Below are 72,089 nucleotides of genomic sequence, written 5' to 3' on the forward strand. Positions count from 1 at the left end.
CCTTACACGTTATTCCCGCAAACATCAGAATTCTCATGTACGAACGCCACTTCCAAAGTATCAGGATGATCCCGATCCCGCCCACTGCATTCTCTGCGGAATCTCCAGACATTCCCAGTGAAAGGAAGTCACATCCTCTCCTCCCCTCTCACATACTGTACAACGGAGATCCAGCCAACTAATGTTACAGTAAACAGGATCATGATCCAATGTCAGGCTGTTATTCCTCCACCTGGGTCCTGAAGACAATGGTATCAATGAGTTAGGCGGCAAATATTGGGTAGAACTTTCTACGGAGGCGGTGTTACACACACTATGTTGTACAGCCAGCAGGGGGGCACAGTGGAAAAAGATTGCGCCCCCCTGTTGTACACACAGCATGCTTCACACAAAGGATTCAGAGCCCCCCTTATAGGGGGAGGTGGTATGCACTGTGCTGCACTCCTCACCATCATGAAATACACTCTGCTATATACCAGTCTTTCTTTAACCTTTTATTTGATTAATGCAGGGTTGCGCAAACTCTTCTACCTGCGCCCCCCTGCCTGCCTGCTCATGCCCCCCCCCTCCCTTCCTCCCCCCTGCTCGGCTCCGGCGTCATGTGACATTGCCATGGCAACGCGTCGCAGGAAAGTTAAGGTAAGGGAAGTTACATAGGCCTCACGCGTTCCCCCAGCATTTCATTTAAATGCCTTCAGGAAAACACGGGCCCTCTGTAACCGCCGCGCCTCCCCCCCCCCCCGAAAATATCACGCCCCCCCAGTTTGCGCACCCCTGGGTTACGGAACCCTATAATTATATTGTGAAATTCTGAGGAACCCCAACCAGCTCCATGTATATCATACATTTCACACGCAAACATCATACTACACACAACATAGTACACACGCTGCACACACATGCAGTGTTTCTCACAAACACACTACGGCCGGGGGCCCCCTTGAGGTGTTTTTGGGAATCGCGGCAGTATTGCTGGCACAGGCTGAACTCATTCGTTCACCGTACAGAAATAGCTCAGCAGCACAGAAGTTAGTGACTCAACGCTCCTTCCAGTTTGGGCGGGAAGGTGTCAGTGGAAAGTACAGTAAGTCTGGGATTGTATACGTTGGCTCCGTGTGCCTGATCAGGAGCGTTTAATTCAGAGCGTATTCCCCACCTTTCTCTTCCTTTCTTGGTGTGTCAGTGTGGATGTGCGCATCAGTGGTATTTGTCATTCGCTGTACGGGGGAGAATAGTCGTCACTTTTATACTCACCATAACTTACTTTGTGTACCTGCTTTGTGGCCACTACCAGCTTGGCATGGCAATTGGTGAGTTCCAAAAGATAAAAAAACAGCTGTCTGTGAGTAGGTTTGCTGACCTTGCACTTCTTCAACCCAGGGTGTGCACACCAGCTGTATAAAACGACAGCCATATGCTTATAGGGATCCATGTTAAAATGGATATGAAGCAAAAAGTGACACATTGTGAGTGCTCCTTTGCATATGTGGCCCTACGTACCCAGTTCCAAAAGAGGTCACATCAGAGTGACTATACATTGCATTGCTCACTCTCATACCTTGTCCAGGGTGCTGGGTGGGTGTAGGCTGGGTGGGTGTAGGCTGGGTGGGTGTAGGCTGGGCGTAAATAAGCAGGTAGAAAAAGGATGGGGGCCAGGAACTTTTGTAAAATATAAAAGGTGCTTAATCTGACATCCATCTGCAGTATAAGTTTCTCCAGATATTGACATACATTTCACTTGACAGAAAACCTGTGGCAAAACATATCCCTCTGGACTTCATCCTCCTGGCAGCTCTAACTCCTACGCTGGGGAGGTACGTTTGCTTGCTACCCGTAGTAAGGGATACATTGGCAGTGTCTTGCAGGGCCGCAGACAGATTCCCAGGGCCCAGGACTAGAGTTACGACCCATGTGGGCGATCTTGTGAGACCCCCTTATTTCCAGGGTTGCTACCTTCTATCGAAGGCTAACCCAGAGATAATTTTTTTTACATTTATCTTCTTTATATATTTATTTCTCATACCGGCGTCTCCCGGGATCCTCCCCTGCAAATCCCGTCAACATGGCTCCAATGGCGCCATGTTGCCATGACAATGGGGCACTATGGGACGTCACGGCATCACGCAACGTCAAGTTGCCACGGCAAAGGGATGCCTTATGGCGCCACGTGACACCACATTGTCATGGCAGCGTGACGCCACGTAATATAGTGTCGTCACAGAGCGTCTCGTTGTCCTGGCAACGGGCGTCGCCTGACATCGGGACATCACGTAGCGTCCCCATTGTCATGGCAATGCAGCGCCATTTGATGTCGTGCAGCCAAGTTGATGGGATTTGCTAGGGAGATGTCGCCACCACCAGGAGATTTACCATGTGAATCCGTAGCCCGGAGATACGTGGCCGAAACCCGTAGTCCCCGGGCCAAACCCACAATGATGGCAACCTTGCTTATTTCACACCTCGCGAGCCCCCTCCTCTTTCCCCCCCCCTCTTCCCTTGTATTTCTCCCACCCCCCTCTCTTTCTCACTTACTCCCCCCCTCACCCGCTCTCTTACGCCCCCTCTCTCCTCTTACTCTTCCCCCCCTCCATCAATTACCACACTCACTCAATCCCGCTCCATTAAACACACCTCCTCACAGTCATTCCCTCTCCCCCCCCCTGGCCACCCACACATAATCTCCCCCCACAAAATACAAACCTAAAAACTCCAGCCCTCCCCCCATACAAAAAAAAACTTCCCACCCCCAAATACATACGAAAAAGCATGCACTGATGTCAGAGAGACGCCCTGCGCAGGACAGTGATGGAAGCCTATAGCTGGGGAGCCGGGGCCCGGTCCTCTCGTTGTCACTGTGCCCCAGCTCTCCTCACCTGCAGGCCTCACACACTGTCCCACGCCGACCCTCTGACACCGGTGCCTGCTCACGTCAGGGGCTCAGAACAGGACAGTGTTAGTGAGGGAGGCCCAAAGCTGGAGACAGCCGGGGCCCGGCAGCAACAAGAGGACTGGCAGCCGGGGCAAAGAAATTGGGCATGGCCAGAGGTCAGGCTCAACTTCCAACGCTGGCCGACTGGGTCCCCCTTGTCCCGGCTCTCCCCTGTCGGTGGCCGTAGTCTCTTGCATAGAGTTAGTAATGCCCCATAACGAATGGGCCTTTCAAGAATACACTTCAGGCTTTGGGATTAGCAACACGTGACTCTGTACTTCCATACCTGTCTGATGTTGATTGCACTAGGGACTATCCGGTTGTGCCGGAATTACTGTGATGGTAAAGAGAATGCGGCTCATATTAATAAGGGTTAAACCCAACCATTGCCCCTACACATCTGCTGCACGTAGAGGATTACCCTGCACATCCGTCTGCCCGTCACTCATCTGGCCACCATCATTTAGGTAGAAGTATATTAATGTAATCAATTAATTAACTAAGTAATAAAGGGAAGTCTTTATTTCATGTATACTGTGCTGTAAACATGTATTTGTTTGTTCCATAGAGTGCTAGGCTGGTAATACACTTACTCAGCCTGCACGCCAAGGGACCCGGGCTTAGCTGGTTTCATGAGGGGGTTGAGGACAAGGGAAAGTAGGGATGGGCTATCCTCCGACCTGGGAGATGTTGGTCCAATAAGCGGAGCCATTGTCTGCCCCTGACAGCGAGGTGCCTATCTCAGCAGGAGATAGCAAACCGTCACCGAGAACATAGTTACATAGTAGGTGAGGTTGAAAAAAGACAGACGTCCATCAAGTTCAACCTATGCTAAATTTATACGACAGATACTTTATCCTATATCTATACTGACTTATTGATCCAGAGGAAGGCAAACAAAAAACCCCAGTGTTATATCATCCAATGATATCTCATAAGGGGAAAAATAAATTCCTTCCTGACTCCAAGAATTGGCAATCGGATAACTCCCTGGATCAACATTCTTCCCATGTTTACTTATTTAGTATATCCCCATGTACCTTTCCCATCTAAAAAGACTGTATGGATTTAACAAATCCATTATATCTGCCATCACAGTCTCCATGGGTAATGAATTCCACATTTTAACTGCCCTTACTGTAAAGAACCCTTTCCTTTGTTGCTGGTGAAATTTCCTTTCCTCCAACCTAAAGAGATGCCCCAGATTCCTTTGTACTGCCCGTGGGATGAATAGTTCTTTTGAAAGCTCCTTGTATTGTCCCTGAATATATTTGTATATAGTTATCATATCCCCTCTTAGACGCCACTTTTCTAATGTAAATAAATATAATTTAGCTAGACTCTCGTCATAAGTTACATTGTCCATCCCCTTTATTAATTTGGTGGCTTTTCGCTTTACTCTCTCTAGTTCCACAATGTCTTTCCTAAGGAGTGGCGCCCAAATTTGTACTCCATTTTCAAGGTGTGGTCTTACTAATGCTTTGTAAAGGGGCATAATTATGTTTACTTCTCTTCCATCCATTGCCCGTTATTTGCAAGATAAGATCTTGTTTGCCTTTGCAGCTACTGCATGACTTTGGGCACTATTGCTAAGCCTGCTGTCTACAAGTACTCCTAAATCCTTCTCCATCAAGGATTCCCCAATTTATCCCCATTTAATTTGTAAGTCGCCTTTTCATTCTTGCATCCCAAATGCATAATCTTACATTTATCTGTATTAAACCTCATCTGCTATTTACCTGCCCACGTTTCCAGTCTCTCCAAGTCCTTCTGGAGAGAAATCACATCCTGCTCTGATTCTACTACCTTACACAATTTAGTGTCATCAGCAAAGATGGAGACTTTGCTCTCGATGCCAACCTCAAGGTCATTAATAAACAAGTTAAAAAGCAGTGGTCCCAGTACCGATCCCTGGGGTACTCCACTCACGACTTTAGCCCAACCTGAAAAAATTCCATTTATGACAACTCTCTGTTGTCTGTCCTTCAACCAGTTTTCAATCCAGGTGCATATGAAACAGGGGCTGGTAAACGCTGTTCTCATTGGTCATTTCATAATCCCCACTCGCCTTGCCTCAGCCCCTCCATCATACCCCCAGCCCGGATTGGCCAACACAGATGAGCCCTTGCACTGTGATTGGTTCAACACACAGCATCCGCTCTGTTATTGGCCGCGGCCCCGTTCTCCATGCTTTCCTAAGGAAACGGGGGAAATAGAAGAGATGCAACCGATCAGAGTTCCACAGCTTATTCCTGGACTAGCGTGCGGGCGGACTAAGTGGTGTGCGCCAAGATCGTGCTGGAGACACCCGAACCCGAGGCTGTGTGCTTTTTCAAGCGGGAGATTTGACCTTGCTCGGCTTCCATTTGAATCCTCCGACGCCTGGAGGCTCCGGACCCCTACAGGAGTGGAAGCTACTCCGGGTCAGCCATTTCGGTGGCGCCGGGCACCTAGGACCTCTAGGATCCCCCCGGCATTCCCCTGATTCTGTGAGTGTAGCTCGGAATAGAGGTATTCAGGCGGTTCACAACTGCCGTCGGGTCACGAACACAGGAATCCACACGCAATCAATAAAAAGGTTGTTTTAATGAGTGCATATACACCAAAAAGCTAACTGCTACAAAGAAAAACTCTGACGCGTTTCGTCCACAGGTAGGGACTTTGTCAAAGAGTATCTGGCTCTGCCCCTAGTGACGTTTATATAGTGAGACAAGGATTATAATTGGGCATGGTCAAATTGTTTGAAAAAAACAGCCCAACAGATGAAAAATATTGGATTTGTTATGGACCATATATATGCACAATTTTGGTAGCATCAGTTTTCCTTGGGGTAGACTCTGGGACATTCTCTGCATATGTGAGTGTAGCTCTGTTGAGTGATTTGGGCTGCGTTTGAAGGCTCCGGCCACAATAAAGACTCTTTATTTAACCTCTGCGTCTTCTCTGGTGCTTGATCCCATGAAAGAGATCTGGTCTCCCGTGACAGTTACTATGCCGAGAACTCCTATGATTACTACTGGCGCTTACTTAAACGGTACGTTTCCTAACTGAAAACCACAAGCGGTGACAGGATACTTTCCTACTACACTTAGCGAGATACAGTACACACAAACCTATTTACAGGACTCACAGTGAGGACTCCAGTCTGAACTCTGAAGAACCTGTTTCGAGAACATTGGGTGGAGTTGTATATACCTGTCTATCTCCCTATGGTAATAGTCCAAAATAGGTGCACTCACGATACCAGGTAACAAATCGCCACGGTTGCACAGCAACAACGGTCCCACTGGAGACAGAGCCACAGGTAGATCGAAAATAGAAAAACAGGTACTTCACTGGTCTACCAAAGATTATAAAATGTATTACACGAGCATCAACGTTTCAGTCCACGTGCGAACCTTTGTCTCCCTATGGTGACATCACTGGTCACAAGGCATATAAGGAAGTGGCAATACCCTCTGCACAGCCATTCTACATTACATGATAGGGAGGGAAGAAACCTTAGTGAGCCCACACAGCTAACCCATTAAGTGAAATAGTAGTCCCAAAGGGGGACTGTACATGTCATTACCCAGAATCCCTGGCTGCAATGGCTGCAATGGAAGCATTATATGGTGCATAATTATGGGGGAAAGTAGGTTTGTGAACCTGACTGAGACATGTAAATTTGCTCATAAGTTGTATTTTTATTTGCTGTAGGGGGGGCGGGGGGGTGGGGTTTATACATTTTTCACTCAACATATCTTACCTAGTTTGAAGCTAACCGAAGATTGACTTTGACAAATAGGAGTCGGCGGAGAACCGACATCTGTGATCTAGATGTTTTATTCATTCTGGCAGAAGGAATAGAGTTGAGGGTGGGCAAGATTGGGCTCTGACAGTCACCCTCAAAGAAGAGAACCGCACATAGGGGAGAGTCACAGGGCGCTATTACCATTCCATGAGGCCAGGGAGAGTCGCAGGGAAGCGCATACTCTTAACATACTTTCCATATTAATGATGGTTGGGGAATAGCACAGGAGAAGCCAATATGAGCCCCCTCTTTTTATCGCCACTTCCTATGGCCTGTATAGTCACTGTTTGCTGGAGGAGACCTCTGATGTTACGTTCTGGGCTCATATTTCTCACTGGCAGTGATTCTGGAAATGATGGAGGAGCAGAGAGTAATGGACATGTTAAGGAAAATAAAATGGGCACAGAGTGTAACAGGACAATGCTCTTGTTAGAACGAGGAGCAGGAAGTCCTCCTTTTTCGGTACAGAGTGTTCTGCAGTCAGTCAGAGATCTCACAATAAATTCTTGTTTGCAATCATAGACATCAAACTATACTGCTGTGTGCAGGGCGATTTATAGCTCTGTACCTGCAGTATTAGGCTGGGCACCATTCATACAAAGCTGCAAGCTTCATAAACTCATGTCCTGATCTGTGAGGAGTCTGCAGATGACTTTATTTAGCTCTTCGAGATTTGCCCAGCACTGCCTCTTCTGTAGGGTGTGTCCAATGTACATCTTGGCCAGTACCTTCCTCACCCTTTGGCACTCATGACTCACCTGCTACTTGTGGTCCAGAGTGAGATCATTTCCCTTGATCCGTTAGGAATGTTCTGGGGTCTGTCTTAGGTTTGCTCTATTTTCCTTAGTATTTTACAGGTTTCCAGCCTTTTTCCTGGACTGGCACATTTTTTTTTTCCACACGGTGACTGAACATTGTCCTGGAAAATGTAAGGCTTCTACGGAGCAGACTCCAGGGGAGCTCACACAGAGAAGAGCTGCTCTGCAGAGCAATACTGCATGAATACAGTGGTGGACTAAGGTTAAGCACACACTTCATGACTTTTGAACCAGGTGGGCTGTTCAAGGATAGGTTCTGTGTCCAGACTGTATTGGCTGAGACATGTACATAATGTCGGCTGGTTATGGTGTGGGGCAAATGAAATATATTTTGTGGGTGATATCTTCTGGTTTTGCCGTCACTGCAATGGCTTCAAGTGATCTGTTTCGGCTGTCAGAAGGAGGTTTATAATGCACAGTGCGTTAGGCCCTGAGCTGTGATAAAGATGAGGCTCCTATACAAAATTTTAAAAATCTATATTGTAGAAAGAATTATTCATAAAAAAGGATTTTTTTATTTGAATAATTACATGGCCAGACTTTTTCATGACCGAAAATAATTTGATTATAAACTTACTTTAAAAAAACGGATTTAAAAACGTTAAACATTTTTTTCTTTCTTGATTCTTGGAAAGCAAATATATCACCTAATGATAACGTTACGCAGCTTATCGCTTTCTATGCACAGAATGTGACGGGCAGGAAGCTTTTCTTGCCACGTGGTCATTCTAAGCTTATCTGGAGTTACAGGGGCCCCTCAAATATATTACAGGTGTTTGAAAAAAATATTTTTTTTCTTAGTATTTGGAAGCCCTTGAAATTGCGAGGCCCTAAACTGCAGCTGATTTAGCTTATATATTAATCCACCACGTATCACTCCGCCCCTGATGTGACAGGCGTGAATATCCCACATCTCAGGAGCATAATACAGATCCCCCCAATATTATTAAAAAGCTGAGTGTCTGAGTGACGTCACTGCTCCCTCACGGGCCACGCAAACTAAAGGCCGTAAGGCAATGAGCACGGCCATTAAGCGCACGTGCACGGGAGCGATGGTGTGGCCGATTTTTCGCGAGACAAAACGTTTTGATTTTGTTGCGCAACTGTCGGGTCACGGGCGCGGATCAGCCAATGAGGGCGAACCGCTCATGTGATGTCACGGGCACGCCTCCGTAAGGAAAGAACTGTGAATCACAGCTGATCTTGGACGCCTCCCATTCGCGTCTCCTCCTCCAGATCCCTGTGGCCACGGATCGCCTGTGCAGCAGGCGCGCGCGACACCATGTGCTCCGTCTCGCGAACGCGCCTACGATATCCGAGGCTTAAATCACGGAGCGGTTGCTGAGGTCATCCTAATACATGGGTTTTTTTCCCCCATGTTAGGAGTGAAGTGTACACCAGGCAGAACACACAGACGTCTGCTAATCCTAAGTAAAACTATCTGAAACAAATAAGCCCTTAAATATTTTCCAAACCCTCCATTCCTCCCACAGCTGTCGGCTCCCCGAGTCTGCTCATTCCCGTCTGCTTCCCCATAGGTTGTGTTATGTAAACGGAACATGGGTATACACAGACTAATCTAAACCATGCACGGCAGACAGAAATTAGTAACCGTTTATACAAGAGTGTGTTTATATTCTCCACTCCACGGCCAATGGGCCAGGATGTCCTCCTTTTAATGATACGCAGCCCACTTTTACAATACATCAGGATTTAAGTTTCATGTTTTACACATGAGCGAGCCCCAAATCTCCCAGAATGCTCTGGGACTGATTTACGGGATTCCTGGGGAACTTGAATCATTTAAGTAAGGACCATAAACAGCTTCCAAGTAACAGGAGCTGGAAAACATATCTGGTGAAAGAAAACCACAAAGTCCATGAGAAATGACAGCAGCTTTTCCACGGAACTGCAGAGGAACTGATTCAGGACAATCTTGGAAAAAGCGTTGTTGACATGTTCCTAGGAATTACACTTGCATAGTAACATAGATACATAGTAAAACAGAAACAGTGAAACGCCACAGGAACACAGAAACACCACTGTACAAAAAGACAAAATGACGTCACAGTGCAAGCTTGTCCCCCACAAAGACCATGCAACCTACAGCTATGAATACATCCAAATTACAGGACTGCAAAAGCTATGCGACAAAATGATATAATTACTCCCAATTTCATAGCCCAAGATAGTGGCACATTTCAAATACAAAGTACAATTGTATTGTATTGTATGTCTTTATTTATATAGCGCCATTAATGTATATAGCGTTTCACAATTTCGCAGTGTGGGGAAACAGCCTCAGGCGAGGAGACTCCAGCTTGTGCAGCCAACACAACATAGACCAACAATTTCTTCAAGGTGCAGGTCTCCTCAGAGACAGAGATACAAAGCATCGCTCTACTCACAAGTTCATAATGCAAATCTTCCTTTAATGTGACAGCCAAGAACAGTGGAAAGACAACGTTTCAGGTCCCATATGGACCTTTTGATGAAAGGTCCAGATGGGACTTGGAACGTTGTCTTTCCACTGTTCTTGTGTGTCACATTAAAGGAGAATGTCATTATGAACTTGTGAGTAGAGCTCTACTTTTCAAATACACCCTCCTAATTATAACACTGTCTCCGATAAGGATTGTCTTAAAACCCGTGTACAACTGAAAGGCGTCACCTGAGGTCTTCTGCATCTCTCTTGTGAGGAGCCCTCGGGACGCTGTGATTATCTCTCCACGGCCTCTCTATCCTTGCTGCTGAAAGAGGACACCTCATTCTTTTTGCAGCTCGTAGGTTATCAAAATGGGAGAAATGATATAATTTCATTGCTTGAGATTGTATTATGGTCTTCTGGAGGGACTAGCTTGCACCGGGACTCTGAAGAGGACTAAACATGCCGTTTGAGTTTGTTGTGAAAATAAAATAGAGAAATATTGGCTCAGTGTAAAATACAACACAGAAAAAAAATGCCCCAAGTTACTTCCATTGTGACAAAAATACACAGTGCATTGTGTGCAGCTGGTCTCAGTTGCTTATGGGAGGGTAGTGGCTCCTCCCCCCCAAGGTTTAAGCTCACCCCACCCCACTTTCCAAGTTGCAGGTCTGTTTCATTTTGCCAGGTTACGACAGATCCAATGTGATCATTCTTCCTTTAATTATACAGGTAAATAAGAATTTTAACACAGGTGAGTGTTAGGACCTGCTACGGTCATGCCTTGTAAGTGGCAGTAGGCTTAAGACGCTTTGGCCAAAGAGTTAAACTAAATGACCCTTTTTACAACAGATATATAGGTATTGCACTGTGTATTTTTGTCACAATGGAAGTAGCTTTGGGCATTTTTGTTCTTTGTTGTATACATTTAGCCCCGCCCACTAGCACTCCTTTTGACACTTATATGCATTATATATATTATGTGGTAATGGTTGGGGTTTCTCAGAGCTTGTTGGGAATCTGTGTATTTTGCTAATTGTGTATATCAGTGTAAAATACCCAACAATCGAATAAGTCACCATAGGAATCCTGAGACAGACACTAATACAAGTCTGAATAGTACAGATGTAGTGGCCATTACTGTGTCAGGGGGGGGAGGGGGGGATCCATAACATGATATTTTGGAGCAGTTCTCTGTTCTCCCAACGTGTTAACAGGTACAACAATGCAGCAGAACTCACACCTGTTCCTAATATTTACCTTGGGAAATTGTATGACTCACTAGCGTTCCATCACTTCCTGTCTGGGATCACCAGTCCATTCTTTCTGACATCTAGAATGAGCATGGGGTATCTTGTTACTGCAATGTGGACTGAAGGGCTCACAAAGAAGTATTACCATGTACACTGTGGCAATCACAGTGTTAGTATTCCGATATTGTGTAGTATATAGCTAGCCACCCTTCTTTGCCGCACATAGTGTGTTACTAGTTTGCATGTGCTAGACATGGTTAGGGTGCGGCCATAAGAGATAGAATATGGCATTATAAGTTACTATGTGGCAATGATGGTTACAATGTGATAGTCGTGGTTAGAGTGGGGCTGTAATGGTTACACAGTGGCAGTCGTGGTTAGGGCGGTGCTGTAATGGTTACAATGTGGCAGTCGTGGTTAGGGCGGTGCTGTAATGGTTACAATGTGGTAGTCGTGATTAGGATGAGGCTGTAATGGTTACAATGTGGCAGTTGTGGTTAGACTGGGGCTGTAATGGTTACACAGTGGCAGTCATGGTAAGGACGAGGCTGTTATGGTTACAATGTGACAGTCATGGTTAGAGTGGGGCTGTAATGGTTACAATGTGGCAGTCGTGGTTAGGGTGAGGCTGTAATTGTTACACTGTGGCAGTTGTGGTTAGGGTATGTCTGTAATGGTTACACAGTGACAGTCGTGGTTAGGGTGGGGCTGTAATGGTTACACAGTGGCAGTCATGGTAAGGACGAGGCTGTTATGGTTACAATGTGACAGTCATGGTTAAGGTGAGGCGGTAATGGTTACACTGTGGCAGTTGTGGTTAGAGTGGGGCTGTAATGGTTACACTGTGGCAGTTGTGGTTAGAGTGGGGCTGTAATGATTACACAGTGGCCACCGTGGTAAGGACGAGGCTGTAATGGTTACAATGTGGCAGTCGTGGTTAGGGTGAGGCTGTAATGGTTACAATGTGGCAGTTGTGGTTAGGGTGGGGCTGTAATGGTTACAATGTGGCAGTCGTGGTTAGGGCGGGGCTGTAATGGTTACAATGTGGCAGTCGTGGTTAAGGTGAGGCTGTAATGGTTACTCTGTGGCAGTCGTGGTTAGAGTGGGGCTGTAATGGTTACACTGTGGCAGTCGTGGTTAGGGCGGGGCTTTAATGGTTACAATGTGACAGTCGTGGTTAGGGTGAGGCTGTAATGGTTACAATGTGGCCGTCATGGTTAGGGTGGGGTTGTAATGGTTACAATGCGGCAGACGTGGTTAGGGCGGGGATGTAATGGTTACATTGTGGCAATCGTTGTTAGGGCGGGGCAGTAATGGTTACAATGTGGCAGTCGTGGTTAGGGCGCGGCTGTAATGGTTGCACTGTGGCAGTCGTGGTTAGAGTGGGGCTGTAATGGTTACACTGTGGCAGTCGTGGTTAGGGCGGGGCTGTAATGGTTACAATGTTACAGTTGTGGTTAGAGTGGGGTTGTAATGGTTACAGTGTTGCAGTCGTGATTAGGGTGAGGCTGGAATGGTTACAATGTGACAGTTGTGGTTAGGGCGGGGCTGTAATGGTTACACTGAGGCAATCGTGGTTAGGGCGGGGCTGTAATGGTTACAATGTGGCAGTCGTGGTTAGGGTTGGGTTGTAATGGTTACAATGTGGCAGTCGTGGTTAGGGCGGGGCAGTTTATTGTTACAATGTGACCGTCATGGTTAGTGCGGGGCTGTTTATTGTTACAATGTGGCAGTCATGGTTAGGGCTGGGCTGTAATGGTTACACTGTGGCAGTCGTGGTTAGGGCTGGGCTGTAATGGTTACACTGTGGCAGTCGTGGTTAGGGCGGGGCTGTAATGGTTACACTGTGGCAGTCGTGGTTAGGGCGGGGCTGTAATGGTTACACTGTGGCAGTCGTGGCTAGGGCGGGGCTGTAATGGTTACACCGTGACAGTCGTGGTTAAGGCGGGGCTGTAATGGTTACAGTGTTTTTTTATGGCTGAGCTGCAGTACTTTGAGTTACAGTGAGCCAGTTCTAGTAAGTCAATATGGGTGAGCATTAGAATGTGGCAACATGAGCGAGGATCAGGGTGGGGCATACGGGGCCCGCATGTGGCATTAAGGGAAGTTTTATTCAGTCCAGGATTTCAAACTTCCCATTCCTGTGTAAAGCCGGCAGAGACTGTTTCTTTAATAAGAATGAAGGTGGCACTATTACATGCAGCAGAACTCTGCTCTCCAGCCCTGAGAAGCTGTGACAGTCTGAAATAGCAAAACTGACATCATTTAATTACAGGAACTTACTGGGCAGATACAATTGAAAAGTGTATTTTCAATCCAGAGACTGAGAATTGGTTCCAAAATCAAGATTTGTGGGAGGCTCAGAGGGGTGTGATTTGTGAGTAAACAGCACCCTCTGGTGGACATAGTCAGTTGCTGCAGATAAGGAGGGACAAGGTTTTTAGGGGCCCAAAACGAAAAAATCTCGGGGGATGCGAGGGGGGGAAGGGGGGTTGCGTGTGTGTGTGTGTGTGTCAGTGTGTGTGTGTGTGTGTGTGTGTGTGTGTGTGTGTGTGTGTGTGTGTGTGTGTGTGTGTGTGTGTGTGTGTGTGTGTGTGTCAGTGTGTGTGTGTCAGTGTGTGTGTGTCAGTGTGTGTGTGTCAGTGTGTGTCAGTGTGTGTGTGTGTCAGTGTGTGTGTGTGTGTGTGTGTGTGTGTGTGTGTGTGTGTGTGTGTGTGTGTGTGTGTGTGTGTGTGTGTGTGTGTGTGTGTGTGTGTGTGTGTGTGTGTGTGTGTGTGTGTGTGGGGATTGAGAGAGTAGGTGAGTGTGGAGCCGGGACAAATTGTAAAAAACAAAAAAACAGGACTGTCCTGGCTAAACCAGGATGTCTAGTCGCCCAAGGTTTGGGTGCTTTGTGAGACATTGGTTTCATGTACAACACCCAACAATCTAATTTGTCATCATAGGCTTCATAAGACCCCGTTCACACTGCGCACTTTGCGACGTGCGCTCTCACGCGTACGTCACCAACCTCTGGCGGCCAATGGTAGTGTTCAGTCTTGAAACTACCATTGGCTGCAAAGTGCGGCGTCGACGCTGCTGCAGTCGCGAGAGTCTTTTCAATCTGTGATCTCCGGCTGCAGCAGCGTGACGTCAGTTTCAGCAGCCAATCAATGCACTGGCTGCTGAAATTGACCAGAGACTCGGCAGCTCCCTGCTCCAGACACACACACACACACACACACACACACACACACACACACACACTTATGTTATGTACTTATGTTATGTTTCTGTGATTTTACAATGCTGTGACACGCCCCCTCCAACCCCCCGCTCTCCGGTCCCCATTCTCCGCTCTCCGCTCCCCGCCCTGTGTCGGATCATTCCGTCTGCTGGGGATGATCACACATCGCCCGGCAGACGGAGGCGCGCACACAGCGTCGCGAAGTGCGCAGTGTGAACGGGGCCTAAGGCAGACACTGATTCTCCCAAAGCAGAACTCCAGTTTTCACATTGAGGTTTAAGAAGGTCTTCCCTTCAGAGCAGAGCAGAGTGGTACAAGATGACCCTTAACACTGAGAAGCGTGTGCAGCCCGTGTATGCACTTAGAAATAAATGAGCCAAGTCGTGAGTGAGCACAAACAGAGCAATATATATTCTCAAACCTTTTGATTAAATATTTCATTAATTGCATACACATCAATAATTTCAAAGTAGCGAGAAGACGACATTATAATATATATCATACTTAAAGTAACTAAGCTCCTTTCCACAGCGGAGTCATCGGGAGCTAAGGAAGCTCGAAAAATGAAACAAGAGACATTAAAATCAGAGACCTGTCTGGAGCACAGAGGGAAGGAACATCCTGTGTACAGAGCAGAGGGTTCTGGGATACATTATCTGATGTCTGGAGCGCAGAGGGAAGGAACATCCTGTGTACAGAGCAGAGGGTTCTGGGATACATTATCTGATGTCTGGAGCGCAGAGGGAAGGAACATCCTGTGTACAGAGCAGAGGGTTCTGGGATACATTATCTGATGTCTGGAGCATAGGGGCAAGAATAGTTTGTGTACAGAGAGGTGATTTAAGGGATTGAAAGCTGTGCAGACATCGTAATGATGCAACGTGCTTCACTTTTGCTTTGTGGATGATGTAAACATGCTAATTACCAAGTCACAAAAAAGGACCCAAATTCAGTGCTTCCAGCATCTGATAAATGACCATGTGAGTTCTGCAGGAGGTGACACAGATCTAAACAAGTACAATCATAAGACTGTGTGTGATTCACAATGTGTAGTGATGGGCAAATTGGTCCAAATCTGTTTCCCAGATTCTCGCTGATTATTTAGACCAAATGCATCTGCGGGTTTGGACACTAAAAAATCCGAGCAGATGAATCCGAAACTGGATACAATCTGACCGGATTTTTAAGCATTTAAATTAGTCCCATCCCACATGTCCTAAAAGGATTTCCATAACAACTACAGCTCAACCCCCTTATAATGCGGTGCTTGGGGTCTAAATAATCACATTGCGCTATAAGCGGATCGCATTAGAAATAATGTACAATTGTATGCATTGTACAATAAAGTATTTCAGATACCAATAATCGTGTTGTAAAGTATTCAGAAACACGAAATTTGGAGCCACGCTTGCATCGCGCTATAAGCGGATTCGCGTTATAACGGGGTTGAGCTGTGTATATAGGTCAGGGGTGCGGCGCTTACCGAGGCCCTGCACTCTTCCCTACAACATTTAAATACAATACACAGATACCCAGCAAGCTCTAAGGAACCCCCAAAATTACCACATAATATATATATGTATATGTGTCAATTGGAGTCCTAGTGGGCGTGGCTAAATGTGTACAGCAAAAAACAAAGAAGCCCAAAGCTACTTCCAATGCGACAAAAATGCTATGGCAACGCGACGTCATGTGACATCAAATGATGCCTCTGATGCCGGAGAAAAGGTAAGGGGGGGGGGGCATGAGCAGGGGGGGGGGAGAGCAGACAGGGGGGTGCAAAGAAAACCATTTGTGCACCCCTGATATAGGTGATAAGCGTGTAGTGAGCTGTGCAGCCAGGGGGGACCGGGACCGGCTCCGCAGGATTCCCCTGCTGGTGGGGAACTCGCGTGTGGCCGCCCGCGCCGGGTCCCAGGCCTAATCCAGCTACTCACATATCTGACATAAATCTCAGGTGTGCTCCATAAGGAACCTTAAACAGTCAACCAGGAAGTGGAAGAGGCCTGCTTTTAAAGGAAGCCAGGGGGAGGGAGCTACTACAGGTATAAGCTCTAATTTGGTGCTACATGACGGATATGCACAACGGTGGCTACGGTATAACAGAAAAATATTCACTGTGCCATCTGCCAGAGTACCAGACACATACTGAACTGAAATACTTCATTTTACAATGAATACAACTCTACAAACAGCAGGAAGTGATGCCGCTGGCTTCCCACAGTGCACAAAGTGTTATTAGGTTGACAAGTCTAAAGTACCTTATGAGAAATGGGTTATGGTGTCAGACCCGACAGAATCAGAAGTTGAACCCACACAACCTCTGTTATTCAGGACAACAGCTTCAGCAGAGTGAGGTAAACCAGTTGACGGCTAGCACCACTGTCACAGAATACTTAGTTTTGAGCTCTTCTTCTCACTGAGTGCTCATACCTGTACAAAGCACTTTGCCCTCTTCTGGGATAGAGAAGCATATCTGATAAGCAGTATTCTGCCATGAGACACCTTTTCGCGCGGGAAGACACCTTACAGTCCTTTTATTTGAATAGGCTGTAATGTATTCCAGCATCAAAGGTGCCTTATGGCAGAACACTGCTTAGTAAATATGACCCACTGTCCTTATCCTTTATGAGATTAGAAGTACTAACTCAAATCACCAGCTCACTCGGTTATATTATTTTCTCTCGGCATCTGCTGTATTTGCTGTGCTTCACTTAGTTTTTACTTGTGGAAGTCAGAAAACCTGTGTTTTATTTGATCTCACCTGGCCTCGGTACCTCACAGGTACATATTATTACTTTGTGCTGAAGTCCTTTCAAGGTAACAAACAACAAAATAGATATCCCTTGGAGATTTGCTAGTAGACAGTTTGCACTGCTAGAAATCAGCTGGTTTAGCTCACACTGCTAGAGCTGCTGCCGAGAAAATCAGTGGTTGTTGTGGGTTCTAGTCTTCTTGGTTCTGACACCAGTACACCAATCCAGTCATTATGGTGTTTTAGGCTTATCAACTCTATATAGTTGGTATGGAAATCCTTTTAAGGAAGTGTGGAATGCGACTCATTTAAATATACTTTTCATAGCATTAGCATATCTCCCAGGGTACCTCGGGGGTGCTCTTTTTCAGCACAGGCATTTCCCCCTAATTTATGTGGAGGGAGGTTTAAAAGGCTATATATACAACTGGAGACACTACTAAATTGAAAATTGAATTTTGGAGACGGACCTGCAAAAATCCGCAGCTCAAATGAATTGCCCGATCCGAGGCAAATTCAAATTTGCAACAAAAAAAAGTGTCCATCTCTAACTATATGTATGTCACTGGGCAGCACATTCTCTGGGTCATATCACATTTTCACTGCTGAAATTACAGATCAAATAAACAGTACTATATTCATCAGTGAGAGGAACAGATTTCTTTCCTGATAAATTTGGCACTTTTATTTTCACCAAGGAAAAGTCATGCAGGTCCTGCGTGTGTGCATTGTTACGTGAGCTGCACGCAGAGTCCTGTTCTAGAATGCATGTATGTAGTGTTACATGAGCTGCATGCAGAGTCCTGTTCTAGAATGCATGTATGTAGTGTTACATGAGCTGCACGCAGAGTCCTGTTCTAGAATGTATGTATGTAGTGTTACATGAGCTGCACGCAGAGTCCTGTTCTAGAATGCATGTATGTAGTGTTACATGAGCTGCACGCAGAGTCCTGTTCTAGAATGTATGTATGTAGTGTTACATGAGCTGCACGCAGAGTCCTGTTCTAGAATGCATGTATGCAGTGTTACATGAGCTGCACGCAGTTCTGTGTGAGAACGTGTGTACTGTCAGGGCCGCTGACAGGGAGGGGAGAGCCGGGACAACTGTTCCAGGCCTGGCGACTACGGGGGGGCCTCGTCGGCCGGCGCTTGAAGTTTGGGCGCAGCAAGAGGTCAGGCCCAACTTCTGCACCGTGCTGCTGGGCCGCTGATTGCTGCGGCTTCCCGCGTCTGACTTCCCTCCCCCGCCAGGCCTTGCCAGAAGTTGGGCCCAACTTCTGCATCAGCGCGGGACTGGCTGCAAATATGTGTTTGTGTATATTGTGGAGGGGGTTGGGGGATGTAGGGTGTGTGTATGTGTGCATATTGTGGGGGTGGGAGTTATTTGTGTTTGTGTATTGTGGCAGGGTTGAATTATGTGGGGGGTGGGAGTTATGTATGTGTGTGTGTGTTGGTGGGTGAAATTGTGTGTTTGTGGGTAGTGCAATTGAGTGTGTGTGTGTGTGTTAGGGGGCATGGGGGTGGAATTGTGTGTGGGGTGGAAATGTGTGAGTGTGTAGAATTGTGTGTGAGGGGGGTGGAATTGTGTGTGGGGGGTTGAATTGTGTATGTGTGTTTCTGTGTGTGGAGGGGGTGAATTGTGTGGATGGTGGAATTAATTGTGTGTGTGTGGGGGGAATTGTGTTTTAGGAGGGGAGGAATTGTGTGTGTGTGTGTGTGTGTGTGGCCAGTGGGGGATTTAATGAGAGGGGGGGGGGCGGGCATTGAGTGATAGAGGGGGGTAGGGTGTGTGAATGAGAGAAGGGTGGTGAGAGCAAGGGGAAGGGTTAGGGAAAGGGGGTGAGAGAAGGGGGGAGAAAGGAAGAGTATAAGATCTGGAGAGAGGAAGAGTATAAGATCTGGAGAGGGGGAGAGTAATACATGGGGGAGTGTGAGAAGGGGGGGGGGGTAAATAGAAGGGTGAGAGAGTGAGGAGGTGAGAAAGAGGAGGACCTTGCAAGGCCACCGACAGGGAGGCCCCAGTGGAAACTCTAGTCTTGGGCCCCGGAAAGCTGTTGGCGGCCGTGTGTAGGGTTACACTGAGCTGCACGCAGTCCTGTGTGAGAACATGTGTAGGGTTACACTGAGCTGCACGCAGTCCTGTGTGAGAACATGTGTAGGGTTACACTGAGCTGCACGCAGTCCTGTGTGAGAACATGTGTAGGGTTACACTGAGCTGCACGCAGTCCTGTGTGAGAACATGTGTAGGGTTACACTGAGCTGCAACCAGGGTCATATGTGAAGGGTTCCATGAGCTGCATGTGAGGTCCTGTCTCTGTGTGAGCATGTGTGACGTGTTACATGAGCTGTATGTGGGGTCCTGTGTGAGCACGTGTAGTGTTACATAAGCTGTATGTGGGGTCCTTTGTGAGCACATGTGACGTGTTACATGAGCTGTATGTGGGGTCCCTTGTCATAACGTGTGCTGTGTTACATGAGCTGCATGTGGGGTCTTTTGTGAGCACGGGTGACGTGTTACATGAGCTGTATGTAGAGTCCTGATGTAAGCACGTGTGACGTGTTACAGTGTTAAAGAGCAGCGCGCACACTCTGACGCCCTCATGCCTCTGCACATACAGTACACGGAGCAGCTCGTGTATTTATCAAGCAATCATCATGCAGATTTGTTCCATTTTCCGTGGGAAACTAAGTAAAATGAACTGATGCTTCCGGGGGTCGGATGAACAGCCAGCGGTGGTGAGAGAGAGTCAGAGAGACAATATTTCTGGGGAGAAGACATTAGAGAGCACCCATCCCAGTAACCTCAGACGTCAGCCTAAAAGAAGGAGGGAGAGTGTAAGAGAGAGAGAGAGTTAGTGAGAACAAGAGGAAGAAAAATAGAGGGGGCTACAAGCAGAACAGATATTATCTGCGCCCCATGTTGTCTACTTTCTCTCTATATATGCATCACAAGGTATCAGGGTCCCCGACCACCCTCCGTGTCTCGGTGCCTGGCATCTCTAACCTTATCTTAACTGTTCCTTTTTGCTACGGCGTCCGTCAGTATTCTACGGCAAAATTACCATTGCATTATATGTAATATGTCTGGGTATGTTTACATACTGGGGGACCGCTGAGACCTGCTACAGCTGTATGTCTGGGTATGTTTACATACTGGGGGAACGCTGAGACCTGCTACAGCTGTATGTCTGGGTATGTTTACATACTGGGGGAACGCTGAGACCTGCTACAGCTGTATGTCTGGGTATGTTTACATACTGAGGGAACGCTGAGACCTGCTACAGCTGTATGTCTGGGTATGTTTACATACTGAGGGAACGCTGAGACCTGCTACAGCTGTATGTCTGGGTATGTTTACATACTGAGGGAACGCTGAGACCTGCTACAGCTGTATGTCTGGGTATGTTTACATACTGGGGGAACGCTGAGACCTGCTACAGCTGTATGTCTGGGTATGTTTACATACTGGGGGAACGCTGAGACCTGCTACAGCTGTATGTCTGGGTATGTTTACATACTGGGGGAACGCTGAGACCTGCTACAGCTGTATGTCTGGGTATGTTTACATACTGAGGGAACGCTGAGACCTGCTACAGCTGTATGTCTGGGTATGTTTACATACTGGGGGAACGCTGAGACCTGCTACAGCTGTATGTCTGGGTATGTTTACATACTGGGGGAACGCTGAGACCTGCTACAGCTGTATGTCTGGGTATGTTTACATACTGGGGGAACGCTGAGACCTGCTACAGCTGTATGTCTGGGTATGTTTACATACTGGGGGAACGCTGAGACCTGCTACAGCTGTATGTCTGGGTATGTTTACATACTGGGGGAACGCTGAGACCTGCTACAGCTGTATGTCTGGGTATGTTTACATACTGGGGGAACGCTGAGACCTGCTACAGCTGTATGTCTGGGTATGTTTACATACTGGGGGAACGCTGAGACCTGCTACAGCTGTATGTCTGGGTATGTTTACATACTGAGGGAACGCTGAGACCTGCTACAGCTGTATGTCTGGGTATGTTTACATACTGAGGGAACGCTGAGACCTGCTACAGCTGTATGTCTGGGTATGTTTACATACTGGGGGAACGCTGAGACCTGCTACAGCTGTATGTCTGGGTATGTTTACATACTGGGGGAACGCTGAGACCTGCTACAGCTGTATGTCTGGGTATGTTTACATACTGAGGGAACGCTGAGACCTGCTACAGCTGTATGTCTGGGTATGTTTACATACTGAGGGAACGCTGAGACCTGCTACAGCTGTATGTCTGGGTATGTTTACATACTGAGGGAACGCTGAGACCTGCTACAGCTGTATGTCTGGGTATGTTTACATACTGAGGGAACGCTGAGACCTGCTACAGCTGTATGTCTGGGTATGTTTACATACTGGGGGAACGCTGAGACCTGCTACAGCTGTATGTCTGGGTATGTTTACATACTGGGGGAACGCTGAGACCTGCTACAGCTGTATGTCTGGGTATGTTTACATACTGGGGGAACGCTGAGACCTGCTACAGCTGTATGTCTGGGTATGTTTACATACTGGGGGAACGCTGAGACCTGCTACAGCTGTATGTCTGGGTATGTTTACATACTGGGGGAACGCTGAGACCTGCTACAGCTGTATGTCTGGGTATGTTTACATACTGGGGGAACGCTGAGACCTGCTACAGCTGTATGTCTGGGTATGTTTACATACTGGGGGAACGCTGAGACCTGCTACAGCTGTATGTCTGGGTATGTTTACATACTGAGGGAACGCTGAGACCTGCTACAGCTGTATGTCTGGGTATGTTTACATACTGAGGGAACGCTGAGACCTGCTACAGCTGTATGTCTGGGTATGTTTACATACTGGGGGAACGCTGAGACCTGCTACAGCTGTATGTCTGGGTATGTTTATATACTGAGGGAACGCTGAGACCTGCTACAGCTGTATGTCTGGGTATGTTTACATACTGAGGGAACGCTGAGACCTGCTACAGCTGTATGTCTGGGTATGTTTACATACTGGGGGAACGCTGAGACCTGCTACAGCTGTATGTCTGGGTATGTTTACATACTGGGGGAACGCTGAGACCTGCTACAGCTGTATGTCTGGGTATGTTTACATACTGGGGGAACGCTGAGACCTGCTACAGCTGTATGTCTGGGTATGTTTACATACTGGGGGAACGCTGAGACCTGCTACAGCTGTATGTCTGGGTATGTTTACATACTGGGGGAACGCTGAGACCTGCTACAGCTGTATGTCTGGGTATGTTTACATACTGGGGGAACGCTGAGACCTGCTACAGCTGTATGTCTGGGTATGTTTACATACTGGGGGAACGCTGAGACCTGCTACAGCTGTATGTCTGGGTATGTTTACATACTGAGGGAACGCTGAGACCTGCTACAGCTGTATGTCTGGGTATGTTTACATACTGAGGGAACGCTGAGACCTGCTACAGCTGTATGTCTGGGTATGTTTACATACTGGGGGAACGCTGAGACCTGCTACAGCTGTATGTCTGGGTATGTTTACATACTGGGGGAACGCTGAGACCTGCTACAGCTGTATGTCTGGGTATGTTTACATACTGAGGGAACGCTGAGACCTGCTACAGCTGTATGTCTGGGTATGTTTACATACTGAGGGAACGCTGAGACCTGCTACAGCTGTATGTCTGGGTATGTTTACATACTGAGGGAACGCTGAGACCTGCTACAGCTGTATGTCTGGGTATGTTTACATACTGAGGGAACGCTGAGACCTGCTACAGCTGTATGTCTGGGTATGTTTACATACTGAGGGAACGCTGAGACCTGCTACAGCTGTATGTCTGGGTATGTTTACATACTGGGGGAACGCTGAGACCTGCTACAGCTGTATGTCTGGGTATGTTTACATACTGGGGGAACGCTGAGACCTGCTACAGCTGTATGTCTGGGTATGTTTACATACTGGGGGAACGCTGAGACCTGCTACAGCTGTATGTCTGGGTATGTTTACATACTGGGGGAACGCTGAGACCTGCTACAGCTGTATGTCTGGGTATGTTTACATACTGGGGGAACGCTGAGACCTGCTACAGCTGTATGTCTGGGTATGTTTACATACTGGGGGAACGCTGAGACCTGCTACAGCTGTATGTCTGGGTATGTTTACATACTGGGGGAACGCTGAGACCTGCTACAGCTGTATGTCTGGGTATGTTTACATACTGAGGGAACGCTGAGACCTGCTACAGCTGTATGTCTGGGTATGTTTACATACTGAGGGAACGCTGAGACCTGCTACAGCTGTATGTCTGGGTATGTTTACATACTGGGGGAACGCTGAGACCTGCTACAGCTGTATGTCTGGGTATGTTTATATACTGAGGGAATGCTGAGACCTGCTACAGCTGTATGTCTGGGTATGTTTACATACTGGGGGAACACTGAGACCTTCTACAGCTGTATGTCTGGGTATGTTTACATACTGAGGGAACGCTGAGACCTGCTACAGCTGTATGTCTGGGTATGTTTACATACTGAGGGAACGCTGAGACCTGCTACAGCTGTATGTCTGGGTATGTTTACATACTGAGGGAACGCTTAGACCTGCTACAGCTGTATGTCTGGGTATGTTTACATACTGGGGGAACGCTGAGACCTGCTACAGCTGTATGTCTGGGTATGTTTACATACTGAGGGAACGCTGAGACCTGCTACAGCTGTATGTCTGGGTATGTTTACATACTGGGGGAACGCTGAGACCTGCTACAGCTGTATGTCTGGGTATGTTTACATACTGAGGGAACGCTGAGACCTGCTACAGCTGTATGTCTGGGTATGTTTACATACTAAGGGAACGCTGAGACCTGCTACAGCTGTATGTCTGGGTATGTTTACATACTGAGGGAACGCTGAGACCTGCTACAGCTGTATGTCTGGACATCTCTGTATTTCTGTATCTTGACGTGTTTGCTCACTTTGCGTTGATGGTCTGTGCCATCTTAGGTGGGTTCTGCCTGTATCTGGGTGTCCTTGTGTCTGTCTTGTTAATGTCTCTTTATGTGCCTGTATCCTTATGCCTTGACATCCTTACTTACCTGGCGTTTATGAGGTACTGTGCAAGGCTAATGTTAGCCGGGCTCCCCGAGATGCTGATCTGACGCTCTGCTGACCCCTCCATGGCGCTGGCGATTTTGATTTGTGCTCCAGACATCTGTCGAATTTCATTGATTTTGGTCCCTTGGCGCCCGATGATGCAGCCTATTAGCTGGAAAGAGGAGAGCAGCTGAAACATAGTCCAGAGAAGGGAGAGCGCGGGAACAGCAGGGTGAGAGAGAGCAGCAGAGAGTAAGGAGGGCATAAAGGCATAGGGAGAAGAGGAGGGATAGAGAAAGAGAGAGAGAAAGACGGACAGAGAGAAAACCAAACACTCAGATTGTATGTCGAGAGAGTGACAGAGAGAAAGAGACAGGGCAGCAAATAAACAGATCTGCAAAGAGATATGGAGAAAGAGAAGTCAAAGAGATGGTGTATTAAATCAGTCTCTCTCTGCTTCCTGCCTCTGGAGACCCCCTCTTTCTATCTTTCTATCCCCCTTTCCCCTTGCTATTTTGCTGCCTGGGAGGGGGCAGGGTCCTATTACCTGCCCCCGCCCATGCAGCCTCCCTGTCTCGGTCGGCACCCCTTTCCCCTGCCACCACTGGGGGGGGGGGGGGGTGGAGGGGGGAGAGTGAGCCGACCGCCAAGCTAAATTATTTAGGCCGTCGCAGCTCTTATAGAATCACCTGCCCCATGCTTGGGCCTCTGCCTCTTCTGAGAGAGTGGAGGCAGAGAGGTGGGGGCCTACTAGAGGTTTTCATATTCCTATCCTCGAGATTGTGGATAAGGTGCATAGTCCGGGTTGAAAAGGCCAGAAGTGGAGATAGTTTTTCACATTTTTCATAGTCACAGAGGTTGTTTTCATAAGAAAGACTTGCAGAACAATCACTCACAATGGTGACTGGGAAGTGATGCATTTGGGGCCTTTGTGAAAGTTACACAAATTCCAAACTTCTTTCAAAATCTGCTCAGGGAGTAAATCTTACAAAATCTGCAGATTATTTGATTGATTTGCCTGATTTTTTTTTATTGTAATTTCCAGAGGTTATGTTGGAAAGGGGACTAATTAAGTTTTGCAAATGTGCGACATTTTAAATAATATTCCCTGTTAAACAAATTTATTTACAAATTTGTAAACATTGACAAAATGAACTTGCGATAAATTGCTCATCTGTACCTGGGAACCCCCAGCACCTCCCTATCCCCCCTTTACTACAAACTAAGGAGAATCAGGAGGCGGATTATCCACCCCGCTCACCTCTCTAGGATTATTCCCTCTTCCTACTACCCAATGATGGGGTACATTTCTCCCCTCTCTAAGAGGGATGCTGGTTCTCATCCTGTCTCTGTTGTCTGCCTCAACCAATGGACAAGCTAGTAGGTAGTTTTCATACTTAAATAAATATGGAAAGAGCAGAGTGGGAGGGAGTGGAGTTTGGAGGGAGAAGATTGTGGAGGGGACAAGATAAGTGCAGCCGAGTAAGGGAGGACAGAGGAGGAATACTCACATCATTGGGTATGGTGAGTTCATGAGTACTTGCCTGGGGACTGGCATCCATACCTAGTATGTGAAGCAAATGGGTTAGACTTGGAGACACTTCAGAAATATCTCACCTGAGCACAGAGCTCCCATCTGTTTCTCACCTGAGCACAGAGCTCCCATCTGTTTCTCACCTGAGCACAGAGCTCCCATCTGTTTCTCACCTGAGCACAGAGCTCCCATCTGTTTCTCAGATAATCACAGAAGTCCAGGCTGTAACTTATAAGCACAGACCTCTCTCTCACTGGAGCACAGAGTTCTCAGATGTCTCTCACCTGAGCATAGAGAGTCTATCCACAAGTTAAGGCATAATTGAAGAGAAGAGAACTTACCAAATTCATAAGGCCAAACCAACCCAGCACTGACCCAACCCACCAATCCAGCACCAAAACAGACCTTAAACCGAACCCAAGTACTTTACTAAAATCCCAAACCAGCACGAAACAAAGATAACCAAAGCCATGTCCAAATCAACCGCCAAATATATGTAACTAACCTGAAAGAATAATTATGTAAAACAAACCCAATCATGCATTATATTATCAAACCCCATCAGAAACCTCAACACACAACTAATCCCACCGCTGAAGCTATACATGCAACTAAGCTCAACTAACCCCAGCACTGAACCAATACACACAACTAACCCCAGCACTGAACCAATACACACAACTAACCCCAGCACTGAATCAATACACATAAATAATCCAAGCATCAAACCAATACACCCAAATAAACCCAGCACTGAACTACTACACACAACTAACCCCACACTGCACCAATGCACTCAACTAACCACAGAACCTAACCAATTTACCCAACTAAAGCAAGAACTGAACCAATACACACAACTAATCCCAGCACAGAACTGATACAATCAACTAAGCCTGAAATTGAACAATTACACAAAACTAACCTCAGCATTGAAGCAATATACTAAACTAACCTAAGCATTGAACCAATGCACTAAACTAACCTAAGCATTGAACCAATACAGTCAACTAGCCACAGCAGTGAACCAATACATTCAACCAACTAACTCAAGCACTGAACCACTCCACTAACCACAGCACAGAACCAATACACTCCACTAACCACAGCACTGAATCAATACACTCCACTAACCACAGCACTGAACCAATGCACACCATTAACCCAAGTACTGAACCAATACACCCAACTACCCCCAGCACGGAACCAATAAACCCAACTAACCCCAGCACTGAACCAATACGCCCAACTAACCCCAGCACCAAACCAATACACCCAACAAACCCCAGCACTGAACTAATACTCCTAATTAAACTCAGCACTGAACCAATACACCCAACTAAACTCAGCACTGAACCAACAGCACTGAACTTTGCTAAGCCTATCTTGGTTGCTGGCATCTACCTCCCCTCTAAAGCCCCTCTCCAGTCCCTGACTGATATCACCCAGTTTCTTGGCTCCATTTTCTCTCTGAATGAGAAGTGTGAGCTGCTAGTCCTTGGGGATTTCAAACTACAATTGGCTCGACCCTAAAAACCACAAAATCTAGATACAACTCAAGTCACTTAAACTAACGCAAATCATTTTCCAACCCAGACGGACAAACCTGAAATCTCACAACCATTCCTTGCTAGACTGGATTCTCTCCTCAAATCCCAGCAGAATCCAATCCTCTGGCATCCTTCCTGACATTTTCAGTGACCATGCAATAGTGTACTCTGTAAGGAAAATTAAACCACCCCAATGAAGCCCGAAAGTTCTCCTCACTAGAACATTTAGAAACTTTAACCCACAACAGTTTATGGCTGACCTTACCAACTGCCCTTGGTACAGAATCGATTTCATTCCCGACCCTGATTCTACGCTCGACTATTTCCAATCCGAGTTCTTAAAACTCTGTGATACCCATGCTCCACTACGCAGAATAAGGGTACGGGGGGCCCACCTTCCATGGGTTACACCTGACCTTATAGCACTCCACCATTTCAGGGATGCTTGTGGAAAAGCTACAAAGAAACTGTCACTACCAAGGATCTTAATAACTACAGATGCCTGCAGAATATGTGCACAAGGCAAACAAGACACGCAAAAGCCCAATAATACTCTGACAATCTTCACCAGAATACATCAAACCCAGCTAACTTCTGGAAGGTTATCCACAATATATTCCAGCCTTCTAGCCATCAACAACCAAGTAATATCACTAAGGAGGATATTATTCTGACAAACCCCACTGACATTGCAAATGCATTCAATGATTACGTTGTGGGGTTTGCTACTAACTTATTAGCGAAACGCAACCCAAACCACAAACATGAACCTCATTCTGTGAGTATCTCTATAGCCCCCCTCCCCCTCCCAACACTGCTCACAATTTTCAATTTGTCCCAGTATCCGAAGAGATTACACAAGCGCTCCTCAAATTAAAACTAAGCAGCCAATGTGGATCTGATTTACTGCAATCTAAGTTCCTAAGACTTGGTGCCCCAGCCATTGCCAAACCAATTGCTTCCATAATCAACTCAATTCTGTCTGCAGGCCATATTCCTTAGATCTGGAAAATGGCCAGAGTTGTCCCAATCTTCAAAACTGGGGACAAAAACACTGTCTCAAACTACAGGCCAATCTCTCTTCTCCCAATACTATCCAAAGTCATGGAAAAATGTGTTCACTCCCAATTAAGTGATTACTATACCAAGACACATTTCCCTAGCCAATTCCAATCTGGCTTTCACCCCAAACACTCCACAGTAACTACCCTGCTAAAAGCTTGCAATGAAATCCAGTGTGGAATGGAACGGGGACAACTCACTGGTGCAATATTCCTAGATTTTGAAAATGCTTTTGATTCTGTTGATCATGTTATCCTGCTTAACAAAATCCAGTGCTCTGGAATAGGGAAGCATGCTTTAAACTGGTTTCAGTCCTACCTATCAGGTAGATCCCAACATGTGTCCATCTCAGGCTCTAACTCCAACCCCAGGGATATCACCTGTGGTGTCCCGCAAGGCTCTGTTCCCTACTCTTCTCAGTGTTCATCAATGATCTTCCTACAGCTTGTAAGGGAGCTTCAATACACATGTATGCAAATGACACAATCTTATATGAACACCGCCATAGCCTCTCTGACCTTGAACACATACTTCAGTCTGACTTTTTGAGAATAGGATTTCCCAAAACAAACTGTTTTTAAACACTGACAAGACTGTGTAACAATGGTATTTGGGACCACGGCTACATTTCTAAAGCTTCCAATGACTGAACTCCAGATCAGAACCAATGCTAAAACCACCCTAACTCCTGTTACTAGTTTTAAATACTTGGGCATATGGTTTGACTCCCATTTAACATTCGGAATGCACATTGATACCCTGACATCCAAAACCTATGCCAAACTAGGTGTACTTTACAGGAACAAAGCCTCCCTAAGTCTGCTGGTCAGAAAGTGTATCACACAGCAGATGCTAATGTCATTTATCGACTATGGGGACATAGTATACGGCTCAGCACCCCAAACCCACCTTAGCAAACTTGACACCCTCTAAAATTCAATATGCTGTTTTGGTCTCAAAAGCAACTACAACATACACCACTGCAAAATGCTCAAAGAACTAGATTGGTCATCACTTGATTCAAGGCACAAAGTTAATCTTTCCTGTCTTGCCCTCAAATACTTTCTGGGCAAGCTACCCATCTATCTGAATAAGCTCTTCACCCCTACCACATGCAGCACTTATCATCTGAGATCTGACTCCAAAATACTGTTCATGGTCCCAAGGTTCAGCAAAGTATCTGGCCACTCCTCCTTCTCTTACCGTGCACCCCAAAACTGGAACAATCTACCAGAGACTCTCACAACTACCACCTGTCTAAGGTCTTTCAAAACTAAAGCTGTCTCACAATTTAATCTGGTCTGTAACTGTTACATACGCCTATAATATATATTATCTCTAACTGTGCATGCTATGTTGTATATAATGTATACCCTGTTCACTTATGTAACTATGTATTTGTAACCATGTATTATTTGTCATCTTAACTCTATGCCTAGGACATACTTGAAAACGAGCGGTAACTCTCAATGTATTACTTCCTGGTAAAACATTTTATAAATAAATACACGCAACTAATCCCAGCACTGAACCAATACACACAACTAACCCCAGCACTGAACCAATACACCCAACTAACCCCAGCAAGGAACCAATACACCAAACTAACTCCATGACTGAACCAATACTTCAAACTAACCCAAGCACTGGACCAATATACTCAATTAACTCCAGCCCTGAACCAATACACTCAACTAACCCAAGCACGGAACCAATACACCAACTAACCCCAACACTGAACCAATACATCCAAGTAACCCCAGCACTGAACCAATACACCCAAGTAACCCCAGCACTGAACCAATACACCCAAGTAACCCCAGCACTGAACCAATACACCCAACTAACCTCTGCATTGAACCAATACACTAAACTAAGTCCATGATTGAACCAATACATCCAACTAACCCAAGCACGGAACCAATACACCCACCAACCCCATCACTGAACTAATAGTCTCAACTAACCTCAGCACTGAACCAATAGACCAAAGTAACATCAGCACTGCATACCGAAAACTAATCCTAGTTAAAGTTTCCACACTGAATGGGTTCTTTTTTTTAACCTATAAAGGTGAACTACTGTCTCATTAATGTCAGGCTACACCCCAAAACTTTAGGTACATTCCCTTTCTTTCATCATTATACATTGTGTTTTTAACCACAACAGGGATCTGCCATGTTGCCCCATTTGTTTTGTCATTTTTGTGATACAGAAAGTTCGAGGTCACATAGACATCAATGGCATTTCAGCTCTTCGGAGATGGTAGAAAGATACAAAGCAACAAAATGATCTAGCAGCATATAAACGTCTATCACTGGAGACGCATCACTGCTAAATAAACTCAGTATGAAATGAAAACGTTATATTCAAAAAACACTCTGTTTAAACACCCCCCCCCCCTGTTACTAAATGGTTCCTGTCACATGCAGAGCCATAAATGGCATCATGGCAGGTGACAGCTGGACAACAGAGATATGCAGAATACTGAGCATTAGATTATCTTACTGATATTTAGGCATTTCTTGATATATTAAACACACACATCATTATTACCTGACATTTAACATTGACTTATTTGGGATGTAGACTGCATTATACTTCTCAGACAGTACTTTCTCCTCCGCACACAGGCAGTGGAATTACAAATCAATTTTTAAAATCAAGTAGTCTCCAGTGATTCATCTAATCCTGCTTTAAGTCTTTTACCTGCCGACTCGCCCATCAAGTTTTGAGCTTCTTCAGAGGAATGCAAGGGCAGCTTTTCTCCTAAGGAGCAAAGAAGAAATATATTTAATGCTCTTGCCCCTGAGGAGATCAGCATTTTCTTACATCTTCTAAAAAAGCTCAGAAACCGATGAGAAATGTCTTCTACCCGACAGCCTCACTACTTGAACTCACAGTGTATGTATCTGTCTGAGGCTCAGCACAGACGTTCCTAGGGCACTGCATCCACAGCCAAACACAATACTGTACATGGAGTGCGGCCCATATCACTGAATCATCAGCACATTACTAATTCTGGTGTTTATTACCAAAACGTAGAGCATAAAAACCATGAAAGAAAGAAGAGTGAAAATGCCTGAGACGTGAGAAGAGAAGGAAGAATCGAGAACGGGAAAGTTGGGTACGTACCAGGGAAAGCAGGGGTGGTCTGTCCGAGGGGAGTAAAGGGGGTTTGCTGCATAGCCAACTGGTGGAGCTTGGTCAACTGCTGAGGGGTAGGAGGGACATTAGAACTAAGAAGGTTATTGTTAGAGAGCACAAGAAGTCACAGGCAGAAGATAACAGAGTCAAATTAAAAAAGAAAATAAACCAGCTGGAAGCCATGGGGCACACAAAGCATTCAGTGGCGAGAGAACTTGGCTAGAAGAATAAAGAGAGGCAACAAATTCCCCTGTATGAGGAAATAATGGAGAGCAGAAATAGTACTAAGGGCAGCAGGGAGTATAGTATTTATCCTCATGAGTGACAGGGCACAGAGGAGAAGTCAATATGCCTCACTCACATGCCTTTGGTTTATATCTCCAATAAAGTCAGCTAGATGTCAGAGTGAGAGCTTCAGAGAACAGTCCCATCCCATGAGAGGACTGGACTGATATATAATAGAGCCTTGTGTATTCCAGCAATTCCAGGAAAATTATAAGGGGTGTAATGTGACTCTGATTACTTCATGTCTGTCATCAGGTAGCAACTAAATAATCAATGCCCCTTCCCACAGCCTCTGACTTAATGGCAGATGAGATCGGACTTGGGGACACAGAGTGGCGAGTGACCACAGTGCCCAGTGTGCGGGACAGAAAGGAAGCCAGGGCTGATACCACCAGTGTGTTACAGTGTGTTACAGAACTGACCTCTACTGTGATCTGTGCAAAGTCACACTCGGAGCCTCAGTCACAAGGACTACAGATCCCTAGAATAACGTTATAAACAATCTAACATCCCACAGTTAATGAACACGATAACACCAGATGATACCAGGGGACAAGGGTGCGCTATTCTCTCTACAGCAATACTGTGCCTTTATACAGTAGCTAGCTATATGTCTAAGACTGACCAAATGCCATTTACTAGTTTGATATAGATATGGTAAGAGTGCTGGAGAAGGTGGATGGGGGACAGTGGGGTCATTCATGTAGGACCACAAGCAATGTCTGAGAGAAAGCGTTCTACTTGTGAAGACTGCAGCAGAGCAGACGGGATTCAATTCAATCTAAAATACTGGATTATAAAGGAGGCCTAGATTGAGGAAAGAATAAATGGATGATTTAACCTTCAATGTATGGGCTTGCTCCTTAGCCTGCCTAATTCCAGTATATATTCCAGTGTCACATCCTTTGGTGACAGCTTACTCTTGCAGGGCAGTTGTGACCACGGGTCGTGTTACTTTAAACTGCGGTAGAAATAAAACAATCTTGTTAAAATAATAATAAAAACACCAAAGTACTCTCTGCCAGCGTGTAACATGTGCCCCATGGCTGCCCGCAGTGTAATGGATACAGCGCTCCGATCTCAGACGTATTAATATTATGGTCTAATATTAATTATCAGTAACACCAGCATGCTGGGGAAGAAAGAGTCAGGAAGAGGTGGGTGGGAGGGGGCAAAAGATGAGAACTCACGTCAGGGTGCGGAATGGCGTATTGTCCTTGGATAGAATAGGCCTGGAACAGAAGAGGAGAGAGATTAATGTCAGTAGGATGTGGCGTGTACTGTGATACACAGACATGTGCATAAGGCGCTCTCATATATCCCAACATGTTCAGTGCACCATAAATCACACTGTAGCCATTCTGCAGGGAATGTGGTAATGTGTCACAAAGCATTGTGGGTGCTGTGCACCCTGGGAATCTGTTGTTGGAGGGTGAGTATTGTGGTAAGTGGACAGAGCTCCGACATGTTCTATGTGACCCCAAAGTAATCTTTAAATGACCTCAGAGATAACAAATATCTGTTTGAGGAGCTTATCTACCTCATCCTGGGAAAAACAAGGATCTGCCTGTCTGGGGTCAGGACACAATTTAATATTACAACGTATCATGATGAACACCAAACTCCATATTTCACTGCGACCCATCTCTGATCAGACCCCCGGGGAAATGGAACATGTTGCACGATGAGATAGACACCAGGCTACGGAAGAATAAAGTCAGCTGGTACCACATGTCTGGTGTGAACGTCATGGTGTGAGAGGAACAGGAGATATGTCCCAAACCTACACAGGGAGCTCCAGTCTGAAGGTGCCCATGGTGAACTCTTACATAAGACCAGGACCAATTGGAAGGAACATGACTTAGACACTGATGTTTGGGTGCAAATCACATAAAATGGGAGATCAATCACTGAAGAGTTTTTGTCTTGTTATTTATGGGGTGCTGAAGACGAAATGTGATCATCTTTAAATCCCACTACCTTTTAGTTACATGTATGTGACATAAGCATCACATTTTAAACATTTAGGTTCATATTTACTAAGTAGTGTTAAGCCACGAGGCCTTTTTTGGGAGGGGTGGGGGGGCATTAAAATAAGTGTGCTGTTGGATGTCATATGGCTTAGCCATATTTATTAAATCTTTACATTCACCCCCCCAGTATCACTGCTGGAACAGAGAGGTACACAATGCTCCAATGCTTTACATTTGAAGCTGCTTTGTTACAGATTCTTTGTCACTTTCAAACGGGTCTCTCTCCTGGTGCTCCATGCACAACACTTGTTATCATTTGGAATAGTGACAAAGTAAAAGTGTGGGTGCGTGTTACTGTAGACTACTGTACAGTAGTTCAGTCATCATGTGGGACAGCGGAATAACCAAGCTCCCAGCAGCACACAGAATTACAGCAGGGACCATACGATTCCCATGTCGTTACCATCCCATTCATGCAGACAATGGATGAAGAGCGACCAGAAGCTCTGAGCGTCACTGGCGGCCCCTCCTAGTGCAACATCGTTATTACAGTATAATGAGCTCAGCTACACCTAGGGGTTTCCAGCAGACACAGCAGTTCTGCCCCTCACCCTTCTTTTACTGATTCTGCCTTTGTGACTCTGGGCTGTTATGAGTACGGGGATTATCAGGCAGGGCGGAAGGTTTTCTTTTCTCTTACCCTCAGATAATTGATACTGTACAGTTGCTATGGTAGGTATGGTAGTACATTAGTAACCTAACTCCTGCGGTATGCAAAGGCCTGGAAAGTTCACCCCGTAACTAAACAAATGCAGAGCATCGCATCGTTTGCGATACTCTGTGGAGGGACACCAGGGGGCCGTCAGCTTCTCAGCTCAGAGCTTGTGCACCCCACGTGCTGAGTGATAATCCACAGGATGAGAGAACATGCAAGAAAACCTGTACAAACTAACGGGCAGTGGCTGGTGCTGCAGCAATAGGCTGAGGTTGGCAGTGGAGGCACCCAGCTGATCCGCTCTTACCTGGCCACCTGCAAAAATGACAGGGGCGGAGGCGGGTTTTGGACGGTAAGGGATGGTGGCACCTTTCGGTGGGGACTAGGAAAAGGGACAGGAGAGGGAGAAACAATATTAGAGCACCCCCCCAGAAACAGACACCCACAAGTAACACCCATCAGTTGGAGGGGGGTTCAACATGACCACAGGGTAGAATAATCTCAAGATATTGCAACAACAAAAAAACCCACAACGTGTCTAAAGACTCCCAAGTGCAAAATTGGTGCAAAAAAACAGCACTGCATTTTCTACACAACTGGAATCCCATTGGAAGCAGTTGGACGTTTTCTTTCGCTACATTTGGTTCAATTCCCTTTTTTATTGATTTTTCTCCAGTTTTGCAACAGGGAGAGTTTAGTAAAGAACCCCAAACCGGTGCCAGTGAAATGGTCAGAAGCGAAAGATCATCTACACCTCACATCTCAGTCACAGAGAGTCCGACCCCTCCAACAGCGGGCGCTGTAACACATGGTCTGTATGTTACCTGCTCGGACGCCTCCCATGGGGCTCTGTAACACAGGGTATTGTATGTATGTATTGTAGGGCTCTGATACTCTGGCTGACCCTTCCCATTGGGGGCTTTCTCTGGAATTAGGTGTGAATACGGTGTGTATTACATTACCCCTTCACTGACACAATGTACCTCCAACATCACCACACAGATCTGCTTCACGCACTGGATGATGGCATCGGGAGTACCCGAGATGGTCACTGCCCGCTCGGTTGAATTAGGCAGCATGTCTCCAGCCACCTGAACCTGGGCCCCTGTGGACTAAAATGGGGGAAAGCAATGTTACACGATGCCTACCTGTTGTCCTACATACAGTATATATCTCTCTTGTCCACATGTGCCCCTTGATTTATCTTTGCTATGACCAACTGCTCCTCCATGCCTCTTTTGTACCTTAGTTTGCACCCATTACCCCCTGAACTCACCTCTCTGATCTCCTTTATCTTGGAGCCTCCTTTTCCAATCAAGGAGCCGCACTGGCTAGCAGGCACCACGAGCCTCAATGTGACAGGTGGTTTGCTGGTGGCGGTGCTGTTGCTCATCGAGTTTATGATGTCCTGTGAAGAGGGGACAGTCACTTCCCTGCCAAGGCAAAGGTCAGGGGTGCACAAGGCAAAGAGCAGACTGAAAACGCCACACTGCCCCTGGAACATGCAGACTATGAACCCTTCTGCCTTTGACTTGGGGATGGTCCATGTGCCCCCAGTGAGCTGGAAATGGGGTGGGTTCCTGTGCCCCCTGTGAGCTGGACATGGGGTGGGTTCCTGTGCCCCCTTTGGGCTGAACATGGGGTGGTGCTAAGTGGCCTCTGTAGGTTAGAAATGGGGCAATTCCCTGTGCCTTTTGTTGGCTGGACATGGAGTGGATCCCTGTTGGCTAGACATGGGGTGGGTCACTGTGTCCCCTCTCTTGGATATCCCATGCAATATTGATGCCACCTTTCTCTTTGCAATCCTCTCACCTCCTCAAACTTATACGCAATCATGGCAAAAGCCTTGAATATGGCATCTGTGGGGCCGGTGATCGTTACTATTCGCTCTGGGCAGTTTCCCTCCGAGATGTTAATGCGGGCTCCGCTCTGGGGGAAAAAAGACAACCATTTTTATACGCTGATCTCTATTCTATTCCAGTTCAGGTTAAAGGATGGGGGTTGTGGCTCACGGCCGGAGAAATGCCAACGGTACCAAGGGAAATCCCAACCCACTTCCCAATAACAGAAAAGGACACGACAGACAGGAGCTGGTGTTACCTCTTCACGCATCTTTTTCACAGTCTCTCCTTTCTGAAACAATACAAACAGAGGTTTTATCATAAACGTAAGATGAAATGGAGGCTGAATTTAATATCTCACATAACATATTGGTCACTCAGGGCCTCTCTGGATAATTAATATAAAGCACAATTTGCATGTGATTTCAGTTGCAATTCATTTGTATATTATATGTAACTTTGGGTCATTGCACTTCCTTCCTCCACTCACTGTTAAATCAGCTGACAAGTTTCATAGTCTCCCGCATTGAGCTGCGAGTGACCAAGGGACGAGTCTCCCACACTAACCTTTTCTTGTCCTAATTACTACGAAATCTTTGCACCCGGCCCAGATATCCCAAGGCCAAAACCTGAGATTCTTATTGCCTCTGTTACTCTCACTTGCCTCTCCTTGTATCTCTGCTTTGTTTCTCTGTTCCTGCCCTCTTCCTGTATTTTGCATAGAGCTGTCTCCGTTCTGACTCACAGGTCTCTATTGTTATCTCTCATGTCTGAGATCTAAATGTAAGGATTGTATGTGAGGAGGCCTCCGCTCATGGTCAGTAATATCCTGATCTATCTATCCCGTACTGTTGTGACTTCGATCCTCACCCAGACCTGGCCTCACCTTTCCAATGATGCTTCCGACTTCCTGCAAATAGAAAACACAAAGTGTGAAAACCCAGGAGATCTGAGTCTCCTGCCCCATGTGTATACAGTACTATGGGATTTTATACAGTGATTTAAACTGAATGGGTCCACCTCTCGTACTTTCTGCCTCTGCCCCCTTGTGCTGTGGGAAGAGCCGGTCACACGATGCTGCTCCCTCCCCCAGGGACAGGACCCAGACCACAGGTCAAACTGTCCCTGTATAACAGGAGGGCTACAGTAGTAGGGCTGTCATACTCTGGATTTACATGCTTCCCTCTCACAACATGCCCTGTAACTATAGTCTGGGGAATATCAAGTGGGGTACAGAAAAGACACACAGGCACTTACCTTCCCATGCATCAGAAGGCGGATTGTCAGAGTGACATTTAGACCCCCGTCTGACACTTTGGATTCCATGTCCTAAAAGTGCTTGAGCGATAGAAGAGTCACTGGGAAGGTCACCTGTAAAATAAATAGGTGTGTCCCCTTTTACAAGGGAAAGCATTGATCTGTGTTTAACTGGGAAATTGACAGATAATCTGGTGCTCAATCTCCATAGGAACATTTTACCTAGTGTGAGAAAATGCCCCCAGCCAACAGGCTAGTGAACCAACCAGCGAGTCACAGGGAGGAAAGATGAAGAGTCAAAACTGTATGGATGGATGGATGGAGAAATGGAAGATAGCTGATAGATGGAAAGATAGATGAGAAAGAGAGAGAAAGAAAGAGAGAGAAAGAAAGAGAGAGAGAGAGAGAGAGAGAGAGAGAGAGAGAGAGAGAGAGAGAGAGAGAGAGAGAGAGAGAGAGAGAGAGAGAGAGAGAGAGAGAAAGAGAGAGAGAGAGAGAGAGAGAGAGAGAGAGAGAGAGAGAGAGAGAGAGAGAGAGAGAGAGAGAGAGAGAGAGAGAGATGGAAATATAGATAGATGGTAGATAGATGATAGATGGACAGATGGAAAGATAGAACATAGATGGATACATAGATACAGATAGATAGATAGATAGATAGATAGATAGATAGATAGATAGATAGATAGATAGATAGATAGATAGATAGATGGCTCAGAGTAGAGCTTTATGTAAGGTTTGCAGTTACAGGCTTGACTTCTTTTTGGGGGGGAGGGGGTGAAAATGAGGGTTACACTATTCACAGATGCACAAAACAGACTAGCACAATTACTCATGCGGAAATAATCCAAAAAGATTAATTGTTTAGACTCACACACACCAGCATAGACACACATACACAGATATACAAATATACAATGGCAGACAAACACACACAGACTTAAACGTGTGTGCACAAACACACAGACATACACTAGCAGACAAGCAGACCCACAGACGGTAGTCCTTTATACGCCAATGGGGATTTTTAGCTGCTTTGGAGTATAAATAATTATTCCCATAGATTTACGTGTGCGTACACACACACACACACACACAGACATACACAAACACCCGCAGACACACACTTGTAGACACCTACAGACTTACAAACAAGCATGCATAAACACACTTAAACAAAAGTGCACACATACACACGCATACAACAGCAGAAACACACATACAGTACTTACACGCATGCACTCTCACATTCATACACAGACACACACAGACACACACACAGACACACACACACAGACATACACACACAGACATACACAGACAGACATACACATTCACACACAGACATATAGACACACGCTATTCCCATGCCTTAATCTCCTGTGTAAATGTTTCCAATTGATTGAGAAAGTGGGTCATGTGTTGGAGCGGTGAGATTTATCAAGGTTATTGGATTAATCACGCTACACGCTTCCCTGCACAGCCAGGGACGCTGGTCTTTTCTTACCCACCCAAGTAGGGCAGACACACATCCCCATTATCAGCACACAGAGCAATCATTCACACACGGACGTGGAGCATGTTCACTTAACACATCTAAATAAATAGCACTGTGACTGGACACAGCAATGTATGCATGTGTATCTTTATTTATATAGCGCCACCCATGTACATAGCGCTAACTACATAGTAATCACAGCAGTAATACACGTGACATAATAATATAACACATAATGGGAACAAGCGCTTCAGACCTGACAGTAAAAATAGGAAAAGGAGTCCCTGCCCGAAGAGCTTACAATCTAAGTGGTAATTAAAGAGAACTTACAGAGACAGTAGGGGGTGTTATGGTAAGTGTGTCTGCAGGGGAACAATGTCAGTGGATGCTAGTTATATAGTATCAGCCAGCGGAGCTACCCATATGCTTTGTTAAAGTGGCGTGTTTCTAGATGAGTCTTAAAGGTGCAGAGAGAGGGTGCCAGTCAGATATTGAGGGGAAGGACATCCCAGAGGTGCGGGGCAGTGAGTGAGGAAGGTTTTAGTCAGAAGAGGGCTTTAGGCACAAAAGGGTTTTTTGAGCAGAACGCAAGAGTCGGGCAGGTGTATAGCGAGAAATTAGGACTGAGATGTAAGGAGGGACAGAAGAGTGTATGGCCTTAAAAGTTAGGAGGGAAATGTTGTAAGTGATATAGAGTTTAATTGGAAGTCAGTAGTGGTATTTCAGCAGGAGAGATGCTGAAACAGATATAGGAGAGAGTAAACTGATTGTAGAAGCAACGTTTAGGAGAGATTATAGGGAAAACAGGTGAGGCAGGAAGGCTGGACAGTAGAAGGTTACAATAGTCTAGATGGGAGAGACTGAGGGCCTGCATTACAGTTTTAACAGTAGAGGGACAGAGGAAAGGGCATATCTTTGCAATGTTACGGAGGTAAAAATTACAGTTTTTAGCTACGTTGTGAATGTGAGAGGAGAATGTGAAGGATGAGTCAGGTGTGACCTCATGGCACTGTGTTTGTGATACTGGGTGTATAGTACTGCCAGCAGTAATGTGGAAGGGGCAGTAAGCTTGAGAGGAAGTATGAGGAGCTCCGTCTTGGACATGTTAAGTTTGAGTTGGCGGTGGCCTATCCAAGATGATATAGCAGATAGACATTTAGAGACTTTGGTCTCTACAGCAGGTGGAAGGTAAGGGGTTGAAAGACAAATGTGTGTGTCATTAGGTGATATTTGAAGCCTAGAGATGTAATAAGGTCACTTAGAGAGAGTGTGTAAAGAGAAAAGAGAAGAGGTCCCAGGACAGAGCCCTGGGGTACTCCACAGAGAGATCGACAGAGGAGGTGTTAGCAAACGAGACACTAAAAGTACGATGGGAGAGGTAAGAGGAAATTCAGGATAGAGCTCTGTTACAGATACCAAGAGTATAGAAAATATGAAGAAGAAGAGGGTGTTCCACACTATCAAAGGCTGCAGAGAGGTAGAGAGGTCGAGTAATATTAGCAAAGTGCAATGACCATTGTCTTTTGCAGCATGGAAGTCATTAATTATTTTGGTGAGGGCTGTTTCAGTGGGGTGAGCAGTGCGGAAGCCAGATTTTAGGGTTCTAGGAGAGAATAGGTGGTGAGAAAATGAAGTAAGCAAGAGAACACAAGGCGTTCAATGAGTTTAGAGGCAAAAGGCAGGAGGGAAGCAGGGCGATAATTAGAGAGACAGGTAGAGTGAAGCTGGTTGTTTTTGAGTAAGGATATAACTGATGTGTGCTTAAAGGAGGCAGGAAAGTACCAGAGTAGAGAGAATCATTGAAAATATGTGTAATTGTAGGGATTAGAGTAGGAGCAAAAGGTTTGAGGAGATGGGAGGGAATGGGGTCAAGAGGGCAGGTGGTAGTGGGAGAATCATCACACACCTCACACAGAGTAATCATTCACAAACAGACATGGAGCTTGTTCACTTATAACACGTCTAAATAAATAGCACTGTGACAGGACACAGGAATGAGGTACAATCGGCACTGTCCCACCGAGCTAACAACCTAATGTGTGGACTACAGGAAAGAAAATACACCGTAACAGAGGTGCTAAGACATAGAGACATGCACATATATTGACACACTGAGACACTAACACGCAGAATAACATACTGTAACATATGCTAATATAAACAGAAGCACATACACAATAACAGAATCAGAGGCTAGTGATTCTTATCTCCTGTCTATTCCGATGGATCTGTGTACAACAGGCGGTCCAAGGAAGACTTTATTTCACACAGTGCAATGTGTGTAAGAAGAGATGTACCAGGGCAGGCACCTGCCTTCATTTCACATGACAGAAACTAAGAGAGGCATTAATCGGACCGCCAATTGCCCTATTGTCCTGATTCTGTGAGCAGCTCTCAGCTCAACTGTTTATGTATTATAGGTTTCATTATGTAGTATTTAGTGAGAATGTGTCACACCTATAACATAGGGAGGGTCATGTGTAACTGAGACTCAGCAGTGTCCTGCTTGCTCCGGAGAAACTGGGGGGCATGTCCGACGGATACGTGACATCATCACGCTTAGTGGACGGGCCTACGTCATCATCTTTGGCGTGAAAACGGGGCATTAGTGTGTGTATTTAAGGAAGTACTGTGAGTACAGTTTATACTCCTTGATAAAGTGTTTTTTAACACGAAACGCGTAGGAGGGTGTTTACCTCTACCTTTTTAGATGGATTAATAAAGGATATTTTTTAACCATATTTTGTTTGGGACCCACTCTTGGCTGTGCGCCAGTATTTCTTTCTGTTTTTCTAGTGTGTGGGTGTGGGTGTGTGTGAGTGTGGGTGTGTGTGTGTGTGTGTGTGTGTGTGTGTGTGTGTGTGTATGTGTGTGTGTGTGTGTGTGTGTGTGTGTGTGTATGTGAGTGTGTGAGTGTGTGAGTGTGTGAGTGTGTGAGTGTGTGAGTGTGTGAGTCCCATTGTTAGTGAGGGTATAGTGAAGATTTCCCAGAGTGGCATGAATTCAGTCTGGAGACATATCTTGGGTTGTGAGAGACCTCAGATAGCTGCCACCCAACTGACAACGTAGTTTCTCAACTCATCTGCAACCTGAGGAGCTTTGTCCGATCTCCAGTAAACTCTCCTAAGCACAGACCTGTGAGACAATTAGTTTGACACTCCTCTGCCTCTGATCCTGTGTTTCCTACTTTCTCCTCTCTCAATAGTTACCCTTCTATCATGAACCCAGCCCTAACAGCTGCCTAGAGACACCCAAATAACGGGATAGCACACACTGCTAATGTCTTCCTAGTGACACTGAGAAAAAAACAGGCAAGATTGAGGCAGAAACCAAGAGAGTGCACAATACAGCCCGAAGCAATGGGAGGGTTCTCCAGGACTTGTGGTAGGGCCACTAATAATGTGATTAATAGAACAAATACCAATAATCGTACCCATTAGGAGAGGGGTTGGGAAACGCAGCATGTCCTGTGTCCTCACTATGGACAAATCAAAGCTGACAAATCCCATTAAGGATTTTCCGTTACCCAAATGGAACATGTAGAGAAATGGCCCCGTGGGCACCAAGTTCTCTGCACTATGTGTGGTGATGTCATCGCTTGCTTGGGGCAAGAGACTCTCTTCATAATCTAGGTTCATGCCATAATCTGTCCCCTCCTAATATCTTTAGTTCTATACAACCATCAATGTATACAGCACTTTACTAATCAGACATTACAATAGAGTATGTGCCCCGCAGATCTTACAAAGTGGTATGTTGGGAGACTCACTCCAATTATAATCAGGGGCCATGCTCATACAAACGTCCCTTCCTTAGCCCACCTAACACTGGGCTCATCCATTCAGCTTCTACGGCCACTACCACCACCAACCTCTCCAGATAGTGGGGCTACCTAAGGACCGGTGTCCTGTCTGCTGACACAACCGCAAGCACTGTGGTTGTAACACTGGAGTGGGTTTATTTCACATCTTTTGAGAACGTTATGAGCAGATGGAGGGTCTCTAATACTCCCAGTACTGTGTGAGGATACAGGTGTGTGATTCATTGACATGTATGTATGCATGTATGTATGTATGCATGCATGTATGTATGTATGTATGTATGTATGTATATCTTTATTTATATAACGCCACCCAAGAATATAGCACTTTACAGCTGTAACACACGTGACAATATAAGAATAAGCGCTTCATACATACAAGTAGAGATTAGGAAAAGAAGTCACTGCACCGAAGAGCTTACATTCATTTAACAATTTGTGTATCCAGGCGGATCTTGATCTGCACGCTGGCATTGTGTCCCCGGCACTCTCTCTCCCTCCTTGTGCCTATCTACCTCACCTTCCTAGGACATAGTCTCGCTGGGTGCAAGTCCCCAATGTCACCTCCCCACCTTGGCTTCTTTGTGCAGTGACAAGGACACAGGCCACGGCGCTGCTCTCTGCAGCCTATGCTAGGGAGGCAGAGCCCACATCTGTCAGTCTGCATCACACGTCACTTCACCCTAGTCTCAGCACCGATTACAATCACAGCGAGGATGGAGGCTCCAGGCTGCACAGGGAACCCCTGGCCAGGACACGCTGTGCACAAGCACTGAACACATTCACGGCCACAAGAGCTCGGCTAACATGAGCCAACTTCCTAATACTCAGCGTGAATGGTTCATAGACACACAGTAATGGGCTGAACAGAGATCAGAGCCTGACAACCTTACATACTATCAGACCACAGTGCTGGCATTGTGCAGAGGTCCTCACAGGAGCGAGAACCATATCTCTCTTGAGAAAGGACCACATCACATACATCACAAGATATACTGAGTTTGTCCACTAGGGGAAAAACTGAGTCCTTTAAAATGGAGATGAGCAGAAATTAGTGTGTGATGGGTGATACCCTGTAAGAATCAGTGGCCCCGCCTGGGAATCAGCGGCACCATAGACAATAGAGTAATGTAAAAAAAAACATAAAGAATACAACAGGAAGAACACATACCTCTCACCCCCTTATAATACACAGACATCAGGGACACATACCTCTCCCCCATCCTAATACACAGATATCATGGACACATACCTCTAACCCACTTCTAATACAGACTTCAGGGACCTATACCTCTCACTCTTAACTAATACACACACATCAGGGATACGTATCTCTCCCCTATCCTAATACACAGACATCAGGGACACATACCTCTCCCCCATCCTAATACACAGACATCAGGGACACGTACTTCTCCCCCATCCTAATCCACAGACATCAGGGACACGTACTTCTCCCCCATCCTAATCCACAGACATCAGGGACACGTATTTCTCCCCCATCCTAATACACACACATCAGGGACACGTTCCACTCCCTAATCCTAATACACAGACATCAGGGACACATACCTCTCCCCAATCCTAATACACAGACATCAGGGACACATACCTCTCATTTGGTCTGTTATACAGACAACAGGGACAGAGACCTCTCACCTATTAATACACAGACATCAGATACACATGCCTCTCACCTCCCAATATGCAGAGATAATAGACAAATATAACAATAAGTACATTTACTAGTCTTTACTTCACCCCAAAAAGGCAGACAAAAATGTCAGAGACAGCGATGACAAATGGGTGGCACTAGACTTCTTTTACCAAAAGATAACGCTTGTTTTATCAGACCTGGAAGCAGCCTCTTTTAGCGCAAATACATATCAGCATAAACAGGATCAATCACATTTGTAATACAACATGGACAGCAAAACATGGCACCAGGAGAAACCATTTCTTGGACTGAAGAAAACAAGGTCTCAAAAAAACAGTGCACCCTTTGTGCCTTCCTATTCTTATACATGATCTGGGCACAATCATTCTTAATAACAGTTGCTGACATAGAAGAAGAAGTATAGGGGTTTCTCAGAGAAGGTGACACTTGGATCAGTGCATGGTCGTGTTTAGAGAAAATGGAGATTCCTCCATTGCAATGACATGACGGATATTCTAACAGGAATCCTTAGGTGACGGTTGGGCGTTACAGGGCTGAGAGAACGATTCTTTCACCGGAATCTCTCTCGTATGATGGGGAATATTGGAACTGATAATTATAACAAAATTCAGATTTGACAGCCATAAACCATACTGTAAAGACGGGGCTCCCAGAGATGATCATATTCCTTAGCCACGAAAGTTGCCCATATACCTCTGAATGAGGGCTATACATTATATAGGAATGTACATATATAAGAATGTATATATGTAGAAATGTATATGTGTAGGGATGTTTATATCAAATGTTCTTGTCTCATGATGTTGAATGGGTGTTTATGGAGATATCCATATAAAGGGATAGTCCTATATACATAGGGATGCTCAGATACAGGGATATACATATACAGGAAAGTTCACATACAGGGATATACATATATGTAAATATATGGAGATGCTGATATAAAAAAAGAATGTGTTTGTTTCTGCACAAGGGATGTTGGGGTCTCTTCAGGTGACAGCAGATGTGTTCTGTCGTCACCCCTCACATCTCCTCGGCCTCTAATCTTCCAATGTTACATTTATAATTCATACCTCGGACTTTGCTGATGTCAAAGTTCACTAAATTCTCTTCCTATTTCTCCAGATAGGAGCAGTGTGCGTTTTCTTACCGGGTAGACTGGCTGCTGGTGGATCCTGCGTGGGAATCTGTTTATGGATCCTGAGTGGGTTGGTTTTGCTGGGGATAGTCTTGGGGGTGATATCCAAGTGGGACCGTCTTCCTCGCACAGCTGGGAGAAGATGAGAAATGCAGAGGGGGAAAAAATAATATATTCCAACTGCGGTTTTGTTCTCAGCTCATAAGGCTGAAAAAAACCTTATTGGCCTCAAGATGCAGTCACGTGACCAGCGGCATTGCGCATGTGACCTATATTCTTCCCAAATCCCTTGTTTTCTGCAAATGGGATGCACCGCTGTAGGTGATCATATAGTATTATCCTAATATTGCATCTCCCACAGCCGCTTCTCACTGCTATGACTGGACTCCACTGAAGCATAAAAGGGGGCAATAGCTCCAGGCAGCAGAGCCCACATGTAATGAGCCCCCGCACCAACGCGCCTCCTGTATGTTGAGCGCAGTTGAGCGCACGGTTATCCAGGGCAAATGGCTGGAAAAATACAGGATCATTCCCAAGCAGCAACCGGGCTGTGAAACATACTGAGCCCTGAATGAGCACAGGGAGCGATGTGTTTGAGTCAATCCTACAGTCAGCGAATGTCCCAACATACAAACTGGGCAGCGTCCATCAAGCTGATACTCATTCATAGAAACCCGCAGTTCATCTGCAACCCTAATAATGATGCAACTAGAGACATCAGCCTGATAGAGACAGGATCAGCCCCTACTGTGCAGAAGATCAACGGGCAACTAAGCTGGTCCCCAGACAGAGGAGAGGGCGAGGGTCTTAGTGCCTCTAAATCATCCGATTAATTTCTATATGTTATCCAGTCAGTGTATGCTCTGAATGGAGCTGTATACAATGACAGGGCCGCTTGGGATGATGGGCTTCCTTGGGGCGAGTCAATGGGGGCAGGAGAGAAATGCCAGCTTCTGTTTTATCGTCTGGCCAGCTTCACCCATCACATACCCACAGTGTGCCCGCTGCTCACTAATAAAACCACATCTGTTCCTCACTGCTGCTCATGTACCAAGTGGCACCAACATGGGGAGGGGGGTGGGGGGGGGTACAAAACAGGGCTGCAGAGGTATATAAAGACCTCTCCTATAATTATTAACGCACTGATTACTAGAAATTCTAACAGAGCATGAGGCAGCACAGTGCCCAGCATCTGAGTGTAACACAGAGAGGGTTAACAGTCAGCACGGCTGTCATATCAACTTCATTCAGTTTCAGTAATGGAGAGAAATCTGGATTAGGAGCTCAGATCGCTGGTCTCTTCCAGATTAAACCCACTCATCTGTTGCCCAACTCCCCCCTCCCCTCCCCTGTTAGCATCTGATGAATTGGATATTTACTGCAGAGCATCTTCACATGTACACATACAGGACATGTCTGCAAAAAAATCACTGCAGAGCGTTGTGTGTGTGTGAATGTGTGTATAGGTATATATATATATATATATATATATATATATATATATATATATATATATATATATATATATATATCTTGTCTGGAACAATCCATGCCGAGTCTCTTAGGAATAGGATATGTCTGTATCAATCTCTGCAGTTCAATATATATATATATACATATACACCCACACCCACGTCTGTAAAAAGTAACTGCAATACATCTCTCCACAGTAAAGATCCGGTTTTGTGGATATTAGGGCAGGGGTTTTAGGATAGGGACAGCGATGTTTTGGGGTTGGAAGTGTCAGGCACAGACAGTAATAAGGGAATAACACCTTGCACTAAGCATCCAGCCCTAGAATAAGGATTAACAAGACTCACCAGGCAGAGAGGGGTCTGTGAGCTGACGGGCAGCATTCACTGTTGGTGACCCCGCTTATGGTCACCCTATAAGTAACCTCTGCCATGGCCCCCAGCAAGGTCAGGTCTGTGAGAGGGAGGGGTGTGTGGACGTCGCACTAATCCCTTCAGAAGGGCGTGAAGGGGAGCAGAGCCGAGAGTGGGAATCTGAGCACATGTTCTGGGAATCACATCCTGGGGGCAGGACACAGCGCTGTCTCAACCCCAAATCAATGGCAGCACCTTCCAATTAACCTTCAGCTGTTAATGAAGCATAGCCGAAAGTTGATTAATAATGTGTTACAGAGCTACAGGACAACTTTATGGCAGACTTGTCATAGGCATTTGTTTGATACAGCACCAACAGACTACCGCAGAGTAGGGTTGCCAGGCGTCTTCTCCAAAAATACTGGACACAATGGTGAAAGGTGCATCACGCTCGAGACACACGCTCAGGACACACACACCTATCTCTCTGCTCTCTGCTCCATGCTCTCCTCCTCTCCTTGGCCCCACCTTATCCTTATTGGCTGTATTACTCAGGATGTAGGAAGCTGCCCATGCCCTTAGGAACAGCCCTGCTCTCCCACACACATGGCCAGTATAACCTCTAATTTTTTTTACTGGACAGAGTGACCAAATACAGAACAGTCCGGTTCAATACTGGACACCTGGCAACCCTAAGTTGCAGAGCGGTACAGAGAAGAATTCAGGGACAATGAGTCAATGATGCAAAGAACTTGCAATCTAATTTGCGTTTCACAGAGTAAAGTGATTCTCTCAGGATCATGAGGCACTGGGTTTATGCAGGATCACATGATCAAATGGATATGTCCTAAAGATGTATGTATATCTTTATTTGTATAGCCCTTATACTGAACAAGAAAAGGAAACCCAATTTGGGCACTCTGTCACCAATCTGGATGATTTTAGTTAAAATTGCTTTATGGGAGAGCTTAAAATCCAAAGATTTGTAGCGGAGCACAGCTAAGGAATGGGGCCAGCACCAGCAGTAGAGAGGTTAAAAATATATTTATTTAAAGCATGGTTTTAACACAGAGGGGAGACAAAACAAACTCTGACGCGTTTCAGGCTATGCAGCCCTTTGTCAAAGAGTAATTCTTTGACAAAGGGCTGCATAGCCTGAAACGCGTCAGAGTTTGTTTTGTCTCCCCTCTGTGTTAAAACCATGCTTTAAATAAATATATTTTTAACCTCTCTACTGCTGGTGCTGGCCCCATTCCTTAGCTGTGCTCCGCTACAAATCTTTGGATTTTAAGCTCTCCTGTATCTACTCTGCATGACGCACGCACCATGGAGTGAACAACCAGTGAGTATTGTAATTCCCTATACATGGATTTAAGAGGGACTTGTAGACCACTACAGTGCAGCAGGTAAGAGGTTTTTTTGTCTTGTGAGGTGCCAATAGGCATTAAACAGTCCCTCACTATAAGACAACTATTGACTATATACTACTGCTAATGCACTGGGTCCAATACTACAATTATTGCAATAGTTATCTCCATACCTTGAATATCTACATATAACAACATTGCTGTATCTCATTCGCTGGAGCGCCGCTTTTTGGGATTTATCCCACCTTTCTACTGAAAATTGCTTTATGTACAAACCGAATATTAAAATAATGGGTGTTAAAAATCGAGGAGTGACGCATAAACAATCCTGTGAGGGGTGCTTTAATAGGCACTCCGGATCAACAATATATAGGCAGGATAGATGGATATCAGTGTATCCAATGTCTATCCTTACTGGTGAATCAGGAATTGTGTGGGTACCCACTCCAGTCTACCTATTTTTATAGCCCTTCACAGCAGTAACACAGGTGACAAAATAATATGAGACATAATAGGAATCAGCTCTGTGGATAACATTAAAAAAGGAATCCCCATCTTTCGCTACCTCCAGATTAGGGCCTTCTATGCTAAAATCAGGCCCACTGAACCGGTCACCCTCTTTGAGAAGCTCTGCCTAGGTGCAGACTCCCACCAGAGGTTAATCTCAGAGCTATATGGACAATTCTCCTTTCCACATGCAGAATCTCATGGCAAGCTTCATTTTATGAAAAAAAATGGGAGAACGACCTGGGGGAGGAGTTGGAAGTGGAGGACTGGGAGGAAATTTTTGAGTTTGTGGCTAAAAGCTCTATCTGTTCAACTATCCGGGAAAACGCATATAAAGTTATGACTTGTTGGTACAACACACTGCTGAACATAGCTAAATATGTCCCAGGATACTCCCCCTTATGCCCCAAAGGCTGCGGTGAAGTTGCCACCCTCCTTCATATGTGGTGGTCCTGCCCAATGGTGTATGATCTTTGGGGACAGGTGAAATCCTGGATCCAACAGATTTTGGGCTCAAAGATCCCCATGGACCCTTGGTTGTTTCTTTTAAACAAACCACTCCAGGACCGCTCAAAGGCTACAAACAAACTAATTACACATATCTCCACAGCTACAAGATGCGCCATTGCGAGTCTATGGAGGCAGGACAAACTCCCACCAATTGTGTCCATTAGAAACAAGCTGTGGTTTATCTGTATGTTGGAAAAGTTGACGAGCTTCCTTAATGACACATACCAAAATTTCCAGAAAGTCTGGTTCCCCTGGATAGTTCATGCATGCAGTCTATACACAGACCCGGACTCTGAGTTTATAATCCCCAAGAATGTTTACCCCCACTCTTCTCTCGTAGAAAGTTTAGCTTCCCCCCCATCAACCACCCACAGAATATCTATTATGCCCCTTTAGTATCTATCTGGGGCCCTCAGACTGGTATCTCCAATGCGGTTAAATAAGTTCTCATCTGTTACTCGCTCCCACCACTCGACCTCAAAATTGCATAAAGTTTCAAGAATTGTCGACTCACCTAGTTGCTGTCTCACCCCCTCACCCCCTCCACTCCCTGTCTTTTTTTTTTTATGTACCCCCCACCATTTATTTTTTGAATGTTTTGCTTTCTGTATATTCCTGCTTAAAAACTCAATACAAATATTGTTTAAAAAAAAAAAAAAAAGGCGTCCCCGCCCCAAATCTAATTGGTAAGCAGGGAGACGTTACATAGACAGTAGGAGGATGTTATGGTAAGTGAGAATGCAAGCGGTCATGGTAAGTGCATATGAGATGTATAGTACTAGTCAAAGTTGTGATTAATATTGACTTGAGACCTTATTTGGGGGGGGGGGGAAGGGGGGAAGGGGGGAAGTGGGGAACTGAAACATGTAATTACTGTAAATTTATCAAAAACTGTGGGTCTGGTAATGTGCTCATATTTGTGGATTTGAAATCAGATTTGTAACAGATATGTTGACGTTTGACAGAAATTGTACAAGTCTTGCATCAGTAATAGCAGCAGAACAACATCAGTCAATCCTATTTAAAAAATTACAGTGTACCCATCACCACAGTCAAACCAGGACATGCGACTCCATCCTGTGTGTGGACTGAATATGTACTAGTGTACAGAGATATTACGGTAGGGGGACAGATGGACAGGAAGGAGGGTGGAGAGAGGAGGGATCACATGGGAGCAGATGATGTCTAGCCTTATAGAAGGGACGTGATCCCTGTCATGCACTGAGCGCCGACCAATTCATTAGATGACCTGTATCTAATCTGACCCATTGTCACGGTACACCAGGACTTTTAACACCATTTATATTTAAGGGATCAGTCACAGGGCACAACACAGTAATAAAATAAAATTAGGTTTATTTTGGATAAATCCTCAGAAACACACACAAATATACACACTTACAGGGGTCTGGGGGATGAAATCTACCTTTCCTAGGTGCAAGGACCCACTTCAAATGGGTTTCCCCTGTCTACTTCTACTGTATGCTCCAGCAAATCAAAGTGCTGCACACAGCTGCCCCTCTGAAATGTATCTCCACACTCCTTCCCAGAGATGGACTTCAGCAAACTCCACACTCCTTCCCAGAGGTGGACTTCTGGGGGAATCTTCACACTCCCTCTCAGTGTCTCTCTCTCTGAGGGTAACTCCTGTTCTGACCTGCAGTGTTCCTTTTATACCTCTTGCTGACTATGCTTTAACCTCGAGCAAAGGTAGCCAGCAAAGAGAAACAGTGTCTGGGGCTCAGACCTGGTAACTGATTCAATTAACTAGTGTCATACCTTTGTTCTGATGATATCTTTTCTATAGAACAATTCAGCAAAAGGTGTTACAGAAACTCCTTCCATACAAATGATACGCACATAACGTCATTTACATTTGCAGGCTGATGTTAATTTCATCACCACACAATCCCAACTATTGTATCTAATCTGGGAGCAACTGCTAACACAGGCATAAATACAGACATAAGGTAATGATGGAAAAGACAGGACATAGAATTACACACAGCTAGCCCAAATCACATCACAGAACAATGTTGATTGGGGAAAGGATTGTCACAGGGAAGACAGAATACATGCTTTGATATGCATTCTTACAGACATGGTGCATTATACATTCCCTGTTCTCCCTCTGATATTAAATTACATTTGGCTGAAATAAGCCTTACATAGCTGGCCAAGTTACATGGATTTAGGGGTATATAGCTGCAATTTCTCTTTATTAAGTCCCCCAGCTACCCCTACCATCAAACCCGTGCCCCAAAATGTTGGGGGTCCGAGTGGCTTGGCTGGGACTAAACCTGTTCCACTGGTTCTAACAGAACAGGGGATACCAAGAACCCAAGAGTATGATAAAACAAGTGTGTATATGATTGACATAAAGTCCAGGTATCGGTGCAACAGATTACAATCCACAGGTAGATAATTACATCAATAATCTTCTTTGAATCCCTTGGTAGTGAGCAATAAGCATCAGTCTTCAAAATATATTATGTAATTGCTCTTGGAGTATATAGAGCATCAGCAGTATACAAGATAGTAATCACCTGTAGCTCATATAATAGTAGTCGCCCAGGTAGGCTAATAAAAGTGGGATTTATGGGGTACTAGGGGGACATAACAACCCAAAGGTACAAGTGTACCCCCGTTCGCCACCACACTTAAATAGGACTACTTAGAACAAACAGGGTATCTGGTATAAAGATATAATGGAAGTCCATTGATAACTCAGTGTTAAAGTGTATGCTCAACGGAGCCTATATCCAATAGATGCAGGTAGTAGCTCATCCAGGCGTGCATCCAGCTGTAGTAAATAATGGCAAGAAAAAGCAACCTTGTGAGAGGAATAAGTGAAGCACTGCAGGCAGGGAGGGTCACAGGTAGAAACGGCACACCATAGATAAAAAATCTAATTTATAGTACTTACTCTTTGACAAAGGGCCACGGCCTGAAACGCGTCAGAGTGCACCACTCTGTTCCTTTTTATTATGTCTCCAGTCACTCAATAAATTAGATTTTTTATCTATGGTGTGCCGTTTCTACCTGCAACCCTCCCTGCCTGCAGTGCTCCACTTATTCCTCCCACGAGTTTGCTTTTCTTGCCATTATGGTAAAACAAGCATGTCATCTCACAGCCCCATCCACATTTGTTTTTAGAAAAAAAAGAAACATTAGATATATTTTCTTTAAAAAAAAAAAGTGTAATTAATGAAGATGGGGAGAACTCTACAAATTAGAAGAAAGATGTGCAAAGACCTAAAGAAAGATGTGCAAAGCTTGTAATGAAAAGCTGAAACAAATTACCCACTAACCCCTAGTGCTAACACTTCTCAAATCACCAGCAGACACACACAAGATAAATTACCGTAATACATTTATAGAGGATCAATCGCTTCACCTAGTCTTACGTTCTGGCTTAAACACACTGATCATTTCAGAATGGTGATATGTCTGCAGCCTTCTCTCCTACTGGTGAGGAGCTACATTACAAGCGTGTGCATGTACCACACCTCCAGCTCCAAGGTCACAATCCGCACAGGTGTGGTAACTCACTGCTAATTAATGACCCTTTATAAAAATCAGTACTAGGTGTTACTGGTCCAAGTTACCAGATGTTATTTTAAAGCAGCAATACTACATTCCCCCTTTCTTTTTTCTTATTTGTATATGTAAAGCATGTGACAATGTATAACTCTACATTCTTACCTAAGCTGGCAATCGTTTGCTGCTCCTGTTTTAAATCTGTAAAATCCTGATTGAGTGACTAACATAATGGCTGCTTCAGTCAGTGTAACTCAGCAGCTACAATATAAACTTATATTACTAAGGTAACATTATCTACTGTTACAGGTTACAGCTCAAACTGCTGGGAATATTGGAAACAAATGATCTCAAACAGAAAAGTGTTGCAAATATCTTGCACTGCTTGGTAGGTAGGTTAAAACTGGCGATAGAAACCAAAGGATGCGTTAAAACTCATTAAAAATGGCATTAAGAGTTGCATTATAATAATAAAAAATATATAGTATTATCTAATGCTACAAAACTGATTTTAAAAAAACAAACCCCATACGATTTCACCTTTTGCGGCTTGAACGCATATCTCTCTCCCCTACCTATTTCAGGGTATGGATGGGAGTAAAGCCACCTTTAGATATGACTAAACTAATGTCTCGTTAAATCTCTGTATTTACTATAACAGAGTGTAAGGATCCGCGCTGCGGGTAAACCCGCGTCCAGCACATCCTTACCTTTTTTACAGGCCATTCAGGCTCCCCGGCGGCATTCCCCGCTCCTGGCTGCTGTCCCCGCACCTCCAGCCCACGCGCGTCAGCCCTACGGGCGCATGCGCACCCAAGCCGCCATTAGTTGGCGCCGGGCGCCTGACTCCACCTCCGCTGACGCGGCACACGTTCCTTGCGTGTCTCCGTCCTGGTCCCGTCAGCTCCGCCTCCCTGCTTCTCCCTCCTTACCTGACCCTTCCCCTGTCTGTCCCTCTGCTCCTCCCCTTCTTCTGTCTGCTCCTGGACCCTCCGGTGCACCTTCCCCATTCTCCGCCTCCTCGAACGTCACGCACATGCCCTGCACGCCCCTTCCCCATCAGCCTTGCCTCCCAGGTTCTCCTTCCCTTTCTGTCCCTTCCCTTGTCCGTCCCTCCGCTCCTCCCCTTACTCTGACCACTCCCTTTGCCTCTAGCAACTCTCCTCTATCTGGGCCTTATCTTGCTCACTCCTCTGTTCCTCCCCTCACTCCCATTGGTCCCAAACTTTCACACTCTGCTCTCCTATTAGGTCCTTCTCCGGGCCGCTCCTCTGTCACTCCCCTTTCTCTGATTGGTCCCAGCTCCCTATATAATCCCCCTTCACCATTTCCTCTTTGCTCTGCATAGCTTCTGTACCTTGGTGCTGTCTGCTGTTGCCTGACCGCTCTTGTCTTTTCAGTGCTTGCTCCGGTCCCTGGAAATTCTGCTGACCTCCCTGGATTTGACCTTTTGCTTTGGACTCTACTACGCTGCTCTCTGGAACCCCTTGGACCTCGCTTTGGACCTTCTACGTTGCTGACTTCTACAATCCTTGGACACGGCACACGGACAATCTACTACGCTGCTCTCTCCACTCCACGACCCAGGCTTCCGGACAATCGATTACGCTGCCCTCTCCAACCCACGACCCATGGCATACGAACTTAACCCGTCTACGCCGGAGCTGTCAAGAACGGTATCATTTAACATTCTTGTTACCCGGACCACCTACGCTACTTCCACACTCCGGCCGTGCCCCCGTTTGCTGCTAGATGTGTGGTTTTACCCTTTCCACCTCAGTCCCGGGGTCTCGTCTGGCATGTGGGCAGGCCGAGCGTTACACAAAGCTCTGGGGATAGGCGTTAGCCGGGGGAGCAGCTCTCAGGAGTAATGGCTCTTATAGTTAACACACTGCCCTCTCTGGCCTAAACTATGACTAACGTTAGCGAGCTTTGAAGATGCATGTTGTAAAAAGGTGAGGCTGACACCTTTGTGTGTGTGTTTAAAGAGTAGAAATCTTTTATTATGAGCATCAATACGAGTAAAATAGCCAGCGCTATCCTTGCGTGCAGGACAAAGCAATCAAGAGTACTCTTCTCTGATCAAGACAAAGGAATCTAATTCAGGGCTTATACTTATATCTTAGAAAAGCTGTCACACTAAACATTCTTACTACTTACATTCTCTCTGCACCGTGCTCCAAATACCTCCCTTCTTCCATAACTGTATCTCCTTTGTTTCGTGTTATCTGTTGCTGGGCCCTGCTTTGAGGGATACATGGTGTAAATCTCCTGTCCTGTGTCAGGAATTCCAAGGATGGCTTTTTCATGTTGCCTTGTTTCTTTGAGACATTTACTCATTACTTGCTGGATTCCACTGGCCAAGTCTTAAACAGTCTTTTGTCTTATGAACACAGTCTCTCTTCTTACCCAGAATCCTCTGGGGTAAAGTCCATGGGTGTTTCAGGTCCAACACATGTTAATGCTTAACAAGGCGTTATCTTAGGGTTAGCTCCTCGTTCAGTGAATAACGGATTTCTGTGGAAAGGTTAATGAAAGGAAATGTAATTAATTTAATGAAGGAGAAAGAAACGGACGCAACGCTAAAGTACATACTCATTTATACTTTATTCTTGTAATATATCATTATATTAAAATAATAATATATCACTATAAAAATCATTATGACATGGGAAATCTGGTGTTTCGCTTCCTGCAGCGACTCTGTGTATTGCTCAAATTTTGCACGCAGGAATAAACGCACATTCAGAAATCTATATTTCAAGTGACTGCTGAAGGGACAAGTAAAAATATTATAAATATCATTGCTTTAACTCAACATTGCTATGGTAAACAAGCGCTTGGGATGGGTTTTTACAACCTTTAACTAATGTCTTTTGATGATAATACCGTTTGGCAGTCATCAAAATGGTTAGCTCAGCCTTGTTTGCAAAATATTGATGGTACTATCATGAGTCAAACGTATAAGCATACATAGCGTGTAGGATTGAATCCAGTGCTACCAAGAAGAAGCGATACATATTCATTTTTTCACCGAATAGACATAAGACAGATAGGTGAAGGGTGAGGAAATCTTTCTGAGGAAGCCAATTACACTAATACGTTTTATTTTAACTCGCTAAAATGAACTGCTTCAGGTAATCTAAACATAAGGGCCCATATTTATTAAGTGGTGCTAAGCTCTAAGGCACCTTAAAGCAGCAGTCTGCACTGAACACTATTTTGTCTTTACTGCAGGACATATCTTCTTGCCCTTTCCACAGCTGTTCTTATTTTTTAAATCTGATGCTTAGATCAGGAGGTATGGGCGTTGGAAATATTACGTGTCCGGGAAGTTAAAAGGAAGCTTTCCCCAGAGCCCACTGCAGTCCGCAAGTTACCAAAGTAATCTCAGAAGCGGGAAAAATTGTGTTTTTAACACTACAAAAAAAAATGTATTAACACAAGATCAAGATATGATCAGGGGAAAAGATACTAACTTTATACGAGTTAAAACTGATATAGGCTTCTGGTGGAGCTTGCAGCTTTAAGAGTAACTCACTAATTCACTTGCACAGGCTGCATGGTGCCTTACGCGTTAGCATCACTTAGTGAATAGGACCCAAAGTGTCCTTTAGCTCTACATGTGTTCTTTATAATGGAACTGATGCCATATTTATTTTATTTTTATTCTGTGTACAGATGCAGTCAGACTTACTGTTTTCGGTACCACGCAAAACCAAGTGTAAATCCCTGGCATTTATTTGCATATTGTGGCACCGAAACTGCATCATGGCTACAAATTTGAGTTTCGTGGCTGCTGTAGTACTCTGCAGTAACAATAGGTGGTGCTAGAGCGCTAATGTGTCTTTAATCTAAATGCAATGGAACCCGCCCCTTATTCCCATAAAAAAAATTCAGATGACTAAAAACAATTTTTAAATTATGACCATTTTTATTACAATAAACTAGAAGAGCTTAGAGATAAAGAACAAAGACTTTGTGAAATAATACAACTCCTTACAAAAATACTCTTTGATAAAGTCCCTTCACGGGATGAAACGCTTTAGAGGTGTTTTCATGTCTGTCTTTTTGGACCAATAAAGTTTTTTTTTTCAAATTAACCACGCTTGGTTGAGTCTACGGAGGGATAGCAGTGACCGCTGGGATCTTCCTTGTCTTCTGCTCCTTACAAAAATACAATCTTCTTCAACCGCCATCTTCTTTGGGTTGTCTCTTGTACAGTTTCATGTATACTTTCAATGTGTTAAACTGTAAAGTTTTGCGATGCCCCCTTAAGTGGAGCTGTGTTTTTACTCAAGAAATTATGTTGATGATTCTTCCCAACTGTGGGTGAAATCAAGACATTTTACCCATCATTGTCTCCCCTTTGCTAGGCATCTGGACTGAGCTGTTTTAATGTGTGAATTCCCTGCACAATGTCCTAGCCACGCGACCTGGAAATTATGCTACTCCCACAACTTTTCTCATGGAATAATTCATTTATAACTTGTAATAATAATTTTATTTTCTATTAATCTTGGTTTAATAAAATATTGGAGATATAAATGGCAATTTACTCTCCTTAGACAATATATTCTTTAAATATGTTTTGAAAATCAATTTACTTTATTATTGTCACGAGTGCTCACCACAAACAGGACAGGACCGCGAGGCTGAGATGGGGATGTTGGTAACCACCGACCTGCAACCGAGCAACCGAGCCCGGAGTGCAGAGTGCAGGTCGTGTAGCCGGGTCAGGGTAGGAGATGGTAGAATGGTCGTGGTACTTGCCGTAGTCTAGGGTTGGAGAGATCGGATAGTCGTAGTGCAGAGCCGGGGTCCAGGAGTAGAGAAGGTAGAAGTCCAAATATGAGCCGAAGTCAGGGATCAGAGAAAGTGGAGGTTCAGGTACAAGCCGAAGTCAAACAGGAGCAAGGAAGGCAAGGCAAGGGTTAAACAAGGCACCAGCAAGGCAGCATGATGCTTGAGGCAAGCACTAGTAACCTAAACAGAAGTTTATGCTCAGCCAACTAGCAGCAGGATTGGCTGAGCATTTAAGGAACAGGTAGCCAAGAGCTGTTTAGTACAAGGCTGCAGAGTAATGAATGGCAACCACCCCCTCAGACATATTCAGTCCACTGATAGGCAGGGGCGGGGAGAAGAGCAGGTGAGGAATAATTCTTGAGAGACAGACTTCTAAGAGCCAATCCACTGTCAGACAAATGGAGAAAGTTCAAGAACACAGTCTCTCTATCCAGGAGCGGTCGTCCTATCAAAGTCTCTCCGAGAACAAACCAGCAAATCATCCAGGAAGTCACAAAGAACACCAAAGTAACATCCAAGGATCAGCAGGCCACTCTCACCTTGGTTAATGTGAGTGTTCATGAGTCAATTATCATAAAAACTGAAAAATGGCATTCATGGAAGGATAGCCAGGAGAAAACCACTACTCACTAAAAAGAACATTGCTGCCGTCAGAATTTTGCCAAAGAGCACATAGATGATCCACAAGACTTCTGGAACAATGTTCTCTGGACAAACGAGTCAAAGGTAGAACTTTTTGGCCTCAATGAGAAACATTGTTTGGCGAAAACCAAAACTGCGTTCAAACAGAAGACGTCATGACGTCACCGGTTTTGGCGTGAATTTTGGTACCAGCTACTGTATAAATAGTTTGTATGTTTGTAGTGTCAAGTAACTCCTTGATAAAGTGCCTTGAAGCACGAAACGCGTAGGAGTGTTGCACCCTCCACCGTTTTTTTAATGCTGCTTTAATAAATACATTTTTTATTGCCACAAGACCTGTTCTTCGTTGCTGTGCGCCATACAAACTACTTTTGGATATCTTCAAACAGAAGAACCGTATCCCAACCGTCAAGCATGGTGGTGGGAGTATGATGGTTTGGGGCTGCTTTGCTGCTTCAGGACCTGGATGGCTTGCCATCATTGACACAACCATGAATTCTGCATTGTATCAGAAGATTCTAGAGGAGAATGTTAGGCCATTCGCCTGTGAGCTGAAGCTGAAGCGGGTCATGCAGCAAGACAATGATCCTAAACATACAAGCAGTTCTACAAAAGAATGGCTACGGAAGAAAAAATCCTGCATTTTAGATCCCTAGTCAAAGTCCGGACTTAAACCCCATCGAAATGTTGTGGCATTTTTTTTCATAGTAATCTCAGCAGAGAATTCTGTAAAATCCTTCTGTTCTTTGTGTTTTAAAGTATTCTTTATCTAAAACATATCCTTCGTTATTTATACAAATCAACGAACAGCAACAACATTGATTATTAGGTGGCTAAAGAAGCAATCCATGCAATATTCTACACTTATATATATCTTTTTAATAAATCAGTTCTGTAGTATTAGATAATACTTACTGCCTTTTTTTTTTTTTTAATACAACTCAACGCCATTTTTAATGAGTTTAAATATATTGAGCATCCTTTCATTTCTATAGCAGGTTTTAAGACACTTCCCCAGCAGTGCAAGATATTTGCAACACTTTCCCGTTTGATAATTTGTTGCCAATATTCCCAGCAGTTTGAGCTGCAAAGTGTAACAACAGATAATGTTACCTTAGTAATATAAGGCCTCGGATATAGTGCGACGGAGTGCATGCCGTTGGGCGGCGCCTGCTGCAGGGGCCTGTGGAGGAGTTGACGCGACGGGGAGGCGTGTTGTAGGCGTGCCCGTTATGTCATGTGAGCGTTTCGCCCTCATTGGCAGAACAGCGCACGTGACCCGGCCTTCGCGATACAAAATCAAAAAAAATTGTCACTTGATAAAGCACGCACCGTCGCTCACACTATAGACACGGCCTAAGAATACATTGCAGATGCTGAGTTACACTGACTTAAAGATGGATTGAAACTGAAAGGCGGCCATTTAGTGAACCCTGGGAAGCAGGCTCTTTCCTTTTTGATCACAGGAGAAAGAATCGATCGGCAGCTTAGGTAATTAGTTACATAGTTACATAGTTACATAGTAGATGAGGTTGAAAAAAGACTTCCGTCCAAGTTCAACCTATGCTAAATTTAGACAACAGATACTTTATCCTATATCTATACTTATTGATCCAGAGGAAGGCAAACAAAAAACCCCATTAAGGGGAAAAATTAATTCCTTCCTGACTCCAAGAATTGGCAATCGGACTAATCCCTGGATCAACATCCTTCCCATGTATACTTATTTGGTATATCCCTGTATACCTTTCCCATCTAAAAAGATGTCCAACCTTTTTTTGAACAAATCTATTGTATCTGCCATCACAGTCTCCATGGGTAATGAATTCCACAATTTAACTGCCCTTACTGTAAAGAACCCTTTCCTTTGTTGCTGGTGAAATTTCCTTTCCTCCAACGTTAAGGGATGGCCCGAGTCCTTTGTACTGCCCGTGGGATGAATAGTTCTTTTGAAAGCTCCTTGTATTGTCCCTGAATATATTTGTATATAGTTATCATATCCCCTCTTAGACGCCTCTTTTCTAATGTAAATAAATCTAATTTAGCCAGCCTCTCCTCATAAGTTAGAATGTCCATCCCCTTTATTCATTTGGTGGCTCTTCTCTGCACTCTCTCTAGTTCCATAATGTATTTTCTTAGGATTGGTGCCCAAAATTGTACTCCATATTCAAGGTGTGGTCTTACTAATGCTTTGTAAAGGGGCATAATTATGTTTACTTCCCTTCCATCCATTGCCCGTTTGATGCAAGATAAGATCTTGTTTGCCTTTGCAGCTACTGCATGACATTGGGCACTATTGCAAAGCCTGCTGTCTACAAGCACTCCTAAATCCTTCTCCATCAAGGATTCCCCCAATATATCTCCATTTAATTTGTAAGTCGCCTTTTTATTCTTGTATCCCAAATGCATAACCTTACATTTATCTGTATTAAACCTCATTTGCCATTTACCTGCCCACGTTTCCAGTCTCTCCAAGTCCTTCTGAAGAGAAATTACATCCTGCTCTGATTCTATTACCTTACACAATTTAGTATCATCAGCAAAGATGGAGACTTTGCTCTCGATCCCAACCTAAAGGTCATTAATAAACAAGTTAAAAAGCAGGGGTCCCAGTACCGATCCCTGAGGTACTCCACTCACGACTTTAGCCCAACCTGAAAAAGTTCGATTTATGACAACCCTCTGTTGTCTGTCCTTTAACCAGTTTTCAATCCAGGTGCATATATTATTACTGAGTCCAACTTTCTTTATTTTGTACACCAACTTCTTGTGTGAAACCGTATCAAAAGCCTTTGCAAAATCTAAGTAGACCACATCAACTGCATTACCCTGGTCTAAATTCCTACTTACCTCCTCAAAGAAACAAATAAGGTTAGTTTGGCATGATCTATCCTTCATAAATCCATGCTGGCTATTACTAATAATTTTGTTTTCCATTAGGTATTCCTAAATATTATCCCGTATTAAACCTTCAAGTAGTTTCCCTACTATTGAAGTCAGGCTTACAGGTCTGTAATTTCCCGGTTGTGATCTAGCTCCCTTTTTAAATATAGGCACCACATCTGCTTTACGCCAATCTTGTGGTACTGAGCCTGTGGAAATGGAGTCCTTGAATATAAAATATAATGGTTTTGCTATTACTGAGCTTAACTCCTTGAGAACTCTTGGATGTATGCCACCGGGGCCAGGTGCCTTATTTACTTTAATTTTTTCAAGTCGGCTTATGAACTTCTTCCTCAGTTAACCAGTTGTTCATTAATATGGAGGTTGTGGCTTCCTCCTGCAGCACTACTATTGAACTTGATTCTTCCCTGGTAAACACAGAGGCAACGAATTTGTTTAATACCTCAGCTTTTTCCTTATCTCCAATAATCTGCCTACCCATCTCACACTGAAAGGGTCCTATATTTTCTTTTCTCATTTTTTGTTATTAAGGTACTTAAAGATTTTTTTAGAGTTGAACTTACTTTTCTATTGCAATCCTTTTTTTCATTATCCATTTTTGGTAATTTGATTGCCCTTTTGCAATGTTTATTACATTCCTTATAATTCTGATACGATGTCTCTGTCCCTTCTGACTTAAAGAATCTAAACGCCTTCCCCTTCTTGTCCATTTCCTCCCCTACCTGTTTATTTAGCCACATTAGTTTTGACTTATTTCTTTTATACTTATTACCCAAGGGTATACACTGATAAGTGTGCTTTTCTAACAATGTTTTAAAGTCTGCCCATTTATCTTCTACATTTTTCCCTGCAAAAACATCATCCCATTGTATTACTAGTAGATTAGACCTCATCTTATTAAAATCTGCCTTTCCAAAGTTGAAGGTCTTTGTTGAACCCAAGTAATCTGTTTTTTGATCATTTATTTCAAATGAGACCATGTTATGATCACTGTTACCCAAATGTTCCAGGACTTGAATATTTGTTATTACTTCTACATTGTTTGATATGACCAAATCCAGAACTGCCCCTCTCCTGGCTGGTTCCTCAATAATTTGGGTCATATAATTGTCTTTAAGCACCCCCAAAAACCTGTTCCTTTTGTTGTAACGCTAATCTCATTGCCCCAGTCTATGTCTGGATAATTAAAATCCCCCATTATGCAAACATGACCCAGTTTTGATGCCTTCTCCATTTGCAAAAGTATTTTAGCTTCCTCAATCTCACAGATATTTGGTGGTTTATAGCTTTTTCCCACAAACATTTTCTTTATACTTTTACCTCCACTGCTAATTTCTATCCACAAAGCCTCTACATTTTCATCATTCCCTTCATAGACATCATCCCTTACAATAGGTTTTAGATCCGGTTTAACATATAAACATACTCCACCTCCCCTTCTTTTTGTTCGATCCTTCCGAAAAAGAGAATAACCATGTAAATTAACTGTCCAGTCATGAGTTTCATCCCACCATGTTTCAGTAATGCCTATGATATCATACTGCTCCCTTGCAGCTATTAATTCAAGCTCCCCCATTTTATCTGTCAGGCTTCTTGCATTAGCAAGCATGCATTTCAGTTTTTTTTCAGCCCGTACTATTATCTTATCTGCTCCTTCCTTTCTGAGCCCACTTTGTTTAGGCTTTGGAAGTTTTCTAGTATTATCTGTATTTACTATGGGTGTCCCACTGTTTGTCAAACTTGCACTTGCCCCCATTCTACCTCCATACCACCTTGTATCCTCATCTATTTCATTTAGTTCATTATCTGTTTCATTCCCCTCCCCCTCCATCCTAGTTTAAAATCTCCTCCAACCTTTTTAGCATTCTCCCCCCTAGCACAGAAGATCCCTCTTCATTGAGGTGCAATCCATCCCTAGAATATAGATGGCACCTCTCAGAAAAGGAGTCCCAGTGCTCTAAAAACCCAAACCCCTCCTTCCTGCACCACTTTCTTAGCCATGCATTAACCTCCCTAATCTCTGACTGTCTCCCTGCGGTAGCGCATGGCACTGGTAGTATTTCAGAAAATACTACCTTGGAGATCCTTGCCTTAAGCTTTTAGCCTAGATCCCTGTAATCATTTTTTAGGACCCTCCATCTTTCTCTAACTTTGTCATTGGTGCCAACGTGTACCAAGACCGCCGGGTCAATCCCAGCCCCCCCCAACAATCTGTCTACCCGATCCGCAATGTGCCGAACCCGAGCACCCGGGAGACAACAAACTGTTCGGTTCATGCGGTCCTGGCAACAGATTGCCCTATCTACCTTCCTAATAATGGAGTCCCCTACCACCACAATCTTTCTTTGTATCTGAGCATCCTGAGTCCCCACTGTGCTGAAGGAACTATTCCCCTGGTTGCTAGAGGAATTAGTCTCCCCCAGCCTTGCCATTTCTGCCCCAACATTCCCAATATCTTCACTCAACATGGCAAATCTATTGGGATGTGTCAGCTCAGAAACGACCTCCTCTCCCTATTGCCCCTGCTTCCCCTTCTAACTGTCACCCAGCTACCTACCTGCTCCTTACTAACAGCAACCAAGCTACCTACCTGCTCCTCACTAACAGCGCCACCATCTGCACCACTAATCGAAGCAAGGGCCTGCTCAGTGAGCTCTAATTCCCTTTCAAGATTGCCAATGTCCCTCAATATTGCAAGTTGCCTCTTCAGATCAGCAATCTCTGACTCTAAACAGACCACCCGCTCACACTTTTCACAGCGGTATGCTCCTTGGAACAGCTGCTCCAAGTGCATATACATGTGGCAAGATGTGCATTGAGTGGCATTTTCAATCCTGCTCATTCTAGCAACTATGAAGTTTAGAAGTACTAACAGTAAACTGTACTTCAATAACTATACCTTGTTTAACCGCTTCCTTGTTCAAACTGCTTCTGGTTCTAACTGCACACACTTTAAACAACCAGCACTTTAAACTACTGCTTCTGGTTCTAACTGCACACACTTTAAACAACCAGCACTTACTGCTTCTGGTTCTAACTGCACACACTTTAAACAACCAGCACTTACTGCTTCTGGTTCAAACTGCACACACTTTAAACAACCAGCACTTACTGCTTCTGGTTCTAACTGCACACACTTTAAACAACCAGCACTTACTGCTTCTGGTTCTAACTGCACACACTTTAAACAACCAGCACTTACTGCTTCTGGTTCAAACTGCACACACTTTAAACAACCAGCACTTACTGCTTCTGGTTCTAACTGCACACACTTTAAACAACCAGCACTTACTGCTTCTGGTTCTAACTGCACACACTTTAAACAACCAGCACTTACTGCTTCTGGTTCTAACTGCACACACTTTAAACAACCAGCACTTGAAATCAACCACACAGATCAGTCAGTACACGCAAGCTCAGGATTCGTTAGAAGCCTCTGTTTAAATAGGGACACCCACCAGGTGTGTTAGGTTATCAATTAACTAACCCCACCCACTGCAGGTGTGTTAGGCCAGCCAATTAACCAACCACACCCACTCTGCCTCAGGCAGGAGAAAAGGAAAAAAAAAGTCACAGGCTTCAAATTACAGCACACTTTAAAAATAGATTAACCCACTGCACACTCCCAAACAACAGCCACCCCTGCTAGTATATCCAGTACTTCCCTTTCCTTCTGGTTCTAACTGCACACACTTTAAACAACCAGCACTTCAAATCAACCACACATATCAGTCAGTACACGCAAGTTGTCAATAAAGCTAATCAAAGACAGTATACACACATATACATATATATATATATAGCAACTGTAAATATTACTGTATGTTCATTTGCATGTCTTAGACAGGTCTGCAACCCTGTCTTTCCCCATTGTCACCCAGCATACAGCGCTTCCACTGCAGCAAGGGATTCTGGGAAATGACATGCAAATGAGCACTCATATATATACATACACAATACATATATACAGCAGGGCCCCGCTTCTCGGCGATCCGCTGATACGGCGGCACCGAGAAGGGGGCCGCCATGTTGAATTTAAAATCGCGCATGCGCAGAACGGGCGGGTGCGCCTGGCGAGCATGCGCAGACCGCCGGTTGCGCGCGCAGACCACCGGTCGCGTGCCAGACCGCCAGTCGCACATGCGCAGAACGGCGAAAATGCCGGTTTGCGCATGCACAGCACTGAAAATCGCCGGATCCGCTTTCCGGCGATTTTCACTATACGGCGGGCCTCTGGAACGGAACCCGCCGTATACCCGGGGCCCTGCTGTGTGTAGTATATATATAATTTTTTTTTTTTTTTTAGTACCACTTGGATTGCCTCTTTAAACACCTTTACATGGGCAAGTTTCACATTCACACATGCAAATACAGTAAAGTCACTCGAAATGTAAGTTTCCAACTATATATCTTACTAATACAGTATATACCCCTACTACTGCTCAAGTTACATACACAACAATTGTTACTGATGAATCACAGATAGATCTGTTAGTGTCATCTATAACCGCTCTGCTAACATTTGTGCCAGGTCTTCTTTAATCATTCTTCTCTTCCCATCTTTTGCAGAATGAAACAAGCTTAATAGTTAATAATTTATTATAAACATTATGCTACCTGAAATGACATATCAATAAAGTTGTGCTAAAAAAAAAAAACACGGGTCACGCTGGGAGTTGTGGTCGCGTTCGCGCGGGCATGCCGGGAGATGTAGTTACAAGGGTACAATGTGCGCGGAGCAAGGGGAACGTGTTTATCATTATCAGAGACAGAGGTAGAAAGAGGAGCGGAGCAAGGGGAGTAAGAGAAAAGAGAGACAGAGGAGAGGGGTGAGAGAGGAGAGGGGTGACAGGGGAGAGAGGAGAGGGGTGACAGGGGAGAGAGGAGAGGGGTGAGAGAGAGGAGAGGGGTGAGAGAGAGGAGAGGGGTGAGAGAGAGGGAGGAGAGAGGGGTGAGAGAGGGGTGAGAGAGGAGAGAGGGGTGAGAGAGGTGAGATTGGAGAGAGGGGTGAGAGAGGGGTGAGAGAGGAGAGAGGGGTGAGAGAGGAGAGAGGGGTGAGAGAGGAGAGAGGGGTGAGAGAGGAGACAGTCACAGATAATTACAGTAACAATCAGACGTCTGCTGAATGAGGACATCCCCACACCAACTGCTGAGTGACACAAAGGACAGGTACAAACTGTGTGTGTGTGTGTGTGTGTGTGTGTGTGTGGTGGGTAACTATATATAACTGGGGGATTTATATGTACAGGGTTATTTAATCTATGAAGGGCACGTTTATATACAGTATGTGGGGTAGATATATAGCTAGCAGTTATACGTATGTGGGGCAGTTTATGGGAACGCGATAATGTGTGGCACAAGAATGGTATTGCCAAGGACCAGTTCCTGTGTGTGTGTGTGTGTGTGTGTGTGTGTGTGTGTGTGTATATATATATATATATATATATATATATATATATATATATATATATATATATTAGAGCAGGAGTCTCAAACTCAGTCCTCAAGGGCCACCAACAGGCCAGATTTGATGGATATCACACCTGTGCTGAAGCAGGGATATCCATCAAACCTGCCTGCTGGTGGCCCTTGAGGACTGAGTTTGAGACTCCTGGGGTAGAGATACTCATGGATCTTTGTAGAGTCAGTCTTTCTCTATAATGCAGGGGTTATTCCTGTGTCTGTGTAGGGTCAGCCTCTAGGGCAGTGTGTATTCCTGAATGAATCTTGTGTAATCACTCGACTGTATCTAGGGTTTAGAGTTTATATCTGGATGATGTATAGGGTCAGTCTCTCTATATGGCAACGTTTACTCCTTGATCTTTGTAGGGTCAGTCTCTCGATATAGGGCATACTTTTTTTTTATTCCTGGTTCTATGTATATAGTGTATACCCTGCTCATTATGTAACTGTATTTGTAAACATGTATTATTTGTCTTAACTCTGTGCCCAGGACATACTTGAAAACGAGAGGTAACTCTCAATGTATTACTTCCTGGTAAAATATTTTATAAATAAATAATGTAGTGCAGGGGTTGGCAACTCCAGTCCAAGTGCCACCAACAGGTCAGGTTTTAGGAATATCCCTGCTTCAGCAAAGGTGGTTTGGCCAAAATGACTGAGCCACTGATTTAGCCACCTGTGCTGAAGCAGGGATAGCCTTAAATTCTGGCCTGTTGGTGGCACTTGAGGACTGGAGTTGTCCACCCCTGGTGTAGGGTCATTCCATGGATATATAGGGCAACGTTTATTCCTAGGTCTGCATAGGGTCAGTCTTTGTTTGTTTATATGGGTCGGAGGTTGTCTGAGTCTACATTGTCAGTCTACATAGAGGCATGTCTGTGTCTTGGCATCTCCAGATCGGTGACTCGGGCCTCGTGTTATGGGGAAGCGCTTCCTCGTGTGTTTCTCGTTTTGTGTTGTGCTTGTTCTGCAACTGTAAATCGCCTTATCCCAATCCCATGTCACACAAACCCTTCAGGGGACAGGAATGTTTGGTATTAACTGGCTCTAGATGTGTGAAATTAGGAGGCTCGCATCCAATAAACAAACCTCCATGACCTTTATCAAGTTCACACATTAACCCTTCAGTGCTGGTGGAGTGCCTTATTCCAAAATCAGTGTGGGGGGCAGGTCAGTGGTGGACGCTCTGTCCTTCCGGAGTGGGAGGTTCGGTGCTGGATGCTCGCTGTGTCTTGGCAGTGGGGTGGTCAGTGCTGGACACTCCTTATTACTGTGCAGTGTGAGAATTAGTGCTGGACACTTTCTGTGTTGGGGGACAGGGTGAGTACTGTATGCTCCTTATTCCTGGACAATGGAGAGGGGGGGGGGGAATCGGTGCTGGACACTGGAGTTTGTAAGAGCCAAGTCCTCCGACTGTCTGATGTGTCTGAACTTCTCACGTTGTTTTCAGAGCTCTGACCCAGGCATTTTCTGACCACAGACGTATAAGACATACCTGGGGTGCCCCCTCTGACACTCACCCCTGGATTTTGTGGAGGGTTAGGGTCCAAACATTGTGTTATACTCCTTAACTTGCAGAGATTTATAAATAACCCTTTTTGCTCATAAGAATTGTTTTATGTTGATTTAGTGGTGGTGGGGGGTGTTATGCTAGTTATGGGGGATCAGGAGGCTTAGAGCTGTAATAGTGGCTCACTCATTGTAAATAGTCTGTGAATCTCTCGTTTCTCACTGTCTTATTCTTCAGTGCTGCTGGGTCCCAATGGCTTCAGACTGTGAGGGAAATGAGAAGCAGGAGCCTCCCCTCAAGGAGGACCTGCCGCAATGGAAGTTCCTGCTCTTCTATCTTTGTTTTTATGGCTTCATGACGCAGCTGCGGCCAGGGGAGAGCTTCATAACCCCATACCTGCTGAGCCCAGAGAGGAACTTCTCCAGAGAGCAGGTGAGGAGCACAAGTCCCAGGTACCTGCCCATGGTGCCCCCTTCTCAGACTTCCTCCAGGATTTCTACCTCTGAGCCAGCCCCGGCTACCCCGTATCCCCCAGGCACACTGAGATCCTACTGCTCTCCAGCAGGAGGAGGGCAGTGTCTCTGTGCCTCTCCTCCATGACATTAATTTCTCTGCACATATTCTGTTACCGTCTGCACTTTCTCAGTAAACATCTTCAGAAAAAACAAACCTTTGGTCACAGGTTCAGTTCTCTGTGCAAGAAGCTAAATCCTTTACTAACATAACCAACTAATGCAGATACTTAGACAAATGGACCTATGACCCATTTAACAGTCAGAAAGGATTTATGACCCCTGGAACCTGTCCCTGCACTCGCAGGTGACACAGTCAGAAGGGGCATGTGGCCAGTGAAATCTGTCCTTCCCATTACAGGGCGACTGAAGGGACAAGGTTTAATCATCTGTCGTCTCATAAATGCAATTATTCTGCACAGTATGAAGATTTATAAGCACATTCCACATGTTGTCAGGAATGCTATTAGCAGGAGCCTGCTGGGAAGCCATTTGACAGCCGTTCCTTGTAACCAGACTACAGTCCCTTTAGCACAAGCCAGAACTTGCTCATAATCTTAAATTGGTCTCGGGACACACACTGTGATGTAATATTGCAGAGTTTCTACCACTATCCTGGAAAATTCCAGCCTCCAACCCATACTGAGCTAACCTACCTACCGCCTTCCCACACTGTGCCAGCCTTCTGTCTCCTCCCCACACTGTGCCAGATTCCTGTCTTCTCCATGTGCTTGAAACAGCCTCCCCATACTGTGCCAGCCTCCCTCTTCCTCCCCATACTGTGCCAGCCGCCATCGTCCTCATGCTGTGCCAGTTCTGCATCCTCCACATACTGTACCAGCCTCCCTTCTCCACATTATTTTCCAGCCTTCACCCATAATGAGCCAGCCTTCTGCCTCCTCCCTATACTGTGCCAGCCTCCCTCTTTCTCCACATTACTAGTCTCTCCGGAGTGTGCCAAACTCCAGTCTCCTCCTACTTAGCCGACTTTTTGCCTCCACATACTGTGCCAGCCTCCCACCTTCTCCACATAGTCTCAGTTTCCCCATACTATGCCAGCTTCCTGTCTCTTCCCCATACTGTGCTGACCTTGCATATACTATGCCAACCTCCTGTTTCCTCGTTGTACTGTGACAAGCTTTTGCCTCCTCCACATACTGTGCCAACCTCCCGTCTCTTTGCCATAATGTGCCAGCCTTTTACCTCCACATACTGTGCCAGCCTTCTTGTACTGTGCCAGCTCCCTCCTCCACACACTGGGCCTGCCTTTTCCAAACACTATGCTAGCCACCCTCCTTCACACGCTGTTCAAGCCTCCCCTGTCTCCTTCACAACGCCCCCAACCTCCTCCCTGCAAAATGCCAGCCTCTCCCCCTCTTCCTCACACAGTACTAGCTTGCTGTTCTTTCTCTCTATCTAATCCAAACGGTACCAGGGTCCCTTCCGACTCTTGCGTCCCTATGGCAGACTCTACTAGTGGGTATGATTCCTCCTTTCAGCTGGAGGACAAATATCTTCTGGACAGGTGTATAAATAATAATTAATAATAATTGTTTGTTCTTGTATAGCACTGCTAGTTTTACAGAGACATGTTTACAGACACAGTCCCTGCCCCGTGGAGCTTACAATCTATGTTTTTGGTGCATGAGGCACAGGGAGATAAGGTGACTTGCCCAAGGTCACAAGGAGCCGACATCGGGAATTGAACCAAGGTTCCCCTGCTTCAAACTCCGTGCCAGTCAGTCTCTTTTTACTCACTGAGCTGCTCCTTCTCCCTTATCAGGTTACACCTCTTCCACCTTCAGTTATTTCTGTCCTACCTGGCTGAGCTAGTAAGTGTCCCGATGTTCTCCCCTTGTCAGCGCACACTGGGGCGTAGGAGAATCACCTTACCTACTGGGGTGGTCCCCTCTGCTTTAAAGGTCCATGCCGACTGAAGATGGGTATAATGCGTTGGCAACAGCTGCTACCTCGTTGGGAGAAAGTTCCCTTTGGACCCTCACAGCTCCCTGTATTCCATTATTGTTGTTGGGGCAGTTCCTGGTTCTTCGGCAGCTGGAAGGGACCCGGTTGTTGCTGGGAAGGACGTGATTATGGCACCAGTAGCAGACGTTATTGCGATGCCGTTCCCTATGCTGTTTTTTGGCGTCACAGGATGGTATTATCAGCGGCGTCCTTTTTCTTCCTGGAGGGGCGAGTAGCATTTCTCTTTTGCTCAGATATTCAGGCAACATATCTGCTATTAAGGCTCCCTCTTTTGAAGCCGGTGACTCAGTGTGTTAGGCCTGAGAAGGTGTCTGCCAAACTGAAGCATCTCAGATGATTCGTTGAGTTGAAAAGTTGTGCAATAATTGACATGTATAGAAGATTCCTCTTTTTGCTGCAGGGTTGTTGTGTTTTTTTTTGTTTTTTTTGTGGATGGATAAAAGGCATGACTGAAAGTAAAGAAGCCATCAAGGGTCAAGTTTGTAAGGAGTCCACCTTCCAGATCTCAAACCTCATTAGATCTGGATTGGGATTCGACCCCCAACACTTTACACCTGGATTTGGAGGCTGAGTCAATATATGACGATAATTCTTCCGACGGTTTTGGAGAAGCAGAGACCGTGCATGAAGCCGTTTCTTTTAAAGTAGAGGCAATTGTTCGATTAATCCATAGTGGCCATTGCTTTAAAATCTGTGCTCTCATAAAAATTATTTCTGTCCATTCGGTTAA

The 72,089-nt window shown here is 45.2% G+C and overlaps 2 protein-coding genes across 21 annotated transcripts in view; one reads left to right on the forward strand and one right to left on the reverse strand.

Annotated features, from left to right (window-relative positions):
* Nucleotides 1–14,832: 14,832 nt before the first annotated feature.
* PCBP3 (poly(rC) binding protein 3) lies at nucleotides 14,833–47,753 on the reverse strand. Of its 18 annotated transcripts, XM_075607399.1 has the most exons (15): nucleotides 47,607–47,753; nucleotides 45,799–45,918; nucleotides 37,656–37,769; nucleotides 37,285–37,308; nucleotides 36,658–36,690; nucleotides 36,370–36,486; nucleotides 35,834–35,965; nucleotides 35,541–35,669; nucleotides 34,796–34,939; nucleotides 33,060–33,101; nucleotides 31,573–31,651; nucleotides 31,147–31,206; nucleotides 25,803–25,855; nucleotides 24,294–24,463; nucleotides 14,833–20,014 (listed from the first exon to the last, which is right to left on the reverse strand). In XM_075607399.1, the coding sequence occupies exons 3-15, from the start codon at nucleotides 37,722–37,724 to the stop codon at nucleotides 19,978–19,980; spliced, it is 1,089 nt and encodes a 362-aa protein (XP_075463514.1). In that variant the 5' UTR covers nucleotides 37,725–37,769; nucleotides 45,799–45,918; nucleotides 47,607–47,753; the 3' UTR covers nucleotides 14,833–19,977. The 18 variants fall into 18 exon arrangements, with proteins under 18 accessions (XP_075463514.1, XP_075463517.1, XP_075463521.1 ...); XM_075607402.1 differs by lacking the exon at nucleotides 47,607–47,753 and having other exon boundaries at nucleotides 24,294–24,456; nucleotides 45,799–46,773; XM_075607406.1 differs by lacking the exon at nucleotides 47,607–47,753 and having other exon boundaries at nucleotides 34,865–34,939; nucleotides 45,799–46,771.
* A 19,147-nt stretch (nucleotides 47,754–66,900) lies between these two features.
* SLC19A1 (solute carrier family 19 member 1) overlaps nucleotides 66,901–72,089 on the forward strand; it is an 18,941-nt gene continuing 13,752 nt past the window's right edge. Inside the window, exons 1-2 of one of the 3 annotated variants that reach the window (XM_075607422.1) lie at nucleotides 66,901–67,057; nucleotides 69,099–69,293. In XM_075607422.1, coding sequence (XP_075463537.1) covers nucleotides 69,114–69,293 — 180 coding nt within the window. In that variant the 5' untranslated portion in view covers nucleotides 66,901–67,057; nucleotides 69,099–69,113. Of the gene's footprint in view, nucleotides 67,058–68,534; nucleotides 68,672–69,098; nucleotides 69,294–72,089 lie in introns of those variants that run through there. The other 2 variants (XM_075607423.1, XM_075607424.1) reach the window with 2 other exon arrangements.

Source organism: Ascaphus truei, chromosome 7, assembly GCF_040206685.1.
Source record: "Ascaphus truei isolate aAscTru1 chromosome 7, aAscTru1.hap1, whole genome shotgun sequence".
In the NCBI taxonomy this organism is placed as follows: Eukaryota; Metazoa; Chordata; class Amphibia; order Anura; family Ascaphidae; genus Ascaphus; species Ascaphus truei.

Bases quoted from the DNA above. Each gene is read 5' to 3' on its own strand.
- PCBP3 (XM_075607399.1), bottom strand. From the start codon at position 37,724: ATGGAATCCAAAGTGTCAGACGGGGGTCTAAATGTCACTCTGACAATC. The intron at 36,487-36,657 runs GTAACACCAGCT...TTTTTCCCCCAG, and splicing joins TGAAAAAGATGCGTGAAGAG to AGCGGAGCCCGCATTAACAT. The intron at 20,015-24,293 runs GTAAGTAAGGAT...TCCTTCTTTTAG, and splicing joins CAGTACCTCATAAACGCCAG to GCTGACGTCTGAGGTTACTG.